The sequence below is a fragment of the Strongylocentrotus purpuratus genome, unplaced genomic scaffold (genome assembly GCF_000002235.5).
Source record: "Strongylocentrotus purpuratus isolate Spur 01 unplaced genomic scaffold, Spur_5.0 spur5_scaffold_1, whole genome shotgun sequence".
NCBI classification, from domain to species: domain Eukaryota; kingdom Metazoa; phylum Echinodermata; class Echinoidea; order Camarodonta; family Strongylocentrotidae; genus Strongylocentrotus; species Strongylocentrotus purpuratus.
The window spans coordinates 18,762,765-18,834,853 of NW_022145594.1; the positions used below are offsets into that span (position 1 = coordinate 18,762,765).

The window sequence follows — 72,089 nt, forward strand, 5'->3', positions numbered from 1 at the left end:
ATTAGTGCCCATTGGACCCTAGTTACAGCGGGCTACTGTTGCCATGATCAGTAGGATCAGGTGGGGGAGAGGGTTGTTCAGTCAATAAAAGATCAATCCAACCTTTGTTCATTTGTATTAATGCAGAAAAATAAAGTAAACGGAATGTCGAAAGTTTAAAATATATCCGACAAATAATACGAAAATTATAAATGTTTTAATTATGAGATCACTAAGTCTATGCTAATTTCAAATTGGCAGTTCGGTCAGTGGATTGTGAAGTAGGCTGAATTGGCGTTTGGTTTGACGCCCGTTCGCCTACTAGCCAATTAGTTTGTTCCCATATGTTGTCCACTTATGCCAGCCCGTCTACTATCCACATTGTCGAATTTTCATTTGGTCTAATCTCTTATACGTCCACTAGCAATTTGGTGTTTTTTTTATTTAGTCTTATATCCAGTAAGTCTAATTCTCAATTTGTCTAATGCCTATTTCATCTACTTTTGATATGGTCTCATAATCATTTGATCATAGATAATGATAATCGTCAAATGATTGTTATACCTCATGGAAAGTAGACGAAATGATTTTTAGACCATGTGGATAGTAGTTTGGCTGGGATTGGACCATATGGGAATGGACTTATTGGGTGGTACATGAACTCGTTGTAGACCAAACAGCAATATAAACCCTGACGCAGTCGCAATTAATTCTTTATAGGATAATTTCTGCCACAACATCACAGAGACTTTACTGATTCAGTCAATTTGAAGAGCATATACCTTTAATGATTACAACATTAACAAAAAATTACTTTTTTTTCTGGACACCCAGCAGGTGGGTTCATAATACAAAAAGCCACTGCAATAAATCGTGGCATATGTAAATTAGCCTTTTGTTGGGATATACATGCAGATAATGTTGTTCAAAATAATGTTGAAATATTAGTAGTAAATACCATGATTCATTCATAAAATCTCAAGATGGTTGTTAAATACAGAGGTCACAATCTGTATATCACAATGTTACACGGATATGCATTGTGTATACTTGTTAAGTTGATTTTTGTTTAAATAAGAAAAAAAGAATTATTATATTAGCAGCCTCAATAAAAAGGATCTTTATTCTGAGCCCGTTATAGACTGATTATATCTTACAGATGAGCTTGTTGGAGCCACAGCAAGGGTCCAAGTTCATGAAGGACAGACAGACACCCAGAACCCTGAGGAAGAAGGAAAGGTGGAGGAAGAAGGAAAGGAGGAGGAAGAAGAAGAGGATAAATAAGAGGATTACACTGCCATAGAAGGCCTGCTCCATAAAACAGGTTAATATTGTGACTTGGCCAATATCAGTAGAAATTGATTTGGAGAATAAGAATAGGGAATTAAAAAAAAAAAAGGCTATCTAGTGCTATACAATTGAGATGTGTCTAAGGATAATGAGGCATCTCGTGCGTGGTCCTAGCAAGAAGAAAGTTTTGTATTGTTCTGCAAAACACAGGAAAACAGGGCAAGTCTAGGTAGGTTACGATTTTTTTTTTCTTTCATCTTATTATTCCATTATTTAACAACAACATTTATGACACATCGGTTAAAGGTAACTGTGCTTAATCATTTAAGTTGAAACATAACATAATTCATATAAATTGCTATTGCTACAATATTACATGCGTATGCACTGTGTGGACTAAAATACAATAGGAAAATAAATTTGAAATCATTATAGTAGCCTCTATGAAAAGGATCTGTATTCTGAGTCCCTTATTGACTGAAAGTGTTATATAAATGAGCTTGCTTGTTGCATCCACAACAGTGGTCCAAGTTCACAAAGAACAGACATTGAATGTATTAAACCATACATAAATATAAAAGCAAAACATACAATAGAAAATAAAATACATAAAGCATACAAAGCAAATATATGGTCAGGACCAAAAGAAGCAAATTGGTTATAAATAGGCCCCCACAAAACGGACACAGTTGAACTTAATTTTATACAAGCGGGTAATTGGTTCTATTTCTTCACGCCGGCAACATTCAATGAATTAAGTGAAGAAGTTAGTTCTTGGGTTGATGAAAATGTTCTTTTTCGACGAGTGGCATATGAATGGATATTTGAACTTTGAATAAACATACCCTAGAGGAACACCACAATATTTTTGCTGTTTAGAATATTTGACACCATTGACCGTCAAATACTGTTTTCTTTCTTCAGACAAGTAGTTGTGAATCACTTTAATGCAAGACCTGTAATATCATAAAAGTAAATCTTTCTCAAAGATATGTGGTGGTCAATGGAGTCAAATGCTTTTGAGTCTATACCAAGTCCAATGCAAAAGTTATCCTTTTCGACTTTATTTTGTATACATTTAGACAAATCTGAAACAGCCACATGCAGCAGTTGACATTTATTTCCTTCATCCAAATTGTCCATCAATCAACATTTATTTAACCGTAAACAAATAAATACAAGTTCATGAATATTTTTTCGACCATTTTTGAAAAGAAAGAAAGATTGGACAATAATTAGTCAAGTCATTTGAGTTATACATTTAATATAAACTGGTACAATTTTAGCTAATTTCAAACCATAGGGATAGTTTCTGTACAATTGAATGTATTAACTATGAGGCATAATGGTTATTTTTTTTAAGTGGAAATCTTACTCACTTTAGGGTCTCTTATCATTCGGTCTGATTGATTTAGAAGCCTTTAAAGAAGAAGAAAAAAAATATTCATGAACTAAAGAAACCTTTTATAGATTCGCTGTTTTTTCTGCATATACTTTAAAGAACCTCTTGTTAAACGACGGTTTTTAAAAGTTATATTTTTGACTTTTATTATATTTCCGGAAAATATTCATCATAATAAAGTTGAATGAAAAATGGACATAAAAATGATATAACAATTATTGACGCCATAGCAGGCATCATCACAACACCAATAAACTGCACTTATTTTACTTTTAAATCTAAGTAAGTGTTCATCGTTAATTCGTCTTTCATGGAATCGTGAGTGACTTCAAACCAAGAGCTTTTCTTCTCTTTTTAATACAAAATGTAGGAAAATGATCAGAAAATACAGAATCATTAGCTATCATTGATCAAACAATCAATTTCAATATCAGAATAATTGCAAAATATACTTTCAATCAACGTTGCCGATGTTAGTGATATTCTTGTTGGTCAAAGGGTACAAATTATGAGAAAACGTTTCTAATTCGTCTCTTCATGAGTATACGCATAATTATAAAAAAATTATGTTATAATCACCCAAGGTATAAATATCGGTGCGGTGATTTTTTTCTAACGTTCAAGTATTAATTCAATTTATCCAGAAAATAATCAATGTTTGTATTTGGTACTCTATAAATACAACCAACTATAAGAGGTTTTCAATTAGTTTACCTTAATTCAATAAATCAAACGTCATATTCTTGCATATTACAAGATAAGTCAGACCATATTGTATAATCATATTGATCATCTATGTACTTCCAACACCATTACGTACCTCCGTGAAAATAACCCCCTTTGAACAATCACACCCCTGGCCTAGGACAATTACCACCCCCCCCCCCCCCCCTCCCGACAAAGTTATAACCAACTTACTATTAGTGAGGACTTCCACTTTAATGAACAAGGGTCAATTTCCTTGGGGGTGGTTGTTCTTGGTTTTTCGGGGGGGGGGGGGTAAATTTCAGGGGTGGGGGTTAATTGTCCTTGAGAAGGGGACACTTGTCCTTAGGGGTGGTTGGTCTTGGGGGTAATTTTCAATGGGGATAATGTCCTTGAGGGGGCTGTTTTTGATTGAAGACATTTTTCTGATGCACCAGTAGCCGTGAATCTTTAAACAATGGTATCTAACATATTACAAAATGCATCAACATTTTGAGTCAAACTGTTGGCATTTTTGTCAAGAAGTGATACATTATTGTCATATTTTTATAATTATCCAGAAATCCGTCACAAATAGTGAATGTACATTTTCTAGGTTGAATATATAGTAAATTAATTTTAATCATTTCTATTTACTAACATTTAATTGGCATTGTATCTATACAGCACAATCTTGTAGACTTATATATTCATTTTCTTTCTGGTTTTCATTTTGTGCTAGTCATGTTAGTCATTGAAATAATTTATCACGGACTTTTAAGTGTGGGTTATGAAAGAGAATAACATTGTGCCTGTAAATACAATTTTGCAAATACATGTATTTAGTGAACACAAAACCTGTTTATTCAGTTATAAATGTCAATTATTAAAACAATGTTGTTTTTTGTAATCTTTGTTCATGGACCAAATCGATATTCCAGGATTCTCTATATATTTAATGTAAAAATGGTTTAAATGAGATACATCAACTTAATTTTGTATTGCTTTTATTTTGTTTTATTCAGGATGTTATCCTGGCAAATTAAATATATGAGTGTTTATGTTTTCATTTTCAATTAGCTCAGTGAATAAACAAAATAAAAGTTAGTGCATGCATTCTCCAATATTTGTCTTTTGATGCGTATTTAAGTTATACCTGAGAGAAAGAAAGATGTACGGCATATTAAACCAATTGATCGAGAGATTGGTATGTGATAGAGTGAGAGAAAGGCACGGAGAGAAAAGGTCTTTGGCGATGTTAAAGAGCACGGCACAGGCAATTATGATGTCGCATGCTCTTGGTGCAGACATCTGGATCCCTTGTCCCATCAGGCACCTGAATTTGTTTTTCAATTGCCCATTCAATTGTTCTATGGTGACACGTGTTCTGCAGTGTGCCCTGTATACATAGTAGTCAGAAATATTATAATGAATAATAATCCAACACTGTAGTAATCAATTTTTGGTACATGCTACATCTCTCAGGATCTTAATTAACCCAACTTACCCTTTAAGAAAAAGCATTTGTAAATATCGATATAATATATGCTATTATCTTGCCAAGACCTTTTCTTCCTTTATTACATCCTTAACAAAGACTCAAACTAGAATTGTATTCATTTTGTACCAATATAGTTATATACTATTATAAGATCTAAATATTTATTTATCTTTTTTAATTTATACATTATTTATATTCAAATGAACATAATTTATAAATGTATATAAAGTATATGGTATTATGATCTATGTGCAAATTTTGAGATGTACTTTGTACAAATATAGTTGGTATTATGTTATTAAACTGATACATTCCATCACTTTTAATCATTGAAAGGCTCTCTGATTATTTGTAACACTTTAAAGATTTGAGTGAACGTGATGGATTGAGTACTTGCCTGTTGTAATTTCTTTCAGCATTGCCTTGTGGGTCCCGTAGTGGGGTGATTAGCCAAGGCTGGAGGGGGTAGCCGGAATCTCCAACCAAGATGCCAGGTAGCTCTCCGTCTGCGAAACGCTCTCCATGCAATGCGACTGTTCTGTGTATTGAATTATGAAGAAATGTATCATTATTATTATCTTTGCAAAATGTGATTAACAAAACAAAACAAATACAGTTTGGGCTTCTCTCAGTCCATAGCAAACAAATTGAGAAAGATGTCAGACATTACATTGTACTTTAATATTTCTTTAATATCAATGTGACATTAATTTGTTTAAATTAAAAATTAAAATTACTAATATAGGCTTAATGGATGATTGATGATGATAATGATGATGGTGATAATGATTTCAATGATGAGTAGGATGATAATCATGATATTGGCAGTGATGATAATAGTGATCAGAGATGCTGATAAAACCGTCACATACCCTCAATACTCGGCTGTCGTGAGTGCTCCCAGGCCATCTTGCACACACGTTGGTTATCTTGTACCTCGCATTGCAAATAAGCTGGACGTTTATGGAGTGCTTGCCCTTTCGGTTAGTATAGATGTACTCGTCGTCTAGAAGGGGAGCCCCATGCAGTTCAACGTGAGTCCCGTCGACGGCCCCGACAACGTTGGGCATTCCAGCGAGGTTGAAAAAATCGACCTGTGCCGTTCTGACTTCTTCCATGGTTTCCGGGAACTTGATCACCTGTTGGTAAAGAGTAAATATGTATTAAATTGTATTCATATATGTCACACTTTTGGCAATGTTCAAATTTGTAGTGATAGCTACATGTAGTTTAACAGAGTCTGCAAATACAGACGAGCATGTATAACTAAATATAGAATGACCTGCAACCCATGACTCATGCCAGGTCATGTTATGAAACAATGAGTACTTGTACAGGGGATGCCTACAAAGATGTCTGACTGACATAGAGCCTCAATAAAGCTATACAACTTATTAGTTCAATCAAAGCTCTCCAACTGGTCTTTTATAAGAACATAATATGGTGTCAGAACTTAGCAGCCAGTGTTTGTGCTGAGCAACCCAGCCTGCAGTATATCTATGGAGGAATCATTGAAATCAGGCCAGTTCAATCCAATTCTTTGTGATGTGAGAGATGATTAGAGTCTAAGTGTATGTCCAGTGAATGTAGTTATGTCCATAATAGTTAGCGCTGTCGTTGTATGGATTGGAGTGCATAGTTCTGTGCCGGGCCAGTTCCAGTATAACGGGCAGTAAGCGTGACATATATGGGACATGAACATACAGGATAACTCAGTGAAAGTTAATAGTTGAGCTTAAAGTAATTGTTGCAAAGATACAAAAAGAAAAAGCTAATTGTTATGCTGTTCATGTGAGTGATTACACTAGGCTAAGAAACAAAATGGCAAATCTCAGTCAACCTCCTCCACTCGACTTCAAGGGAAATATGTCCGAGAACTGGAGAAGATTTAAACAGAAATTCACTCTATACAATGTTGCCTCAGGAATGTCTGAAAAAGATGAAAAGTTACAAACATCAATGCTTCTACACGTGATTGGCGATGCTGCCTTGGAATTGTATAATACGTTTGTATTTGCTGAGGGTGAGAGCATGAAGCTTGAGAAAGTGTTGAACAAATATGAGGAATATTGCATGCCGAAACGTAATCTAACGTATGAGAGACATAGATTTTTCACAAGATCTCAGTTAGTGCATGAGAGTGTTGATCAGTACGCAACAGAATTGCGGAGTCGTGCTCAGTCATGTGAGTTTTCCATGTTGAAAGAGAGTCTTATCCAGGACAGAATTATCTGTGGTATTTTAGACGATGGTCTAAGAGAACGTTTGTTGAGGCAAGATGATCTTACATTGGTTAAAACGTTGCAAGTATGTCGTGCGGCTGAACAAACTCGAACGCAGGCACAAGCGTTGAGTTCCGCAGGGGAAAACGCTTCAATTCCGGTAGATTCTTTCAGCAAGACTAAGAAGAAATTTCCTGGTTCAAAGTCAAAATGGTCAGAACCTCAAGGTCGTACTAAACGTGATGCATGTAGCAGGTGCGGAAACCGACATAGCAAAGACAAATGTCCCGCACAAGGTCAAACATGCAAGAAGTGCGGTAAGCAGAATCATTTTGCTAAATGTTGTAAAACCCCAGTAGCCAAGGTCAATGAACTGCAGCACTTGGAGGTAAATTCAGAAGGTTTCATGATTTGCTCTGTTGAATCAAAAGAATCCAAGGATGAATGGATAGTTAATCTACTAGTCAATAACCAGCCGGTTGACTTCAAGGTTGATACTGGTGCTCAGGCGAATCTTCTTCCTGAGACAGTATTTCACAAGTTGAAACCAAAACCAAAGCTACAGAAAGCCAAAGTGTTGTTGACAGGTTATTATGAGACAGATATCCCGGTCAAAGGTCGTTGTTGTGTACAAGTTGAGTACAAAGGGATCAAACGCAATGTGCCGTGTCTAGTCATTCCTGGAAATCGTCAGCCTTTGTTAGGATTACGGACGAGTGAAGACTTGTATCTGGTGAAACGGGTGTATCATGTTGAGAAACAAACTGAACACGGAACGGGTAAAAGTGTAGTTCAAGACTATCAAGATGTGTTTGTAGGTCTAGGTTGTCTTCCTGGTAAACACCACATCACATTGAGAGAGGATGCACATCCTGTTCAGCATGCATGTCGCAAAGTTCCATTTCCACTTAAAGATAAACTCAAAGACGAGTTAGATAAGATGGAACGAATGGACGTAATCACACGAGTTGATGAGCCAACTGATTGGGTTTCTTCTCTCGTGGTGGTGATGAAAAAGAACGGTCAGCTCAGGGTCTGTCTAGATCCAAGAGACCTGAACCGAGCAATCAAAAGAGAACACTATCAATTGCCATCAAGAGCTGAAATAACTGCACATTTTGCAGGAGCCAAATACTTCAGCAAGTTAGATGCATCTAGTGGTTTTTGGCAGATCCAACTAGATGACGAAAGCTCCAAACTTTGTACGTTTATCACGCCATACGGAAGGTACAAGTTCTTGAGACTACCTTTTGGTATTTGTAGTGCTCCGGAAGTCTATCACAAGATAGTGCACCAACTGTTTGCACATATTCCGGGAGTTAACACAATGATGGATGATGTGATTGTATGGGGAACTACCCAACAGGAGCATGATGACAGATTGAGAGAGGTTCTCAGCATTGTGCGAAAAATGAATCTCAAGTTGAACAAAGACAAATGCGAGTTCAATGTCAAGAAGCTCACATTCATTGGTGACTTGATCAGTGATCAAGGAGTTCAACCTGATCCAAAGAAAGTGTCTGCTATCTTGAACATTGAGAGACCGAAATGTCGGAAAGATGTCCAACGGTTCTTGGGTATGATCAATTACCAAGGGAAGTTCATTCCAGATCTGTCGACCAAGTCAGCAGCGCTGAGACATCTACTAGACAAAAAGAATGTATGGACATGGGATCATGCACAAGAGGATGCATGGAATCAGCTGAAACAAGCTCTGATACAAGAGCCAGTCCTACATTTCTATGACAGCAAGAAACCAACCAAGCTGTCAGCAGACGCATCAAAGGATGGTATTGGTGCAGTGCTACTACAGCAATATGATCAAGATTGGGTTCCGATCGCATATGCATCTAGATCAATGACTGATGCAGAGACTAGATATGCACAGATCGAGAAAGAATTGCTGGCAATCACATACGCATGTGAAAGATTCCATCAATACATCTATGGACAACAAGTAGAAGTGGAGACTGATCACAAGCCACTTATTCCACTGTTTGTAAAGTCACTGGGTGACTGTCCCCTACGCATTCAAAGGTTACTCATCAGGGTACAGAGATATGATCTCAAGGTCTTGTACACGCCTGGAAAGTACATGTATACTGCTGATACATTGTCCAGAGCAGTAGATCCAAAGGCTGAGTTGAATGCTGAAACTGAGGAAGATATCAGAGTCTACGTAGATGCTATTGTCAAGAGCATGCCAGTTACATCGAACAAACGAAATCAGATTGTCGAAGAGACAAAGAAAGATGATCAACTGCAAGAGCTGCTAGGCATCATCAGAGATGGTTGGCCGGAAACGAAGCAGCAATGTCCAGTTCGAGTCAGGGAATACTGGAACATCAGGAGTGAACTCTCTGAAGCAGATGGCATCATCTTCAAAGGCAGCAAAATAGTGGTTCCCACTACGATGAGAAGGTTCATGCTAAACAAAATCCATGAAGGACACTTAGGCATCGAGAAGTGTAAGAAACGTGCTAGAGAAGTCATCTATTGGCCCAGAATCAACACAGACATCACTGAAATGGTCCTAAGTTGTACTTCATGCCTAATGTCCAGACCAAAACAGGTCAATACTCGATCAGTGAGGGGAAGAAAGGAGGATCATAAGGTGAAGCAAAAAGAGCGATTCGACAAACATGCTCGAGACTTGTCAAAGCTAAAGCCTGGAGATCATGTCATACTCCAAGACATGAAAACCAACACCTGGTCGAAACGTGGTATTGTCAGGTCTGTCCAGGATCGAAACAGATCATACCAGATCGAGACAGAAACAGGAGAGATACGTCGCAGAAACAGACGTCACCTCAGGCCAGTCCCACGTCATACAACAAGCCGAGTCTATTCCACTACCAACACAGGATGACTTCGAGCTAGATGACACTGCAGAAGCTACAGAGCAACCAGCATCTGAAGAAAGCTCAACTACGTCATCAACCAGAACCAGAAGCGGACGAGTTATTAAACCGCCAGATCGCTTGAACTTGTAAATAAATGAAAGCGAACTACAGAGAAAGACTTTCGCGTTTTTTAAATAGTTTATAGTTACAGAGTTCAACTTGGACTTTAAAACATAACTGCAGGATTGCATGAGCATGATATATATATTTGCATGTTATAGTTTAAAAATATAACCGGATTCAATTAGTCACTTTGATTACAGAAATCAACAGATATCACTCAACCTCAACGGAGAATTCCAGTTTCGCGAATCGCAACCTTGAAAGATATGGACTGTCGCGTAATAAGTTATATATTTGAAAGCGACAGTACTCCAGCTTTAAGGGACAGAATAATGCCCTAGTACAGTCGCGAGTGTACAGGTAGTCCACCCTGTCACTCTGTACAGTTTAAGAAGTTTTATATATGTATATGTAAACCTCTTTTAAAGAAGGGAGGTGTAGTGATAGCTACATGTAGTTTAACAGAGTCTGCAAATACAGACTAGCATGTATAACTAAATATAGAATGACCTGCAACCCATGACTCATGCCAGGTCATGTTATGAAACAATGAGTACTTGTACAGGGGATGCCTACAAAGATGTCTGACTGACATAGAGCCTCAATAAAGCTATACAACTTATTAGTTCAATCAAAGCTCTCCAACTGGTCTTTTATAAGAACATAATAAAATTCATAGACTGTAAATAGTGTTAATATTCAACAACAAAAAAAGTGAATGATTTTTCATCTAATTTGATATACCAGTGATGTTTTATTGTATAGTACTATTTCTCATCATAGTCAATTCACTATAACGAATTGTTATGATAAGGGAATTTTTTTCAGGGGGAGGTAATAAATCAAGTGTTTCATGTTCAATTATTGATATAGTTCAAATAAGACATTATATAAACAGCAGTGATTTGATGAAATTAGAAAAAACTCCCACTATGATGCCATATCACGTGTTTTAATCCAAGATAACTTTTTAATTATGTATCCTTTATCATATTTAATGGCCCATTTTTTATTACAAATCAGCCGTTTCATTTCTTTAATTTTGTTTTATCAATTAAAAAAAAAACGTCTGGATTTCTTCTTAAAAAGATGGATTTTTTAGGTAGTAAGGAGTTTGAAAGTGTTTATATTCATCATTTGGTAAACGTCTCGAAACAACTGGTATAGACACGATCATATGAAAAAAAAATATGCACGATCAAGAAAACAAATTGACAACACCATAGCCGTCTTTCATTTTCACAACAAAATTTTGAGTGTCTAACTTTAGATAATTCTCGCTACACGCTTAATTCGATGCAGCGCGCAGGATCGTCGGGAGATGTAAAGAGAGCTAAGGCCAAGCCTCTAGATATACCTGCGATCAGCAGAGGTGAACAATTTTACAAAAAAACGTTCGTGTATATTTCAAAACTTTTGTGAGTACCTTTTCAGTACCGTGTTGACAAATTATTATGCTATAGTGTTAAACCAACTCGAAGTTTGTGACTCGGTCACTCAAAACCTTCGGGTAAGTACAGAATCTTCGTGCCTTACATGAAATTCCACATGTGGGACTGGTCGCAAAAAATAGTTTCGTTGCATTTGGGTGGAGACTACAGTGACTTTAACAACAATTGTATAAAATCTCTGTTACGTGAATTTGATTTCAGTAACCCTGATATATATCCGTAAGCCGTTTAATTGATCTAGATTAGTCATCTAAATATTTTTTGGTATAAGGATGAGAAAATTAAGATTCTTCCAAGAGTAAATGGGGAAAATTGCGGTGCCATCGCAGCCGATACGCCAGTCGGGTGTCGCTCGGCGGGTGCAGGGCTAGCTGCAGACGGTAGACGGACTCCATAGCAACGACAGGGCCATTTTTTTTTGTAAATCGAGACTTGAAAGAACTTATTTAAAAAGTTCATTTATGGATAAAAGATCTCGAATTAAGGCCTATATCTACCGAAATGGGGTTTTGCCTCATGAACACTTTACTGGGTATAGATCTATATTTTAAGGAATGAATATTGGTAAAAATCTGTGTTCTAGATCTAGACCTAAGAAATGATCACATTCACATAATTAATTCAGGATTTAAAGTCTAAGAATGGATCATATTCATGCCATAAAAACATTAACAAAATGAATAAATACCTCGTCCCGGAGCTCGCCGAGGGCTAGAGCGACTCTCCGCACCGTTCTAGATGTAGTAGGCCTAGAGATGTGGATGCCATGGATGCAGCTAGTGCAGTCCATCACAGAGCCGGTGGCGAAAAAACGAAGGGCGACGAAAACCTGCAAGCTTGGTGGTAATGCGTGGTTTCTCCGGGTACTATGTTGGATCCTTCTGGATAGTCTGTTGATCAGGTGGAGGCATCCCTGCCTGCTGAACCTATACAACTTGAACATTTGTTCGTCGTCGTATAGGTCCAAGGGATGCCTCCGATCGCGAAATACCCTCTCTCTCCGGAGAGCAGCGGCGTGCTGTATGGCATGTAGTATGGCTGCCATCTTGGAATGAAGGCTTACCGTAATTGATTGATGGTAGTTAACGCTACCTTCATAGCTGTAGTAAAGTTACCGCTGTTTCTGAAGTGCTTACCGCTAAAAAACTACGTTAACTCTTTATGCAATGGAAAGTTAACGCTTACTTTAAATTTAACGCTGTTTCTGGACTTACCGCTAAATTAGGGGCTTAACGCTACGTTAAAAGTTTTATGCAACGGGGCCCTGGTCTTTACCTTTAACATTAGCGCTGCTCACCTGTTAATGAAGAAAAACCCGTATTTCATAATAATTACACGTAATGCTATTATAGACAACAAGCGGAGGGCCAAATTCAAATATCATGCTTATTTTTTGAGTTGCCTGCCACTACACCACAAACTAAGCACTTTTTTGTGAAAGATGTTATCATACTACACAATATTTCATTTTTTTAAAGTATTTGTAGCAGACCCCCCGTAATCGGAGGGGGCGTCCAAAGTAGCAGCCCTTTTGAATAAAAATAGTATTTTGTGAATAACATTTTGAAGAAACCTTGACCACCATAATCTAATTAATAAAAAATTTAATTATCTACATTATGTTACCGACTTTTACGGAATCGGGACTAATTAACATCGCAAATTTAGGTCAAAACATGAGTATTTGTGATTTTATTTGCGAAAGTCTTGGTAGTTCAGGGTTTCCTTAAAATATTATTTACCAAATTACCAAAGCTAAGTTTTGTACACCAACCACCGAACTAAAAAAACACCTGAATACTTGAAAGCTTGAACTTTGAACATGTGAGGTGGTCATTCATATCATTCCTTCCTTTTTAAACAATGTTTATTTTGTGCACCGATCCATGTGTAATGCGGAGCTACACTACGCACTGCGCCTCTCTTGTTAGTTGCATACACTCAACATGTACGCTGTAATACAACACCACTAGCTGATAGTAGAGAGGTCCTCATCACAACAGTGAAACAGTGAGGTAACGTTATGTTTTATATATTTAAAAAAAAAAGAAGCTTGACATTGATCAGATGTGGGTTATTTTGGCGAATTTTCTTCAATTTTCAAAATTTTCACAAGATTTCAAGACAGTTTTGGAGGGGCATATTTTGCCTCAAATCGTTCCAGGTTCAAAACGGGTTTCATCAATAACGTGAAATATCACTCACGTGCAAAGGTAGCTAGTACGTGGAGGGTTATGACCCAATCTTTTGAAATTTTATGAACCGAGATACTGAATTGATAATATTGCCTTATCTTTGAATTATATCATTGTAAATATAGTTTGCAAACTGTTGATATCCATTATAGCTGACAATTTCAATTATAATGCTTTGTCAGGTAAAGGAATTGTTTCATATTATCCAAAATACATCTTCATTTAGTCAAAAATGTCGCTTGTCAAAAGTTTAAAGAGTAGTTCCTAAGCGTTGACAATACACTCCTTACTATGAAGAGTAATTTGGTAGTCATATTGATTTTGTTGATTTTCATTATGGTATCTTAAGAGGAGTTTGGTAGTCATTTTATTTTGTTAATTTTTATTCTGGTTTTTGAAGAATAGTTTGGTAATCATGTTTATTTTGTTAATTTTCATTCTGGTTTATGAAGATTAGTTTGGTAGTCATGTTTGTTTTGTTCATTTTCTGTTAACCCTGTTGGGAAGTCATAAAGCCTTGTTTTGTCATGATTCCTTGCAGTAATTTTGAAATATACCAATCACCAAAACATAAGCTGCTCTAAATACTTGATGTAAGGTGTTTCATGTGACTGTATACTGTATTCAAAATAAGAGCTTCAAGTGTTACTTCTGGAAAGAGAAATTGCAACTTGAGTAAATTCCAAGTGAACAGTAAAACGTCATGAGTAGACTGTTGCCTCTGTTGCCTCATTTTCTGTAATACATGCCCATTTTTGGTTCTCATTAGTGGATTTGCTTCCTCTCTGGTGTTTGCCCCTTATCAGATGCAAGAGGTGCCTCATTTTCACCGCTGATAAAAATTCCATTTTAATATGAGAAAATCACAAATATGGCAAATAACGTATCACTCAAAAGTGGTAAGCTAACAAATGGCCATCGTAGGCCTACAAGTCAACTACATATCTTTTAGGTCAACTACATATGTGGTGATTTATACAAATACACTGTCGCTCATATAGTTCGAATATTTTTGTTTTACCCCAATTGATGGAATTATTTTAAAAATAATTTTAAAATAATAGATCTAGATAATAGTATACATTCTCAGATTTTATTGAATAATAATTTACCAATGTGTGTTTTGCGCGACTGCTAAAGCATGTGTATGCTACTATGCTTATCAACTAGGGGACCTTTTTGTTTTGTTCACCTGTAGAATAAAGGCTGACATACACTGTTGGTCATAAAGGTGGAATAATTATTTTTACCCCAATTTATGGAATGATTTTGACAATGATTTATTCCTAATAGATCTAAGTAATAGTATACATTCTCAGATTGTTTGCGATAATAATTTGCGAGTGTTTGTTTTGTGTGACGGCTAATTAGCATGTGTGTGCTAATGTGCTAATAAATTAGGGGACCTACGCCATTAAGTCATAAATGACAGTAATGAGGATTAATGCCCCACAAAAAGGCACTAATATAGCACATCGACACGGTTTTGATCCTGGGACCTCACAGTTACGAGGCCATTGCTTTGTCACTGAACCATGACTGTACGCAGCGGGGGCTAGGGTAGGGGGCAGTTTCCATAAATATAAACAAAAACAGAAAATGCAATAACTTTTCAACAATTTATTGCATTTTACCCCGGTCCCCCAAATAAACAAATCCTCTGTGCGCCCATGCCTTGAGCCATAATGATATATAATGCCGATATGTGTTTGATCAATGGCAACTCTGAAACCCAGAACATTGTTAAGAAGTGAGTACATTTTTTTGATTTTTCTCAAACAGGATGTCACTGCCCTGCTTCTCTTATTTTTATACATTGCATGCTTCTGTTTACGTCGACTTGATTCCAAAGTGGATTCCCAAAGTGGATTTCCCTTTAAAGATACTATGTCCCTTTTGCAGCCAACATAAAATTATGTAGAACTTTGCAGAAATTATGAATATGTCATGTATGTGCTATCTGTGAATTTTAAATGTTAGTAGTGTCCTAGTATTCAAATTATGCAAGGAAACCCATTTACTTGCTAGACTTCACTGTCAGACACTATTGAGTGACTGATTGGCTTCTTTGGTAATAACATACATAAAATGAGCTGTAAAGGGTACATAAGCATTTGTCTACATCAATAACCCACTTCTTGTAATGGCCAAAATTAAACTATTTGAATCTTTGCGCGGCACAAAACGTACGACCATTCGGTTCAATGGTCTGAAAATCTGACTATTACTTCCTGACTTGGTAGCACTTAAGTCGATTCAACTACTAAAAGTCGTCATTTTTCCACTTAAAGAATTTTCAATTCAAGTTTTTTTTTAGGGAAGTTCAAATTAGTATTATCTTTCAAAAGCCGTTGGAATTTAACTTTTTCAGTTTGAGGGCCTGCAAATGGGACATAGGACCTTTAAACTACTGGAAATAAGGCAAAAATAAGATTAGGACAGTCACTGCATCTTCTTGCTTGACAAGTGCTCTTCCTGGTAGAAATAATAGTCCAAAATTTTACCATTATCTGTCGAGCTGAATACTATTTGTATCCTCCATGCAGGTCATCTCGTACACTTCGAAGATGGCCGACGATCCAGCTAGGAGGCCTAAAGAGCAGGTCAAGGTTGGCAAGGTATGTAAATGGAACCAGATAACACCAACTATTTTTATTTCAACTTTCTATGTTAGGTTCATAGAAGAAAGGCTTCATTGATTATACAACTTTTCAAGTTGGAGAAGCATCTGAAAATATCCATACCCATGTAGTGCGAATTGAATTAAATTTGTAGATTTTGGAGATGTCTGAACTTCTGAACATTATATTTGTGAGGCAATGAAATTTATGTTACACTATTAAAACCTACATTTTTCATGTGTATCTTTCTGAGATTATGACAAGCAAACATTTGACCTCTACCAGTGGACATTGAAATGCTTAAATTGTCACTCGTACTTGGAAAGAAGCTACATTTTAATGTAAATATGCTTTAATTTATTTTTTAGTCGATCAAGCAGAAAGGAGGAAATAGGTCTGGTGATTCAACTACAAAACGGGCTGACCCATCCAAGGTTTGTGTGCATGAAACTTTCAATTCCATTTCTTACTTTGGGTCCAAGTTTATACTCAACATGACCTTTTACTTTATAAACAGACACGATTTTTCATTGCCATGATTATGGTTTTATAAAATGCCTTCACTTAAAAAGCTGTGACAGCTACAGTAAATAATAAGAAGGAATAAAGCTTGTGTAGTCTGCCTGGTCAGAAATACCAGTCTTTCCCATGGAAAACATTGATCTCTTTTGGTCCTTAGAAACCAGGCACAATATTTAGATGTATGATCATATAGTGGTTACTTGTCTTTCCAAATGTTTATTTTTCCGAAGGTTTATATATTTCAAAACAGATTTCCCATACCTTTAAATTCCCCTTAGGGAAACAACTCCAAAACAACCCTCTTTTTGGTCACAATGTCCTGTTGGGATCACATGCTTTATAAATGCTCTTAAATTCTTCCTTAACTCTTTTCAGATAAGCAAGACAGCCGACCAAGAGTCGTCTGGATCCGCAACTATAGAATTCGGGGTTTGTATGCACAAATTAATTGTAGCCATCTATCGTTGCTGCCTAATCCATGTATTTGGTTGTTAAGCTTGTGTAATCTACTTTGTCAAAAAAAAATCAGTCTTCCCCGTAGAAAACAATGATCTCTTTTGGTACCTAGATACCCGGCACAATGTTTAGATATATGATCGTATAGGGGTTACTTCCAAAGATATATTCTTCTAAGGTTTCATATTTCCAAAACACTAATTCCCCATTCCTTCAATATCCCCTTTGTGGGGGGAGATTTAGGGTCAAAACATTATATTTTGATCCCATGCTTTATAAATACCTTTAAATCCTTCCTGAACTTTTTTCATATGATGATACAGATCTACAAAATAAACATTACAATCACTCAAGGGTTGTATTTATAACTTGTAGCCATCGATCATTGTTGCCCAAGTCCATTTATTATGTTGGTATGCTAAAGAAAATTTGATTCTTTGTATCTTCCTATGTCCATTATGTAGGCATATCTAAACACATCCAAAGAAAAGCAAATTTATTTTTCAGGGGGAAGGGGTAATTGTTTTCCAGGGGTAAATTTCCAGGGGTTGATTGTCCTGATACGGCTACTCACAAAAGTAGAGGACCTCTTTGAAACTATTTTCTGAGGTAATAGGAGCACAGAAAATCTGTTTCCATATCAAAATACAACGGTACATTATAGGTATGAGGTTGTGATGACCAAATATGTATCAGGTATCCAAAATTTGATTTAAAGGCCCAAATTTAACATAACATTTTAAGAGCATCAGACTATAGTGAGATGATTTTATTTCTAAAGACATTTAGAAGTGTGCTATACTAAAAATAATTGTCATGCCGACCAATATGAAATCATAGTAGGGGGCACCTAAATGCCCCCCCCCCCCCCCTAAGCGCCCTGAGGTTATTCGCAACAGCTCAATAGGAAATGCATCTTCTATCGGAAATAGGAAATGCATTTATGTGAAAAATCATGTATTTTACCTACTCATTAATTAAACAATATGCTGTATGATGTGATGAACCCATCGAGGAAAGTCATGGAAAATAAATTGTACACGGCAGGGTATGTAAATGGAACCAGATAACACCAACTATTTTTATTTCAACTTTCTATGTTTGGTTCATAGAAGAAAGGCTTCATTGATTATACAACTTTTCAAGTTGGAGAAGCATCTGAAAATATCCATACCCATGTAGTGCGAATTGAATTAAATTTGTAAATTTTGGAGATGTCTGAACTTCTGAACATTATATTTGTGAGGCAATTAAATTTATGTTACACTATTAAAACCTACATTTTTCATGTGTATCTTTCTGAGATTATGACAAGCAAACTTTTGACCTCTACCAGTGGACATTGAAATGCTTAAATTGTCACTCGTACTTGGAAAGAAGCTACATTTTAATGTAAATATGCTTTAATTTATTTTTTAGTCGATCAAGCAGAAAGGAGGAAATAGGTCTGGTGATTCAACTACAAAACGGGCTGACCCATCCAAGGTTTGTGTGCTTGAAACTTTCAATTCCATTTCTTACTTTGGGTCCAAGTTTATACTCAACATGACCTTTTACTTTATAAACAGACACGATTTTTCATTGCCATGATTATCGTTTAAAAAATGCCTTCACTTAAAAAGCTGTGAAAGCTACAGTAAATAATAAGAAGGAATAAAGCTTGTGTAGTCTGCCTGGTCAGAAATATCAGTCTTTCCCATGGAAAACATTGATCTCTTTTGGTACTTAAAAACCAGGCACAATATTTAGATATATGATCATATAGTGGTTACTTGTCTTTCCAAATGTTTATTTTTCCGAAGGTTTATATATTTCAAAACAGATTTCCCATACCTTTAAATTCCCCTTAGGGAAACAACTCCAAAACAACCCTCTTTTTGGTCACAATGTCCTGTTGGGATCACATGCTTTATAAATGCTCTTAAATTCTTCCTCAACTCTTTTCAGATAAGCAAGACAGCCGACCAAGAGTCGTCTGGATCCGCAACTATAGAATTTGGGGTTTGTATGCACAAATTAATGGTAGCCATCTATCATAATAATAATAATAATAATTGCAGTGCTTATATAGCGCCTAACACTTACTTTGTCAGAAGTCTCTAAGCGCTCTACAATAATGCAGCATAATTTTTCATTGCTGCCTAATTCATGTATTTGGTTGTTAAGCTTGTGTAATCTACCTTGTTAAAAAAAATCAGTCTTTCCCGTAGAAAACAATGATCTCTTTTGGTACCTAGATACCCGGCACAATGTTTAGATATATGATCGTATAGGGGTTACTTCCAAAGATATATTCTTCTAAGGTTTCATATTTCCAAAACACTAATTCCCCATACTTTCAATATCCCCTTTGTGGGGGGGGGGGGGGATTTAGGGACAAAACATTATATTTTGATCCCATGCTTTAAAAATACCTTTAAATCCTTCCTGAACTTTTTTCATATGATAATACAGATCTACAAAATAAACATTACAATCACTCAAGGGTTGTATTTATAACTTGTAGCCATCGATCATTGTTGCCCAAGTCCATTTATTATGTTGGTATGCTAAAGAAAATTTGATTCTTTGTATCTTCCTATGTCCATTATGTAGGCATATCTAAACACATCCAAAGAAAAGCAAATTTATTTTTCAGGGGGAAGGGGTAATTGTTTTCCAGGGGTAAATTTCCAGGGGTTGATTGTCCTGATACGGCTACTCACAAAAGTAGAGGACTTCTTTGAAACTAATTTCTGAGGTAATCGGAGCACAGAAAATCTGTTTCCATATCAAAATACAACGGTACATTATAGGTATGAGGTTGTGATGACCAAATATGTATCAGGTATCCAAAATTTGATTTAAAGGCCCAAATTTAACATAACATTTTAAGAGCATCAGACTATAGTGAGATGATTTTATTTCTAAAGACATTTAGAAGTGTGCTATACTAAAAATAATTGTCATGCCGACCAATATGAAATCATAGTAGGGGCACCTGAATGCCCCCCCCCCCCCCAGGCGCCCTGAGGTTATTTGCAACAGCTCAATAGGAAATGCATCTTCTATCGGAAATAGGAAATGCATTTATGTGAAAAATCATGTATTTTACCTACTCATTAATTAAACAATATGCTGTATGATGTGATGAACCCATCGAGGAAAGTCATGGATAATAAATTGTACACGTCAGGGTATGTAAATGGAACCAGATAACACCAACTATTTTTATTTTCAACTTTCTATGTTTGGTTCATAGAAGAAAGGCTTTATTGATTATACAACTTTTCAAGTTGGAGAAGCATCTGAAAATATCCATACCCGTGTAGTGCGAATTGAATTAAATTTGTAGATTTTGGAGATGTCTGAACTTCTGAACATTATATTTGTGAGGCAATGAAATTTATGTTACACTATTAAAACCTACATTTTCCATGTGTATCTTTCTGAGATTATGACAAGCAAACTTTTGACCTCTGCCAGTGGACATTGAAATGCTTAAATTGTCACTCGTACTTGGAAAGAAGCTACATTTTAATGTAAATATGCTTTAATTTATTTTTTAGTCGATCAAGCAGAAAGGAGGAAATAGGTCTGGTGATTCAACTACAAACCTGGCTGACCCATCCAAGGTTTGTGTGCTTGAAACTTTCAATTCCATTTCTTACTTTGGGTCCAAGTTTATACTCAACATGACCTTTTACTTTATAAACAGACACGATTTTTCATTGCCATGATTATGGTTTTATAAAATGCCTTCACTTAAAAAGCTGTGAAAGCTACAGTAAATAATAAGAAGGAATAAAGCTTGTGTAGTCTGCCTGGTCAGAAATACCAGTCTTTCCCATGGAAAACATTGATCTCTTTTGGTCCTTAGAAACCAGGCACAATATTTAGATGTATGATCATATAGTGGTTACTTGTCTTTCCAAATGTTTATTTTTCCGAAGGTTTATATATTTCAAAACAGATTTCCCATACCTTTAAATTCCCCTTAGGGAAACAACTCCAAAACAACCCTCTTTTTGGTCACAATGTCCTGTTGGGATCACATGCTTTATAAATGCTCTTAAATTCTTCCTTAACTCTTTTCAGATAAGCAAGACAGCCGACCAAGAGTCGTCTGGATCCGCAACTATAGAATTCGGGGTTTGTATGCACAAATTAATTGTAGCCATCTATCGTTGCTGCCTAATCCATGTATTTGGTTGTTAAGCTTGTGTAATCTACTTTGTCAAAAAAAAATCAGTCTTCCCCGTAGAAAACAATGATCTCTTTTGGTACCTAGATACCCGGCACAATGTTTAGATATATGATCGTATAGGGGTTACTTCCAAAGATATATTCTTCTAAGGTTTCATATTTCCAAAACACTAATTCCCCATACCTTCAATATCCCCTTTGTGGGGGGAGATTTAGGGTCAAAACATTATATTTTGATCCCATGCTTTATAAATACCTTTAAATCCTTCCTGAACTTTTTTCATATGATGATACAGATCTACAAAATAAACATTACAATCACTCAAGGGTTGTATTTATAACTTGTAGCCATCGATCATTGTTGCCCAAGTCCATTTATTATGTTGGTATGCTAAAGAAAATTTGATTCTTTGTATCTTCCTATGTCCATTATGTAGGCATATCTAAACACATCCAAAGAAAAGCAAATTTATTTGTCAGGGGGAAGGGGTAATTGTTTTCCAGGGGTAAATTTCCAGGGGTTGATTGTCCTGATACGGCTACTCACAAAAGTAGAGGACCTCTTTGAAACTATTTTCTGAGGTAATCGGAGCACAGAAAATCTGTTTCCATATCAAAATACAACGGTACATTATAGGTATGAGGTTGTGATGACCAAATATGTATCAGGTATCCAAAATTTGATTTAAAGGCCCAAATTTAACATAACATTTTAAGAGCATCAGACTATAGTGAGATGATTTTATTTCTAAAGACATGTAGAAGTGTGCTTTACTAAAAATAATTGTCATGCCGACCAATATGAAATCATAGTAGGGGCACCTGAATGCCCCCCCCCCCCAGGCGCCCTGAGGTTGTTCGCAACAGCTCAATAGGAAATGCATCTTCTATCGGAAATAGGAAATGCATTTATGTGAAAAATCATGTATTTTACCTACTCATTAATTAAACAATATGCTGTATGATGTGATGAACCCATCGAGGAAAGTCATGGATAATAAATTGTACACGGCAGGCATCTACGCCTAATACATTAAAATGATTGAGGTCCTTTTCCTCCATTTTGCTTTTCTTTTGGTTGAAGAACCCTGTTCTAGCCCATCTGCCTTGGAATTATCCAAGAGAAAGTTGACAAAATAATGCTGTTTATAATGTAAATTCACATTAATTAGGCTCTTTGTAGAGTAAGAAATATCTTATGAGAACTTTTCATGTTTTCCTATTACATTTCATAGTTAACAGGAGTTCTACGGCACACTCGAAGACTGGTTTTACAAGATGTGCGTAGCTCATCATCTTTCAGGCTGAGGCGAGGAGGTACGTAAACAAATATCAGATAAGATTCAATATCATTACGCGAAAATCATGGTGTTGAAACCCTTTAAAAAGCATTACAGTCATGTAACATGTATTGCATTGTTATGGCTTTAAAATCATCTAATAATTTTTTTTATTTCAAGCTAACGAAATGAATAAAAACTTCTTTATTAAACAGGCATACTGTATGACCATGTAGGTCTTTTCCCCTTTTCTCCCAATTTGGTTTACAACATGTTCTAAAAAAAAGAAATACAAATGACAGGAATTTCTTCTGAGAACACGCACAAAATAGTATATTTTGCCTGAAAATATATTATATGCCTTTTCAAGCATTTTATAAAGAATTTATCCACTTTCATCTCCCGTCAGACACTGAATAAAGGAGTACATGTGAGTTAAATATTGAATTAGTTCATGTAAAGGCGGCTAACTTGAGGATGAACGTGTTCTCAAAAATACAGGTAGGCAGTATCTAGGACATTTGGAATAAAAATATGCCAGCCTGTGTGTACGAATGTTCAATATGAAGACATACACCTGTCCATGTTTGCATGATCATCATCATAGTAGAGGAGTTTAGTGGATATGGTTCGCATGGTTTAGGGATCAAGTCCAGTCGCAGCACTAAAATGCTTTGGAAATACATGAATCTAAAATTTGCCACTCTTCACTTGTGGTAAATGGAAACCCTATACTGGAAGTTATTCTTTGCACCGGTGCTTTAGGGCAGCTTGGCTGAAGCCAGGGTACTTTATAATAGGACTTTCTAGGCACCTTGAGCATCCGTTGGCATATACATATGGTTATTGATATTTGTATGATAATGATTTGTATTATTATTACCGTTATTATTATCATTATTATTATTATATATTGTTATAGTTAAATTTATTAAACTGTACAACATAAAGCTATCATGATGCCATCAAGTCACGAAGTTACTTAATTCCTATTGTTCCTTTAATATGTGGTGTCTACATCATGCAAAGTACATGTAGTGTCAATCTACAACATTCAGTAATTCAGTAAAATATGGATATATTTTTATAAAGTCTTTTAATTTACAACATGTGTTTGATGGAGCCATAACTGAGATCAGGATAAAAAGAGAAAGAAAATATTTTGAGGGGTCTTTTAACTCTTACAGTACTGATCTAGACACCCCCATTTTAGATTAAATTTATCATAGTGCTTGTTGAAATAGTCTTTACAAAATATCATTTTGGTAAACATCTTATGTGGAATGAACGGCATTTATTAACTAGAAAGATATGCTAGATAGATTATATGATTGTGTTATTTTTTTGTCTTCATATCAATTACCTCAGGCTCACCGCAATATTTTAAACATTTATTAAAGAATGCTGTATAGTGTACTTTCCTGAGATTTGGGAGGCCACAAAAATGGGTTGTTTTTATTGTCTTTTTTTTATTCAGGCAAGAAATCTGGGCGGAACACTGTTATTAGGGGTGATGCTGGACTGGAGCTACATGTAATCAAGTGGATGAGCATCGATGATGAGACTCATCTTGTACTAAGGGATGCCTATTTCCTCGGAGATGACATATCCATACTGGCTCCATTGTGTCCGACAGTAAAGCATTTCTCCATTGATTTCCACACGATACGTCTACTTCCATTTACCCTCATGTCTACGCATATGCGTGTGCCTATGAGATCTGTCATCACAGTTTGCATTAAGTCCCTGTATTGTCTTGGAAATCTCCAGGAGACACTATCGGAGGTCGGTAATTTGTTTCCAGATGCACAGATTCTAGATATGCAAATAGGGATTCTAAATTCTCCATCCGATCAAGCATACTCTCATGAGGTCTATTCATCATCATCCTTAAGGGAGCTTAAATTAAGATTTGAGGGGAGGTATGATATCACTACAGACAACCTGTTAATGGATATTTCTACCTCCTGTCCAAATATCGTATCACTGGTGTTATCAGGCTTTGGAAGATGTCCATCGAACAAGTCAGGCAAAGAAATTACATCATGCAAGATGCTACATCTGACCAAAATCCATCTTGAATCATTTGGAACGGATAATCGCCACAGATTTGAAACATTAACGAGTATATTTTATGTATTTCATGTGATAAGTCCACGTTTGAGGTTTGTTGAGGCAAAGAAGGTGCAGCTAGGAGGTGCAGAGTTTGCCTCTGCTAAGTGGTCCCGAACATCTTCAGGTTATGAGCTACAACTTGAAGATGCATCATCAGCTGTACCAATGGCTGACCTAATGCATCTTGTGTCAAATGAACTCGAAGAAGTAACTGTCCTGACATTTGACAGGTGTAATGTTGACATTCCTCAGAGTATCAGTCATCCACCGCATAGCACAAGGGAAGAGAGTTCGCTTCAAGAACTCAAGTTCTTAAATGTGGAATGCCCGTTGTCTCAAACTGACATCAACAAACTTTCAGAGATGTATCCATATGTACAGATCACAGTTAAACATGAAAGTCAGGCATCACATGAAGACTCTAAGCAGGGTACGTCGATGCCTTTCAAGCTAAAGTGGAAGACCTCCCCATCCTCCCCAACTTCTTCAATGGGTGAGTTTATTTAGATTATACATATATGTATTATGTATGTTTGTACTCACAGAGCCTAATACATAAAGGCTTGTTCACATATACAGGGGTATACAGCAGTAGTTTACCACATGTTTTCCTTTTTATCTGCGCTGTACAGTTTTGTGCCTGAAAGTACCCATTCAAAGAAAATCACAAATATGGCAAATAACGTTTCACTAGAAAGTGGTAAGCTGACAGATGGCCATCGTACAAGTTTTAGGTTGATTGCACAGTGGGTGATTTATAAAAATACAAAGCATCTGGGATAAACAAGAGATTCACCAGAAAGATATTGATGTTTTAATGACGTCACGATATGAACCAATCTTGTCCAAACAGACGACATCACAAAAAGAATGAGCATAATTTCAATACTATTATTTCTCAAATTATACTTTTCATATGGTATGATAATTATGCTATCATACACAATGATAATCATCTAATGATTATTATACCTTATGGATAGTAGACAAAATGGTCATTAGACAAACTGGGAATTATACCGACTGGACATTAGACTAAATGAGCAATAGACCAAATGGGTTGTAGACTTATTTGATATTAGACCGATTGGCTATTAGCCTTAAAGGTACTACATGTATGTCCCATTTGCAGGCCAAAAAAATGCAAAGGTTAAATTCCAACAGCCTTTGAAAGATAATACTAATTTAGAACTTCCCCCCAAAAAAGGGGGTTTGAAAATGTCTTTAAGTGGTAAAATAACAACTATTAGTTGTCGAATCGACTTAGGAGCTATAGAGCCAGTAATTAATAGTCTGATTTTTCAGACCATTGTAACGAATGGTCGTTTGTTTTATGTTGCGCATGCATAGATTCGATCAGTTAAATGTTGGTCATTGCAAGAAGTGGGTTATTGATGTAGAAAAATGCTCATGTACCTTCTACAGCTCATTTTATGTATGTTATTACCAATGAAGAGAAAAGGCCAGTCAGTCACTCAATAGTGTCTGACAGTGAAGTCTAGCAAGTAAATGGATTTCGTTGCATAATTTGAATATTAGGACACTGCTAACGTTTAAATTTCACAAAAAGGACATACATGACATATTCATGATTCCTGCAAAGTTCTACAGAATTTGATGTTGGCTGCAAAAGGGAGACAGTATCTTTAAAGGCAAAGATCAGTTTTGAAAACGCCTCCCTCTCAAAAAATGAAATGGTAGCTCTTATTACCAATCAAGTGAAAGAATATGTTTTGACTAATACGTGATGATACAAAGTTTTCTGAGAAACCGTCTACTGATATATTTGGTAAATTGTTATATCTATTTGGACCTGATAGATATCGTGCACGTGTTGAGTAGTCTCATATACATCTTTCTGTTTACAGTGCGTAACTTTACTAGGATTGGGCCAAATTTCTTATCATTTTGATAATTCCAGAACCTTGCAGTACACACATATACTTTAATGCTAGATGATCAACCTTTTCTGATCTATTACACAACGTATCTTTCGCAGTGCAATCGCATGACTATAACTGGTCTTTAACTTTAATGGTCATTAGACCAAATGATGAGTAGACAAAAAATTGATTATTAGAGCATGTGGATTGTAGACGGGCTACTAGGTGTAGACCATATGGGAATATACTTATTGGGTGGTAGACGAATTGGTTGTAATGCGAAAAGCAATACAATTTGGAGTGGACTTTATTATTATCATTATAGTCGCAGATAAGTCTTTATGGGAATGTCAATCACTCTATCCCAGAGACTTTCCTGATTCAGCCAATTTGAAGAGCCTACCGGTATCTATGAGGATTTCACGTTTTACAAAATTACAATTATATCACCAGATGAAGTCAATGTGGTACCAATCAAGATGGAATGTTGTAAGAGAGTTGGAGTTAAAGGTGGCAAACTTCAGCTAGATTCCTTCGGAATTGAACTTGAGATCCCTCCTGGTGCAATTGACAGCGAAGCGCCACAGGACATTTCTCTTCGTGTCCTGACAGATACTCAAAATCTTGGCAACAACAAAGAAGAGATGTCAGTCTGCTTTGGTGTACAGTGTTTAGCCCCTGATGACTTAGTCCTTAAGTTACCGGTGACTTACACAATACCCCACTGTGCTGTGATTACACGATACTCCAGTGTGAAGGCAGTCTTGTACACGGGAGAGGGAGAATACTCACCCGGTAAGTACATCTCAACATGTATAGAAATCATGTAGCAATGGCATTTGATGAATGTCATTAATGTCAAAACCTTTTAGTAATTAAATGAAACACTTTGTGATAGATAAATAAACAAATGTAACTCCCATTTTCCATTTAAAGTACTAGGTGTATTATAAGAACGTTTTACACTTTTGATCGTGAGTGACACAAAAAGTCATTGACGTCTTCACATTGTAAAGTTGAAGGATGTTATATCTAACTGGAGATAGTTAAGACATTTCTTTGAATATTGGTTTTAAAATGTTGCCCACAATGATTACATTACATTTCACTTTTTGTAAAATGAAGTCCACAAAAATTATGTGTGTATCAACAATCACTTCAGAACAAAGCAATTGCCATCGTGCACGGCAGTTGAAATTTCAGAGCACCTTTTGAAACCCAGATTCTGAGGATCACGAAGCAATAATGACACTGGGTAGCACAAAATTGATTGGCCCAAACTTGATGTGAAAATCTTAAGACGTCTTTCTCTTGAAGTGCATCCAAATGAAATCCGTTGCGATAGTAGGCGTCCCAACAATATTCACGATACTCCAGTGTGTAGGCAGTTTTGTACACTATGGTCTATTATAAGAACGTTTTACACTTGTGTAACCCCCCCCCCCCCCCCCCACATCCTCTCCCCTCTCTTCAAGACCCGCCAGGTCATGTGCATGGGTAGTGCTGCTTCCCTTCATTTTCTTGTCGCCATCATCGTCTGTTTCTTTCTCCTTGGCGAACAACAATATATCGTTAAAAAATTAAAGGGGGAATGAAGCTTGTAATCCCTCCGCTGTTTTTTCCTGCCCCGTGTACCTTTCCCTCATCAATAGCTATTCCGATTTTGCACTTCATCAACCAATATGACAGGTGCCTCCCCCCCCCCCTCCCCCCCCCCCCCACCCCGGTAGCATATGCCCCTCGACGTATGGATCCACTCTATTCTACTGATAAACTATGTAAATGTAACCTACATTGAATGTATATAGTGACAATTTGGAAATAATGCACACAAAAAAATTGTCATTGAACTTGGGTTGTATTCTGATACTATGTTAGCTATTGTAATCGGTATTCTGAAAATGATTTTAAGTCCAATACAGTGTTTACATATATTTTGGCGGGAAGATGCAGTGCGCATACTCTTTAACTTATGCAAACTTCATACCTGGCGGCGGACTAAACGTGGTAGGTTACGCTACGGTCAAAAAGGTTCGTACGAATCTCCCTGTTTTTCCATTGTCTTCCCGAGTTTCCATTGTCTGAAAATCGTTCGTACGGCGTTCGTAGCAGTTCGTAATGGCTTTTGTGACCGAGGCTTATAGTTCTGGCATTCTGAAAACTCTTTTAGCAAAAAACATAATACATAAGATAATGTAGAAAATAACATTGGTCTAGGGGTATTACGTGAAATGCAGTTGAGGTTTTCTTTCTTGCCTTTTTCCTTTGTAGTTTCTTTGAAAACTGCAATATGACTCTGCAAATCTACAAATTTTTAACAAAAACAAACATAGGAAACGTAGAAAAGGAAGGAATAAAGTAGCTGTTCATGAGTACCTTCGTGACAATGACCAGGACAAAGGTAGGGCGTATCAATTGACGATGCTCGATAAATATGCGCTATAGTTCCCGTAGATGTAAAGGCACAATTTAACATGAAACACAATATGCTGAGTACTTTTTGAGAGACATTATCATTAGAGAATTTATTTAAATTGAAGTGTCAGTGTAGATAATTTACCCTTAACATAGTTTTCAGATTACCAATTCAGAGGTATGGTATGTAAATTTCTGGGACTAAATATAAGTTTTCAGAGTACTGTCCCTGACCGATTTATGTATTTAGACAGGTTATAAAGATGACCTATTTCTTGAGAGATTGGTCTGAAGGGTCAGGTGCCGAAATGTTGGCCTAAAAAATGTCTAAGGTTAACTTTGCTAATATGAATGAACCCCATAATGAATCTAGGCAGAGGTCTTTGCCTTTGCTTGTTATTAAATTACTTTAAGAACTATGTTTATCCCTCGATTTAATGTGTCCACAGTTTTCCTGATTTTTATCGCCAAATTGTTGATTATAGATGCAGTTGTTAAAGAACGAATTGTGTTGTCGAGGTATGGAACACCTAGCTGCACCATCAACAAAGATGTACTCAAACTGAAGATGAACCACTTTTCATGGGCGAAGATTAAGTTGATGATCAAGAATTTCTTCTTCAAAGGAAAGAAGATGCGCTGTCGGCCATTTAAAGAAAAGAACCTACCCCTACAGAAGACACCTGTCATCTTACGTGCACACCTCTATGATGCCATAAAAGGGAATTGCGAGGTAAATTTTTGTTGCAGCAGTTAAGGAATCTGTATCGTGGCAAAGATCCACAGTTTTTTGGTTCATACTTTTCAGGAAAAAAAAAATCATTTATTGGAAGAATCACCATTAAATCTACAGCTAAAGTACTATGTTTTAAAATGTTCACAATACATTGCATTTGGTGTACAATATAGAGGCTCTACAAAAGAATAAGACAAACAACACCACCGACAAAGTATTTTTTAGCCAAAATTCTACCAATCTGAGGTGTCGTTCATCTTTGAGAAAGATTTCAGTTACAAGTATGTTGTTTGATTTAAACTTTATTCTATAAAAACTGGTATATAAACAAGTTTTGTTGCTGGGACATTAGTTGTTCTTTTACCTTGTATATGTATACGGCCTGTACAATTTCTTTTATTTTCTTTGGTAACAGCTGATAAAAAGACAAGAAGAGGAACAAGAATTCGTACCTGCCCATCCAGAACAAGAGATCGTTATTCAGGCAGCAGAAAGTGATCTCAAAATGACCTGTTATGTAAAGGAGACAGCAATTGGAAGACCTGCTGTAAGTTTATTAATTTGTTCAAAAATTTGTTCTGGTTATAACTCTGATACTGAATTAGTTGGGGATGTTACGGAAAGATAATGACAGTTTGGTGCAAATGGTTCTAATATCACTAAATTTGGCCCAGATGTCGACCGTACCATACCAATTTGATTTTTGACGGACACCTTTGGATTCGACCAAAAATAATAAGATTTCTATAATTTAAGGGAATCCATTTCTGATGTCGGTCCATCAGTTTGATATCAGGAAGGCTGAAGGAACCCCCACTCCCAAAATCAAATATGGTCGCCATGTGAACTTCAAATCAATTTAGATTTCAACACAAGAAGGACTAGACTAGAATGATAAGAGTTTCTTTAGCTTTGGGCTTCTCAGAAAGAGAATTGTGTTTCTGATGTTATTTCATTGATTTGGTGTCAAGAAATGCGCCCCCTGGGACCATCATTGTGGTAAAATCCTACCAGTATATAGCCATCATATGATCTCAAAGTCTTATTGTAATTTTCAAAACGAAGGGCTAGAATAATGAAATATTTTTTCCCGGTAAAAATGGGGTTGATGGGTACAGATAATCTAATAGTGATGTAAAATTGTCTATTTTATGTCAACAATTTTTCCCTAGTGCCTAGGTTCACTGTAAGTGACAAAACTTAACAAAGATCCTCTGTGTGACCATGCCTTGAACCATAATGCATGGTCTTACATAGACATTTTTCTTGTCAGAGACGGGGGGGGGGGGGGGGGGGGGAATGCAATGAATTATTGATAATTTGTTGCATTTTCTTTTAGGGGCGCCCCTGTACCCTAGCCCCCGCTGCGTACAGTCATGATTCAGTGGCTAAGCAATGACCTCGTTACTGTGAGGCCCCAGGATCAAAACCGTATCGATCAGCTATATTAGTGCTCTTTTGTGAGGCATTAATCCTCATTACTGTCAGTTTTGACTTAAGGACGTAGGTCCCCTAGTTGATTAGCATATTAGCACACACATGCTAATTAGCAGTCACACAAAACAAACACTCGCAAATTTTTATCCAAAAAAATCTGAGAATGTATACTATTACTTAGATCTATTAGGAATAAATCATTGTCAAAATCATTCCGTAAGTTGGGGGTAAAAATAATTATTCCACCATCATGACCAACAGTGTATTTATTATATTTATTCTACAGGTGAACGAAACAAATGTCCATGTTGTGGGTATGCATTTGAGAATAAAATTTATTGAATTAAGTATTCTCTGACTGCTGCAATCTTATGAGAATACCACAACTATTATAGGTTTGTTGGTGCCTGGTCAAATGCTGTGGGTTGAACTAGTACGTCTGCATCATATTTGAACTGTTAAGCAGGCAGGGAGCCGTAGCAACAGACCCGGTCATTATTTAGCTTCTGGTCATTGGTGCCTCCACCTCCTTTAGGCTCCGGGTAACTGGTTCCCAAAGTAATTTCCAGGATGGCTTTCACAAGTGATGCTGTTAGCATTATATTCTCTGACCTCAAAATCAATGACAACACATTATTACACTATTCTGCCCTTTCGTTTTGAACTTAATTACTACCTTACCAGGATGGTGGCCATATTGAATTTAAACAATATGCATGTGGCTTCTAAAGGAGCTAAGATTGGGGAGTTGAGTTGGGGAGAAAATTAAGCAAACGTTTTGCCTTTAAAAAAAATCCTAACCTGATGATCCCCCAGAGGTGCTAGAAATGCCCCTTAGGTAGCCTCACAGGACATCCCTGAAACAATAGTCTGGTCAATAAATGACCTTAGTTACCTAACGGTGATTAAGTATATTTAGTGTCTTGATTAAGGATAGCATCATAATCAGATTTCTTTTTGTCACTATTAAAGATGAAGTTGAGTTCTGGTCACGCGATTGCATTGTGAAAGTATCGGTGTGGAATCGACCAGAAAAGGTTGCTCATCTAGCATATAAGAATTTGTGTGTATTGCAAGGTTCTGGAATCATCAAAATGATAAGAAATTTGGCCAAGTCTTTGTAAGTTAAAAACAATGTACACAGAAAGATGTATATGGGACTACATGAACACGTGGCGTAAAAATCCTACCCCCGAGTTTTACGATGTTACATGACATATTTCGAATATGAAGGCATTTGAAGAGCCATGCTTTTCAGGGAACATGTCTTATATGATGTTCTTCCACACTTGCATATTAAGAATGATAATGCTCACAAATTATTTTTCACCTCTTCCCAGAACTCAACCTTCTCTTTAAAGGCACAAGATTTCATTAGCATACCCCTCAGTCAGCGCTCAAAATACACGGGGGCGGTGGGCGATTCGCCCCCGTGAGCTACATAATCGCCCCCGTCAGGTTGCTCACGGGGGCGATTGCAAAATTAAAAATCGACCCGTGGAATTATAAAATAAAGATTATCTTTTCTGTTATAACTTTAACACAATATTGAGTTTCAATTTTCAAATGAAATGGAACTTAGATTAGCGTGCAAGATTTCTTGTTTTATGAGTAGGCCTATTATTACCAATTCAGCTCACAGTGCAGTGCCGCCGTCAGCAGTGGTTATAGGCCTACTGCGCCCTTAGTAGCGGTACGTGTGCACGCTGCCGCGCTATGTCTGCTGGAGCTGGAGGCGATCGCGCAAGGGCAGAAACATGGTCATGGAGAAGTTTTTCGTTGTGAAAGCGTTAACCCGCTGAAATCTGGTGATTTCAAATGACTAGCAAATAATGAACCTCGACCAGTAAATCAATATTAGGGACTTTTAGATTTGCACGATGGGAACGTGGACTGAAACGTGTGACCTCCTTTTAAGGCAGTGCCAGTGCTTAAAAGGACGTCACATGTGACTGCCAGTGCCTTAAAAGGACGTAACACGTCCACGTCCACGCAAATCTAAAAGACCCTATTGAGAAGAAGAGGAAGACCAAGATGTCGTGGAATGATATGGTAACATGGGCAGATCTACGGGGGGGGGGGGGGGGGGGCTAGGGGTTTAACCCCCTCCTCCCACCCCCGACCCCATTGGGCTGCCAAGTGAAAATGTGATATTAAAGCGGGGGGGGGGGGGGGGGGGGGGGATGCTGGAGATGAGGACTACTAATCTATTTTATTTTTTTCTTGGGGGGGGGGGGGGAAGTGAAGCGCCGTTTTAGCATGACTTTCTTTTTAACTCATACTTTCACCTATCTCAGATAACCCTAAGTTTTTGGTTGCTGCTTTATATGTAGTTGATAATGCATGATTAAAGTAAAGAGAGAGAGAGAGAACCACCATCATTTTGCAATGGTTCAGGGTTCGTGTAATGTACATTTGAAACCATTTCTTAGCGTCTCAACCCTAACAAAATGGCAAACTTATTTTTGAGGAAAAGCATTATACTGAATTAAATAAAGAATAATAGCTTTATATTGGATCATACTAATACTGATACGGGCTAAAGACAATGTGGTATTTGTATAGAGGTATTCCAAAATGACATTCTGATAATCAACATTTGTTCTGGTATCATAATGTATATACGCATAATACAACTGATCTTTATGATTTCTTAACGTGACATAGCTTCTTTTCCCCCTGCAAACAAAAAAGAAAACAAGGTTATTTAATAAAAGGATCATGCGACAAATAATAATTGTGATTCAAATTGATGCAAGGATTTTTTTGAATAAGCAATGCTTTTCACCAGAATCTTCTTTGTAAAAACGACTTTTACAAATCTCAGCCATGCAAATCTGCCACTTTGTTGTAAGATCACTTTCAGATTAGGAGAAGTGTATTCTTGATTGATTTGATTTGATTTGATTTGATTTATTTATTTCTGTTTGATTTTCTTTTTCTTTTGCATTTTTACAAATATATAACAAACAAATATTGCCAATTTACACATGACAAAAGAATATATGTAGAATAAGGTAAGGCTGGGTGTGACTAATCGAGAACATCAAACAGGAGGGTTGACAAAATAAGCAAAGCTTGATAGTATGACTACCCTCAAAGGATACATAATAATACAAATATGGAGGAACAAAATATTGGTAAAAAGGGGGAAAAGACAGAAAAAAAAGAAGAGAAAAGAAAGAGGGGATGCACATCGATATTCACACACTTATGTGGTAGTTGGATTTCAAATTTAATTATATAAAGATTTTAAATAAGAAAAGAAATTCAAAATTTGAATACTGAGTGGCCAACTTGGGATACAATAGAATGAGAAGACTCGCGAGGTTCGGACAGTAAGAATGTGAAAGTAAGATCAGCCAGCTGGTTTTAAACCTGGGCCTGCGAGTCGGAGCCTTGAAATGTTTGTAGAGAAGACAGTGTTTATTCAGTATCCCAAGTAGGCCACTCTTTATTCATACGTGTATTCATACCAGGTCATGGAAGGTTATAATCAACGTTTCAATGAATGGAAGCAAAAAAAGTAAACAGTACAGAAAATTATCGAGTTATGTAACGATGGGTAAACGAGGAGAATTTATTTTGTTGATGGATTTAAAGATAATGAGCAATAAGAAACTTTTTCACCGCTCTTTTAAAGGATAGCATTGTATTCATCGTTTTTATTTCAGGGGGTAGTGCATTCCAGGTATCAGGGCCAGAATGTCTAATTGAGTTTTGAGCTAAGGCTGTTTTGGCGTTAAATAGGTGATAGTCATTGGAATGCCTGGTTGGGTAGGAATGAAAATTAAAATTATGTTGGAATAAAATGACTAGTGATGGGGGAATATTGCCGGATTTGAGCCGAAACATGAACACAGATTTTTGCATGTAGTGTATATCACTTATTTTTAGAGTTTTTAATGTGGCAAATAAAGGGTCAGTGTGGTCGCGATAACCTGCATCGGTACAAACTCGAATTGCTTTTTTCTGTAACAGTAATATACGATTAGTATTGCACTTATGAGTAGCCCATATGATATTGCAGTAAGAAATATATGGTAAAACCAGTGTATTATATAGAGTAATAATGAGTATTTTACATTGAATGGAACGTCTCAACTCAGTAAGCATGGCTGAGATTTGTAAAAGTTGTTTTTACAAAGAAGATTTGGGTGAATAACAGTGCTTATTCTAACAAATATTCGCATCAATTTGAATCACAATCATTATTTGTCGCCTAATCCCTTTTAATGACCTTGTTTTCTTTCTCGTTTGCGAGGGGAGAAGAAGATATGTCACGTTAAAGACATCATAAAGATCAGTGTTGTATGCGTATATATTATATACACAGGCCAGTAACAGCTATGTAGCTTGTAAATTTGTAAGAGGGAAAATGCTGATTGAAATGATAATGATGAAATAGCAAACAATTGAGGAGTATCATAGGTACCAATTCAATGGATAATTGTATAAAAAAGAGCCCCCGTCAGTACTAAAAGAGCCCCCGTGAGAAGGCTCACGGGGCTCTCTTTGGGGGGAAGAGCCCCCGTGGACAAAAAATTAATTTGAGCCCTGCCCTCAGTTATTCGGAAGTACCCTAAGCTCAGATGGTATATTGAATGTTGAACATATGGCGGCACGAGGAGGCCATCAAAGACATGCAATTAAATCTGATTAAATTCAGATTTTCTATGTATCTGTAAGACAATAATGATAAAAAGCTTCATTATGCAAGCCATGTCTGTTTTTAATATAATAGACTTCAAGGGTCAAGTGTCAGCAATTTTTGATTTTACTAAAATTTGAGTTGAAATTTGTTGATTTGTAACATAATCAAAATCCGAATGGTTGCTGGAGCTAAATTCACATCAATAATGTCTTATACATGTACACACTTCTAAAGCAGATGATTGATATACGAAAAATTAAAAAGGGAAGTTTTTTCTACCTTCTCTTTTGATGACCTCCGTTCAATCATTGTTTTAAAGGTTGTCCCCTTTGATAAACTAATGAGTGGAGCCAGGATCTGTAAGCCCTTTGAATTGGACTTCACCAACCAGCCAGACATTGTTGCAGTGTCACTGAGAGTAGGACAAAATGAGAAACTAGAGGATGATCTCTTATTTCCTTTGGATTTCTCAATTCCTCACAGAAGAAAGAGAACTTTTCCACAAGATCCAGGTATTTTGGTTTAAAGAGAAGGTTGATTTCTGGTAAAGGTGTTAAAATCAATATGTGAGATTTATTATTTGTTTTTATTGGTTGGAAGAAATTCCGAATAGAAAAGTCCCCTGAAAAAGGATTGCTCTTGAAATGTTCTCATATTCAAAATATGACTAAAAAAACTGACTTGTTTGGACCAAACAGGCATTCCATGTGTCTGTGTAGTCCCTTTCACCCATTTCCTTGTGCAGCGCCTGTACTTTAAATCAAGTTGGATCCAGCAAATCAAAAGCTGATGATTTGAAACTTCACAGTATCCGCTTTAAATGCGGCCCTCATAGTCAAAATATGACAAGAAAAAGCTGGCTTGTTTGGACCGAACAGTCACTCCATGTGTCTGTGTATATAGTCCCATATATTAACCCATTTTTGTGGGCAGCACATGTGCTTTTTATCAAGTTGGATTCAGTAGATATCAAGAAGATGATTCGGTCTTCATAGGGTCCACCAGTACCTATGTAATAGGCTATCAACCTTTACTTCAAGATAAATTTGTTCTCAATCTTATTGCGTAACCAGAACTTAGCTTTATCTTAAACCAATTAATGTGGCAAATTTGGTGCTGTGACCAGCACAAATCAGGCACATGTTTGTCTATAATGGACACAATCTGGTATACATGTCCCAGTACGAGTTGTGCAAATACGCATGCAGATGTTAATTTTATCTTATTTTCATCATTTGTAGATCTCTATCTTTCTGTTTATCGTCATTCCCACTACATACTGATCATGCAATTACAGGGATGTGCATTACAGCTAGTTGAGGCACAAGCAAATTGAAACTCCACCATAAATGCTTTCCTACGTGTATTGTCTCTGTTTGTGGCTGAAGTAAAGAGATGACGGACTCTTAATTCTTAATTTAATGAATGAATGATCCATAATTTGTTTAAGTGTTACGGTATGTCAACTTACACTCCAAAGTCTTGCTTGTTATTTATTTTGTAGCTTTGTTTTTAGATGATATTTTCATTTAAGCGCAGGAAATTACACATTTCCTACATTGTGTGAGATTCAACAATTACAATATAGTTGACTATTAAGTTTACTTTATTCAGCGCTCAGAATTATAGGATACTAAATAATACATGTAGTTCAATGTTACTCTTTCCTGCAGAAGAACTGCAAGGTGCATCAAGTTCACGGACGCTGCAAACATCACATCCAATTCCAGATGAAACTCCGGAGTAAGTTATGATCCTTTCTTTCACCTTCAATACTGTCAGCATGGTTAGTAGATGCAGACTGAGATCAGAGCATGTGCAGGTATAAACCTGAAATCAATAATGTCTCAGGAGGAGGGAGGGGCAAGGGGGCAGTTTGCCCCTCCAACAAATTTGCAACAACAACAACAACAACTTTATTACAGTAATTTATGCAACGTAAATGATAATGAAACTGCCGCAAAAACTGCATCATTAAAGTGTGGACATTATTTCCTTTTTTTTTTTCTCGCTGTGTCAATGTGAGTTTGCAATTAAATGCAATTCAATAAATGAAGAGAAGGGGAAACTGGGCTCACATATCTTGTAATTAAAGCTCAATATAAATAATTGAATCTGTATAAGGCTCGCTCGCAAATAAATAATAATTGCATTTCACTGTTGCTAATGGTGCATGTGATATCATATCAAAATCAAAATCATAACAATTCAAATTAAGAAGACTTGGGGAGGGGGGGATGATGTAACATTTAACAATTATAATAATCTTTATATAATGTAGTGTTTAATACCAAAAAACACAATGTTAAGCACTTTACAGATATTACTCCGGTTATTGGAAACATTCACGCACAATGTGCACCCTCTCTACTCCCTGGGGAGTATTCCATGTCTGTTGCATTAACCCCTCCTAGCAAATTAGGGTCCGGGAATGATCTTTGTCGTAAATACACTTTGGCTACAATTTGTTTCTACAACGCCGCCTCTCCCTGCTGTCGGTATATGTAATTAGATACATACTAAAATGCTTTGTTTATGATTTATTTAAGGAGCGGCTCAGGTAAACGGGACGAATTTGAAGAAAAGCTGACCACTGTTGCTCGAAGAGTTGCCACGCGTGTTGATATAGATAATCTCATGAAGGCTCTCTGCCTTCAACCAGGAGATGTCCAACACTATGCCAACGATAACAACAATTCATCATACATGGTTACACTATCAATGCTCCGAGACTGGAGAAAGAAGCAAACCAAGGCCACAGAGTGTGAAGCCCTGGAGGATGTTCTAGAGGAAGCTGGTCAAACCAATCTCGCCGATGAGCTATTTGGTACTTCATGAGATACAAATTATATGCTTCTCTACTGAGAACTGCATTGTTCCAATGAGAGTATAATGATTGCACAGCTTAATCAAAGTTCCTGATTGTTGGGGACTTGATGTACATAGTAGCATTTCTAGGATCAAACATTAAACTTTAAATATCTATCCTTGATTTGCTAGTGTTAGAAGTGCAATTTTGTAAGTACGTTTATATCTACTATGACTTTAGATTACCTTCAGCACATTCTTACAAGCCTATGCACTATCCTGTTGACTATTTGTTTTCACTATTACTCATTCCCATAAGCATAGCACAGGGACTACACGGTTCCAGTAGACAATGAGTTAAATGATGTTTATGAAGGAAAATATTTACTATTCCTGTTGCTATTCAAACGATATTTTGTTTTGCAATACTTTTTATGTAATGTACACTACTTTATGAATGAAAATATTCCCAACATAAGGTTTCGTTGGTATTTGTATAATATAGTTGTTCTTCTGAAATATGAATGTAAAATACATGTATAGACCATTGCTGCAATTTGAAGTGAAGTCACCATTTAACGCATTGGCTTCAAAGAATCATGTATGATTCTGTACATCGGGTCTAAGATGATATATACTTGTTAGTATTTAAAACATCATCACAAAGACTCTGGAGAATCAGCTCCAGACCAATTTCAACACCCTTTCTATAGCCCATATAAACCATGTTCAGATCATGTAATTCACTGTATATCACTGTAATGTTCATTTCAATAGTTGATGATGGACTAGTTAGACTAATAATATTGCCTTATCTTGATTTAGGCATGCCTTGCAAACTGTTTTTTATTGTATAACACAATAATATTAACCCCTCAAAAATTCTTATATCAGTTTTTCTATGGATTTATTGTCAAATGCAATTGTGTACATTTTTATACTCCAGATTTATATGCGTTATAGTTCAACAATGTTGTTATCATGGTTTGTAAAATAACAACAAAATTAAATGAAATGAAATATACATGCTCGCTTATCTTATATTGTTATAATCATTGCTATGATCTAATCACAAAGATTCGAAAGGAATACAAGGTTTACATTACAATGAATTGTGATGAAAGTAGACACTGTAAACTATGTTTAAAATTTTCAGCAAAATACAGTAATGCATATAAAAGATGTGAAATTCATGGCGTTATCAGAATGAATGGGACTAAATGTGTGTTATATTTTCGATGTAAATCCTCCTGATATTCTCACCATTGGTGGAGTAAGAAAAAGTACTATTGCAACAAGAACTCACCAAGGATTCTATGATTCTGTACCTTAGGGAAAAGAGCTAGACTGACCATTATAAGTGCCTCCATTTTGGATTTCGTTTGATAAAACAGAATCCCAAACATGTCAATAATTGTTAATCGTCAGTATATCACTACAAAATATCGTACCTATCTTTGTCAAATATTAAATGTGATTTGAAAACACTCTGCAGTAAGGAAACGATCTACATAAAAACTATATCATTATCATTAATAGTTTGACGTATTGCCTATAGAAATGTGCACATATTTGATTGCCCTCTTCTGTATATAATATGCTTACTATCATACATGATAATAAGGTTCTGAAATTGCTACAGGCTAAATAATCAAAATGTAATGTATGCAGATATAATGTTGAGTTTTCAGATATGAACGAATGCGAGAACATGCTTTTTTTTATTTTGATATATTCCGTGAAGACATTTTTTTTAATATTATTTACATGTAAATTTCAAAGAGAAATATCCTTAAGTATTTTCCATTTTGTAGATTGTGATCTGTGTATTTCAAACGCGTAAATTACAATGTCGTATTATCTATTTATCATGTCAAACAGTGAAATATAAACATTTAAATCTCTTTTCGGTGTTCGTTATGAAACACAGAATGCTCTAATATGTGTTATTGATACTTGTGAGAATTCCTTCACAGATTATTGTGCCGAAAGTCTTTCATTTTGTAAATAACTACCTTGCATTTTCATTTCCTTTGATATTCCAGTCTTTCAAGGGTGTGTGTGCTGAAATTATTTCATCCTCTTCATAGTGCACTATTCTGCACCTCATGTATACACGTAGGCAATATATAAAATGTGTGATGCATATACATATATGAATTTCAGTTATTCAACAGGTAAAGGCTTGTTCGGGTAAAGCGCGGTAAACCGCCGGGGAGAAAAGCAACCGCGGTTTATTTGACGTGTAAACGAACAGCAACTTTGCGCAACGAAGGACTTGCGCGTATTTTTGTAGCTCTGTTGCAAAATACAGAAATGGGAAGCGTATTAAAAATAAATTAAAAATGCGGTTTTGCTGCGTTATATCTGACCGAGCCTTAAAGTGATACAAAGAAAATGTTCATGACATTGTATATTACTAGCAAATAACTGCACACGAGGATGATATGTCTTGCCTCTTTAAACCATCCTCATTGAGTCACTTTGCCAAGTGAATTTATTTTCATGTATACACCAAATATACTTCATATCTTGCACAGTGTCTATAAGTAGACAAAAAATATAACTTTTTTTGTGGTCTTCTAAATATATGAGATTCATATGCATTGGTATTTTGATACTCTCTGTATATATTTTAAGTATTGTGAGAACTGTTGTCGGTACTACTGTACATGTATTTTGTTTCTCAATATATGATGTGAATGAATTTGTATTTTTGTATAGACCTGCTCCTGAAATGTATTGAAGTAGTTTACTGTTATCTACTTTTGAATAAATAAAAAGTGAATACCTGTCAAAGGTAAATGCCTATTGTATATAAGCGTCCTCGGTATTAATGATGTGAGTTAATTGGTGTAGCGGTAATGTCCGTGCTCTCTGTCTTCGTCTACAAACTTACCCTGATAGGAACCAGGCTCGCGAAACTGAGTCACGTCTTTCGGATGGCGGTCCAACACGTAAATCATCTCTGGTTGGTGAGCGTCTATACAAAAAATACACACACACACACACGCACACAATTTTTTCCTGTAATTGTTTATTTTTATTTCATTCAATATGAAAATGTACAATTAATTCCTCAAAATACAATTCCTTTTCATCATAAGAACAATTCAATTAATTACTTCATACATGTAACAATTCATAAATTAATAATGTAAAACAAAATCGAATGAAATCAGTTACAATATCAAACAAATTATAACCCCATCCCTTACTACCCAACCCCAAATAAAAACCCACTACGATCTGTGACTCACTCAGCCTCACACGTAAACATGCACACTCACACATACCCGACCACACTGCAATGATAAACACTCTCACGGAAGAACGCCCTCACCTATGACTCCATACACCTCCACAGCAAATGCAAATGAGGCAATCCGCGCGTGCTACCTTGTCTATACTATTCAATTTGCCTATGACACAGCCCCTCCTCCACACAGACACACACGAGCGCGCGCACACCCACGCGCACACACGGTATTATCGGAGGTTTATATGTAAATACTTCAACCTAAATTCGCAAAAAAGTAGAAATATATGCCCGAATGTTCAATGTTGAAGTGCATTCGCGATATCTATCCAGGCCGGATCGATATGCTAATTTACCAAATATATCAATACGTAAGCGGTTTCCCGGCAAAATTTGTATCATCACATATTAGTCAAAAAAATTCTTTCACATGATTCGTAATGAAAGCTTCCATTTCGTCTTTTGATAAGGGGCGTTTCTAAAACTGATTTATACCTTTCAGTGTCCCATATCCTTTCCAATAAGTGCCACTTTCCTTCTGATTATTGCCCCTTTTCTTTTGTAATATTAAGTGCCCTATTTCCGTTCTCATAAATGCCTTTCTTCGTCCGGTCTCTTGTGTGAAGGCCTACCTGTTATCATCTGCGAGAAGTGCCCCATTTTCACCTCTCATAATTTTTCTTTTTACTTTTTCATGTACTCTTTTACTTTTCTAACAAGTGTCCTATTTCTTTTGGATATGTGCCCCCTTTTTCACCATAAAATGTTTAATTTTAAGCGAGATTATCTTTTCATTTCATTTCCCCCAAAATCGCTCGCATCTGAAATTGAAATAGACTATAATTATGTTCATATTAAGGATCATTTCAGTCTTTCATGATTAAATGTGCTTAAAACCCCATCAGGATTGATTTTTTTTCTCACTTTATATGTAATTTTTTGCTCTGCGACCGCACAAATCTTAAAACTTGGCTCGCTCGCTTCGCTTCTTGCTAAAAAAAATATTGAGACCATCACACCCAAATGCAAATTATGATTAAATTTCAAATGATTTTATTTCTCATGCGAAACATAATACAATGAATAATTATATTACAAAAATATGCAATGAAACGACAAATATAATAGAAAAAGCACGAGATAAGAGGAACTAACTAGAAGCAGAGCTTGTTGAATTGTTAGTTCCTCAGATGCTGTTTTACAATATAACATGAACAAAGTATACTTAGGAAATCAATAAATAGAAGAAAAAAATATGTAGCTAAGAAATTATAGATTTTGGGGGGGGGGGAGAAAAAAATAAAAGAGAGGAAAAAATGAAAGAAAGATACCAAAAAAAAGGAAACATGAATGATTGTAAAAGTCTAGAAAAAGGAGGTTAGATCAGTAAAAAGAGGGAGAAAGAGATGGAGTGAGAGTCAAACAAACCAAGATTCATGTATATGTGTATACAAGTTTAATCTTTAGCTTTTTTTTAAATGTGTATAGACTGGGACTTTGTTTAAGAGATGGATCTATGTTATTCCGAAATACTGGACCGATGTAGATAGTTGTTTTTGTGCGAAAGCTGTTCTCATTCGAGGTGTGTGGAAGTGTTTCGACTGTTTAGTGGGGTATGAATGTATCTCGTTATTTTTTTGAAAAATGGAGGAAATTGGGAGAGGTAACTCGTTATTAATTAGTTGGAACACAAAGATACCGAGGTACAAAGAATACGAATCATTAATTCCAAGAATTTTATCTTGTAAAAATAAGTGGTTAGTGTGGGAACGAAAGTAGACATTATGGATTTTTCTCAATGCACGCTTCATCAAAATTAATATTCAATCAATTAAAGTCTTACAAGGATTTCCCCATGCTAAAATTCCATAATTTAGGTAAGGCAAAATAAGGGTTGTATACAGTGATGATAAAACCGGTAAAGGAAATGTTTCTTGATTATAATTAATATGCACTTTCCATGTCATTTTGCGATCAACATGAATTCCAAGGAATTTTGTACTTCGAACACATTGTAGTTCGATACCATTTATTTGAATAGGACCAGGAAGATGATCAATAGTGTTGCTACATATCATATTATTTGTCTTTTTAATATTCAAGATAGTTTATTGGCTTGTATCCAACTTTGAACCAAAACTAATTCCGAGCTAATTTAGGAGAGTTTGTGGGTCATGACATGAGAGAAAAATATTGGAGTCATCAGCAAATATTATGAAAGATAAAATATTAGATGATCGTTTGAAATCTTTTATATATATATATATAGTATGAAAAGAAGGGGGCCGAGAAGAGAGCCTTGAGGCACCCCACAGGTAATATTTGTAATTGATGACTGGAAGTTATTTACAGAGGTGTATTGCGTTCTGTCTGAAAGGTAGCTACTAAACCGCTCAATGGGCCTTCCCTCTGACACCGTAGTGAGACAGTTTATTATTAGAAAAATGTTATGGTCAATAGTATCGAACGCCTTTGAGAAGTCTAGAAATAAACCGATTGTGTGACAAGAGTTATCAATTGCACAAACAATTTTATTAATGAGTGTTAACATAGCATGACTTGTGGAGTGTTTTTTTTTCTAAATCCAAATTGAACGTCACTAAGTAAATTGTGTTGTGGATGGAAATTTATAGTTCGTGAATACACAAGTTTTTCTAATATTTTGGAAAAAGAGGCAAGTAAAGAAATTGGCCTATAATTTCCCTGTTCACGTGCTTCGCCTTTTTAATACAGGTATTACTTTGTCTCTTTTCATTAAAAAGGGTACGTCAACACATATAAAAGAGAGGTTAAATATATGGGTTATAGTAGGATGATTTCGGAAATAACATTTTTAAGTAGTATACTTGATATGCTATCATATCCAGTGCTCTTTTTCCTCTTTAAATTGTTAACAATATCAATAACCTTTATCTCTAGTACCGGGGAAAAAAATAGAGATTCAAGATTTCGACGATCTAGAAATGAATGAAATAATCGATTTGAGGTCGGGATGGCATGTACAAGATTAGGTCCTATATTTACAAAGTAATTGGTGAAACTCTCAGCAATAGAAACAGGGTCTTTAAAGCATGTGTTTCCGACCAAAATCTCTTAAATATTCTGCTTATTACTGTTTCTATTAAGTGCATTGTTAATTAGCTTCCAAGTGTTTTTAATGTCATTTCTACGAAATTCGAATTGTTTAGAGAAGTAATCTTGTTTTGCATAACGTAAAATGCTAACTAGGGTATTTGTATAGGTCTTATATATTTCTTTTCGTTCGACTCTGTCGGCTTTAACTTAAATTTGTAAAATAAGCGATTATTTTCCTATTAATTGAACATAAAAGGGATATTGTTATCCATGGAGATCGTGGAGTCTTTCTATAATTTTAGTTCCTACTTGTATTTTGAACAGGTAAGTCTCTTTGATAATATCGAGTGAAAATTTCAAGAAAAAGTTCAAATGCTTACATCGCGAGAAGTTAAAACCTCAACCCAGTCAAGTAAACTTACGCTTTGTTTAAATGTATCAATATTTTCACCAGTTAACTTACGGCAACCTGGATCAGGATCATTCTGTGTTTTAGGTAATTCAAAGATAGGTAAGTGAGTATAACTGGGGAAATGGTTACTTATATCTGAGATTATAATACCAGAAATAGCTTAAACATACATATTTGTAAATACATTATCGTTAAGCGAGGCTGTTGTCTTAGTTATTCGAGTAGGCTTATTTATGAGAGGCATACAGGATTGCGAGGACAAAGTGTCCAGAAATTCATTGCAGAATAAATTCTGATTTTTATCAAGAAGATTTATATTAAAATCTCTAGCAATAAAGGAAGACCTGTCTCCTAACTAATTTGATGATATTATTGTTTGTAAAGAAGTAATGAAATCGTCGTGAGATGAATTTGGTGGTCGATATACAACTGCTATCACAATATTTCTCCTGTTTGGAACAATAATTGCTACGCATAAAGTTTCAACTGCATCTGCCATGTAACTTAATTCGGATATTACTTTGTAGTTCAATGAAGTAGAAACGTACAATGCCACTCGGCCACCGCGTCTATTTATTCTATTATTAACGGCCATATTATACCCATCAATTGAAAAACACGAGGTTTATTACGTAACCATGTTTTGGCATGCAGGGTGAAGAACACAAGCCGACGAGTCTCGACGTAAGTTTAAGTGCATGTTATGGAGAAAGGAAATTAAGAAGGCACTTATCAAAAGGGAAAAGGACAGTTATTAGAAAAGAAAAGGTGCTCATGTCAAAGTAAAAAAGACAATTATCAGAGCCTTCAGAGGTGAAAAAAGCATTTAATTCTTGCACCTGAAAAGGGGTATTCAACAGAAATGAAAAGAGGCACTTATAGTCCGGCAGCCATCTCGATATACCTTGTTTTAGGGTCTATAGTTTTTTTTTCTTCGGATTATAGTTCCTTAGACCATCGATTTGAAGAATTCGATTGCTGACACTTTGTCAGCATTGAGCAATTTGAGATATGTGACGTCATACAAAATGGCCGCCAAAATCCCCTTTTTAACCAAAATTAATGATATAAAAAGTTTTAACAGCATTTTAATACAATAAATGGCAGTCAAATACCTTGATTTTTTTCTAGAATCATCACTAAATAAAAATTGCGATGCTGTATGATCACAAATGATATGCAAATTTGCATAATTCGGAATGGCGCCCTCTATAGACACATTAACTTGCATAGGTCAAAATGATGGCCAAATACCAATTTCTAACATGAGATTATCATATGTCATGAGTCAGATGCACTGAATACAGTGAGTAAAGATTGTGCTGCACATTTATTTTTATTTTGTAATTTGATACTCGAAGAAAACACGGTTGAATTTTATGCTCTCTGTCCCATAGATATGAGGTGGCATATGGTGATAAATGCCCATTTTCAGTGACAGCGTTAAGAAACTAGATTTGTATTCTAAGGTACTAGATTCTTTTAAATTAACCTAAAAATTACGAACTACCACTACGATACAGGACTATATCCGTTTATAAGTTTGCTTCAAAATCTTGAAATTTGTTTAAAAGCTCTCTAAAGTGTTGGGAACCCTAAAATATTCCATGTGGAAGAGGGTGTAATTTAACACTTAATTCTGCAAAGTAAGGTCGTGACTTTAATGCGTGCTTCCACACGCATGTTTGCAAATGAGTTCTCTTAACATTTTCTACAAACGCTTCAGTAGTTTGAGGTAGTGAGGCAAGGTTTGGGGGTATTTGGAGCTCCTAGTCTTCGGACCCTTGATAGCCACACGTTGATACGAGCCTCTGACATTCAGTTGGTTGTTGACTGTCCATAACATGAAGCAAAACATTGAGTAGGTTGAGTGATGGCATATGACCATGCTGCATCAACATTGCCAACTCAGTCCTAAGGAAGTCGAATCTTCTGCTTCATCACTTTCAGCATTGTACCCTATCCAATGCCAAAGTATGCCCCAAGAGTGTCGCATCCCGTCAACGCATGCCCTGCCAACATCGATGGAATGATATCTCCTTACTTGTCTACATTGGCAGGAACATCAATAACAGTTCGATTTGTGAAGGGGCGTCTCCATGGTCATTGGCGTTTTATAAGTCCGTCATGTAGATAATGATGCAAAAGTAGTACGTAGACGTCTGTGTCATCCACTAGGACCCTAACATACATCTTCTCATTAGCATCAATTCCAATCGCTTGCTGTTCTTTGATGTTGCCTGCTTCATCATAACTATGTTGTGGACAGACCTTGGAATGACATCACTGCCTGGAATCACTTCAACAAGAACCTCATCTTGACGGTAAAGACCTGCTTGTGCTGTTGCCTATTTCTGAGCACCCAATCATCCTGCAGACTCGCGCATATAATTATGATGTCGATCAACTTTAGTTTGTTGTCATGAAAAGATAGTGAAGTTAGCAACACTAGACACACGTTTCAACAACTTCTCTCCCTAGCTTTATTGATCTTTCCAAAGCTTTTGACTGCGTACAACATAAACGCCTATGGAAGATTATGAGCTAGATGGGCTTTCCAGCACATATAATTCAACTCATCCAGTCGCTCTACCAATACCAAGAAGCAACAGTAAGAGCAGAGAATGGCGACACCGAAAGGTTCACTATTGGTCAAGTTGTCCGTCAAGGCTGCAACCTATCAGCATAAATTTTCAACATCTATGCTGAATTCATCATGAGAAAGGCATTTTATGGTCAAGTTTCTGTTGGTGGACGAACGATCACCAACCTAAGATACGCCGACAATACAACACTCTCTGGCGTATTAATGGGGAAGGGTATGGGGGGGGGGGGGGGACAGTTGAACCCCCAAACAAAATTCAAACTGTTTTTTTTTTATATATTCGATACCAGTGATTTACAAATGTTGCTGAAATGACATGATTTTCCTGGGTTTTTTTTCTCACTTTTTAGTAAATTATTAATTATTTGTTAAGCGTATGTTGGAAAATGACAAATCCTAAATCCACAGTCAAGCAAAAATATGCTTATTTAAAAGCCTACATGTCAGGGTCCGCAGAACAGCGGGGCTCAGGGGACTCGAGCCCCCCTCACTTTTTGTATAAAGTATGTTAAAGAGAACTAGAAAGAAAGAAAGTGACCCGAGGTGAAATGAGGTATCAAAATATGTTCATCTTACAGTTAATAAATGCCTGAAACCCTTGAGCTTCCGGGGGCTGTGCCCCTTGAACACCACGCCAATTTGCGCTCCTCTCTTCCTGATCGTAAATACTTCAACCCCCCCTACCCCGCTTTAAAAAAAAGTTCCGCGGGGCCTGCATGTAACATGTATGAGTGGTGGTGATGCAGATTGTTTTTCTGCCCCTCTAAGTTTTTTTGCTCAGTATGCCACTGACAACACTTATAACAAGAACATCAGAAGAACTACTAGAACTCCTTAAAAAAGAGTGAAGGATGCAAGTGAATAATTTGGACCCTACCTCAATGTGAAAAAGACCAAGATCATGATTGGTGGAAATTAACTACATGCAACAGAGCATGGTGGTTGATGGAGAAGAAGTTGATCAAGTGGACAAGTTTATATAATGTTCTTGGGTCAATGATTGTCAAGGAGGGTGGAAGCTCGGCAATATCTGCCTTTGAAATGTGGTGTTGGAGGAAGCTACTTGGGATATCATGAAGAGATTACAACACCAATGTACACAATTAATGTCCATCATCGGAGATCAACCGCCACTTGCTACCAGGATTGACAAGTACAAGCTACAATAGTTTGGTCACGTTAGCAGAAGATCAGGAGACAACCTTGACGAATTATCATTCAAGGTACCTTTGAAGAAACACGTAACAAAGGAAGACTCAAGCTCAGATGGACTGACGACCTTAGGGAAATCACTAGCCACCCTCTAAATACTAAAGACACTCTACCGGATTGCAGGAGACAGATGCCGATCAAAAGGTCTCACCAAACGGGTCACAAGGGTGAGCCATGATCTATATGACAACGACGACGACGACGAACAGTAAGAGATAGTTTCTTGGAGGGCAGCAGTGACGCGGGACTCAGTTGGAAGACTCTCGACCCGTTATGACCTCTAAATACTCTCGGAATTGTCAAACACCAAGCAAACATCATCAGATTTTCATCCACAGCAGAGCACAACCATCAATGACCGTACAAGGTTGTTCCATGCAGTGTCTCATGCCTGGCTGACATCTCAACTTTTGTCAAATTCTATAAGTCCGTCTTTGACATGGGAGTGCTCGTTTCCAGAATCATCAAAAAGTGCTGTTGGGACTGGTGAAAGCTCTTATGACAAAATGTCCTTGACATTGACCTCTCTTGAACTTGTCTGCAGTCATATTACTTTGGAGTAGATCAACTTTTCATAGACTTTCGTACCCCAACATTGACTTATTCATGGCTGCCACGGTTTGAACATTCTTGGAAATTGTGACATAGAATCCACCAGGTAATTTCTTTTGAAAATCATGCATCTGTCTAGTATAGATGTCAACTGCTTTATCCACATTCACTGACGTTGGAGCAATGCTGGTCTAAATAAAGCCTATTAATTGAATAATAATGTGTGCCGTAAAACCACTTCTCACCGATTTGTTGAAAAATAAATTCTTTTATAGCCATTTTTTTTCTTGACATATGTAGGGTAGGTGTAGGGAATTGGAGACCACCAAGCTTGAACCCATCACTGTCTGTCCGTGTTGGCTCCAATACTGATATAGCGACATATGCGGCCTTCGACAACACTACTGCATATATCCAATTCATTTCGAAGACTACAGTGCGTTCTCGAGAAAATTGGCAAAATTGACCAAGATAAGCAATTTTGATCGTAAAATTTTGCTCTGATATAAAAACACAATTTTCACTGAATGTTGTGGTGTATGCAGATATTTAGGGGTGGCTCTTTAAAAAATAGTTTTAAAAAGAAGTTTATGAAATGTGCCAACCATCACAGAAAGCTTATGGCCACTGTGTGTTGTGAATGGGTGTTGCAATTCACATTATGAATGGTGTCTGATCAGAAATGTGTGTAGGTAATGGGGGACACCAGGTCCAAGATGGGGGCCTACTTCTCCCCAGTTGTCCATTTCATGTTGAAAGGCACTATCATGAAACATATTTGGTTGCACGTGTCACCATTCTAATTTGAATGCATTTAATTTTAAGAAGTTGTTTCTATGCTGTGAGTTTGATAAATGTAAAAGTCATATTGCCAGAACATTATTCTGAAAGTATTTTAACATATTTGAGAGCACCTTAATTACTGTAAACTGTAAACAGAAATATTTTGGGCCCCATTGTTTTAAAATCGTTTCAAAATGACAGTAAGTTCATTGGCTGCATGTATATCATTCAAAAAGTGTTTGAACTAACTATAACAATCCCATTTTCATTCAAATTGTATTTAAAATGTCTTGATTTGTAACTGTCCCTTATTACCTACACATGTAGGTAATGAGAGACCTTTGGTGATGACGTCATTAATCATTGTTATCTTATTAATCAGTTACATCATCACCACAATTTCGTTACCAAATAAAGAGAAAAAATACTAAAGAGAATACAAAAATGTCTGTATGTGTAACATTGTTCATGTTTATGTAAATTATGTAAATGTGCTTAAGGGTCTTCCATTCCCCACACCTACCCTATCTAAATTTTTACCAAACACGATGAAAGATTAATGCAGCACAACTGCAATTGTTTCCCCAAAAAAGCATTTAATATGATTTCAACGTGACATAGATTTAAGAAATTGGCATTTGGCTGGCACACATATTTTATTCAAATTAATATGTTTATAGAGGGCGCTATTTCAAAATATGCAAATAAGCTGGTCATCTCTGGCCATGCAACACCACGAAACATATTTTTAGTGATGGTCCTAGAGAGATACAGACATTTGGCTGCCAAAAATTGAAGAAAAAATCCTTATTATATATTTATTATTCATTTTTAAAGGAAAATCATGTACTTTGGCGGCCATTTTGTATGACGTCATATATCTTAAATTGCTCAAGGCTGACAGAGTGTCAGCAATCGGATTCTTCAAATAGAAGGTCTAAGCAATCAAAATCCATTGAAAAAAAACTATAGACCCTAAAACAAGGTTAGGCCAATAATCTGGATTTGGCTGCCGGACTATTATAAAGTGAGAGTGGATATGGGGAATCTGTTGGAGGAGAAGGGCACCTATCAGATATTGATAGGGGCATTTATCAAATGTTAAAAGGGGCATTTTGAAAAGGGGGAAGGGGTCATATAAAAAAGAAAAAGGGGCACTCCCCATCCGAAGAAATATGGTAGGGCCTACACGTGTCAAAATAAAAGGGGCACTTATCAGAGGTGAAAAGTGGCATTTAAGAGAAAATGAAGGGGGTTCTTATTAAGAAGGGAAAAGTACACTTATTAAAAAGGAAAAGGGGAACGAGTCACAGAAAATATCAGAAGTGAAATTTATCGACACCTGAAAAGACGTAGGCCTGGCACAGGCGCGCCGGAAGCAGTTTGGGATTGGGGGGGGGGGCAGAAGAAAAATCTGCATCACCACCACTCTTACACGTTACATGCAGGCCCCGCGGAACGTTTTTCAAAGTGGAGTATTAACGATCGGGTAGAGCGTAAATTGGTGTCGGGTCTAGGGCCTGAGCCTCAGCAGGGGGTCAAGGGGCTGAGCTCCCGGAAGGTCAGGGTGTTTAGGCATTAAATTACGGTCAGATAAGCATATTTAGATACCTTATTTATGACACTGGCAGGTCACTAATTGGCGGAGAGTCAAGGGAGCAGTGCCCCGGAAGCTCAGGGGTTTTAGGTATTTAAGGTTTGATGAGCATCAAAGGGCCCTCCTAAAGGCCATTGATGTGGTCAAGGGAGCTCAGAGGTTTTAATATTTAACTACAGTCAGATTAGCATCCAGGGGGCGCCTTAGGGCCCTCGGTGGGGTCCAGGGGCAGAGCCCCGGAAGCTCGGGGTTTTAGGTATTTACTTACGGTCAGATGAGCATATTTTGATACTTCATTTGTGACATTGGCAGGCCACTTATTTTTTCTTTTTCCTTCTTTCCTTTTTTTTCTCTGAAACATAATTTTTCAAAAAGTAAGGAGGGTTCGAGCCCCATGGCCAGCCATTTTGCAGACCATGACATAAAGGCTTCTAAATAAGCATATTTTTCGCCCGACTATAAATTTGGGAATTCTAATTTTCCAATAAACGCATAAAAAGATATGTATGACTTACACAAAAATAGGAAAAAAATACCAGAAAATCATGTAATTTCAGCAACATTTGTAAATCACTGGTATAGCAAAATAAATACCCCGACCCCCCCCCCCTCATCAGTACGCCAGCGTAAAGGGGCTCATGTCTTCTCACCCCTATAACAAACAGACACGCTTTCCCATTCTTACACAATATGTCCACGATATGCGCGTATCGTTATTATAAAAGCCTCAATTGATAAATATAGGGGCATTCGCAATGTTTAGGAATTTTAATTCCTGTTTACTTTCCTTTTGTTTGAATGGAATTGTATATATGTTATTTAATTCAGGTTTTTTGTATGGTTATGTTCTTTTTGGGTTAGAAATACAAACCATCTTAACACGATCCTTTACTACTTTTTTTTTTTGGAGGGGGGGGGGGCGTTTTTTTTTTTTGGGGGGGGGGTGCCAAAATGCGTTTTGCCCCCCCCCCCCCCATTTTTTTGGTTTGGCGCCAGGGGGGAGGGGTGCCATCTAAAAAAAAAAAATAATAATGTGTTTTTACACGTTTTTTTCCCAGGGGGGGGGGGGGGTCCGTGCCCCCTGGACCCCCCCCCCCCCTGAATGCGTTATATTTTTCTGCTGCACAGATTGGGGTTAGGTGCGTGTTGAGCTTATGGGAAAGTTAAGGGTTAGGGTTAGGATTAGGGTTAAATCAAGACCTCTTTTTAAAAAAAGCCCCAATCTGTGCCGCAGAAAAAAAATAACGCCCCCTGGATCCGCCACTAGTTTGGCAGTGCCGCCTCTATGGCATACTGGCCAAAAATGAGAAGAAAAAAACGGAAATCTTGTCATTTCAGCAACATTTGTAAATAGTCCAACTGGTATCGAATTAGAAATAAACCACGGTCCACGTTTGAATTTTATTTTGGGTATCTGCCCCCCCCCCCCCCCCCATCAGTATAAGCTAGTGCATTATGATAAAACAAACATAACGAATGTAAATGTTGATTTAAATCATGTAATGATTAACTTTTTTGTCCGCGCGTTTTGGTAACTTATTTATCTAGAGGGCGTCAAAGCTTGGCGGGAAATTTGCTAACCCGTGCAGACAGGGAAATCCCCAACTTCCATCAAACCGTGAATCTGGATCGGGCATGGGTAGCGGTTCTGCTCCACACAATACCCGACACAGATACCAACAACTAAACCAGATTACTTGCTTAGAAGCTTGACACCCAACTATGAGAAGGAAGAATACACGAACTGGAACTGCATGCATGGAAGCGTGACTGCTGACAGCTGAGCATATTCTTCCAGAATCTCGGGTAAAGCCAGGCAAATTAAGGTACAGCCAGCGCCAATGCACTGGGCACTAGATATAGCTGGTAGTGGTAGTCACTCCAGCAAAGCATGCTAATGCGTATTGACCTCTTGCACTGCATACTTGCTGTGAGGCAGGTATTATTAGACCTAGATCTATACACAAATATACACACCATACAATATTGCATAGACTGTCAATAGGACCGATTGGGCTGATCGGCAAATTTGACACTAGACTTAGACCCCTAGTCTACAATTTGAATTTTTAAATTATTCTTTTTAACATCAGTAAGTTGAGGCAAATGTATATTACTGCTATTTAGGTGTCATCAATTGTCACTAAAGTACAGATTTTGAGTGAAATCAGATGAGTTTTGTACAGTGGTGTTTGAAATGTTGTGAATCAAAAACACAGCTTTTACTACCACAGCCAGGATAGTGATGCTCCTATGTGTGGTGGTAAGATAAAGTAAGTAAATGTCTGACGCCGTGATTTTTAGACGTGAAGCCAGGTCAGCTAAAATGTGTCGGCTGTTTTTATGCTAAATCAGCTAAAAAAATTATTTTGAATGTTCCAAAGGTACGTGATCCTGCAGAAAATTTGGATAAAATTCTGTGAGATCACATCTTAATCATTATCATTTCAAAATTACCCTCCCCAACTGCTTCACAGAGCCCTAGCCCTATAGATGCACATTACTTACACATAGACTAGATAGATCTAGACCCAAAGGCTCATGCCGAAAGGGTGCGTTGGGAGTGTCGCGTCGTGTTGACTTGAACGCGACCATTTGTCCAAAGCCCCCCCTGGTTTGGCCGAAAGGGTGCGTTGGGAGTGTCGCGTCGTGTTGAACGCGACCATTCGTCCAAAGCCCCCCCCGTTTGGCCGAAAGGGTGCGTTGGGAGTGTCGCGTTGCGTAGAACGCGACCATTCGTCCAAAGCCCCCCCCCCCCCCCCCCCCGTTTGGCCGAAAGGGTGCGTTGGGAGTGTCGCGTTGCGTAGAACGCGACCATTCGTCCAAAGCCCCCCCCCCCCCCGGTTTGGCCAAAAGGGTGCGTTAACTTATCTTCCACATCAGTCGTTTATAATAGAATTTAAGAAATTTAACTTGTTTAAATTCAAATAATCAAAAAGGTGTTTACCTAGTCTTGCATATCAGTCGCTTATTTATTAAAATAACGAAAAATAAAATCCATTTCTTTCTATGTATGGAATTCAGAAAGCCCCCCCCCCCCAGATCAGGCATTTATAAGAATTAAATCAATATATAACAAGAAACACAATCAAATAATTTACTATGATAATATATAAAATGTCTAATAAAGGTGTTTACCTAGTCTTGCATATCAGTCGTTTACTTATTAAAATAATGAAAAATAATATCCATTTCTTGCTATGTATGGAATTCAGAAAGCCCCCCCCCCCCCCAGATCAGGCATTTATAAGAATTAAATCAATAATTAATAATTCCTTAATTGATGTAATTTTTATAAACGCCTGCTCTGCAAGACTACGTAAAAACTAGTTTTATTTAATTTTTAATCTGTTTCTATCTTGATTATTTGAATTTAAACAACTTAAATTAGTATTCCGTAAATTCTATTATAAACGACTGATGTGGAAGACTAGTCAACGCACCCTTTCGGCCAAACCTAGGGGGGGGGGGGGGCTTTGGACGAAAAGTCGTGTTCGACGCGACGCAACACTCCCAACGCACCCTTTCGGCCAAACCTGGGAGGGGGGGGGGCTTTGGAAGAATGGTCGCGTTCAAGTCTAGTCAACGCGACGCGACGCTATCCACCCTTTCGGCATAAGCCGAACCCTAAGGCCTGAATTCACAAAGGAGGTTTGTCCTCAAACCTAGGTTTATATGTGCGTCATATTACACGTTTTGAAGCACATAAACCTAGGTTTGTCGACAAGCCTCCTTTGGGAATTCAGGCCTTTGTGTGTGCTCTCTGAGCTGCGTGTGCGCTCAAGCATTTGTGCCATTTCATTTGTACACGTCTATGGGAATTTGTAGCTGAAAGATTTTATTTTAGGGTTAAGCCCCTTTCACACCGGGCCATACGTACAGTTGTGTAGTGTTGCTTACCGACAACCCAGAGCGTACGCTGGCGTAGTATATACGCACGTGACGTGACGTAATAGCAGGCCTGCATGCATGCTACGTGCATGCGATATACGTCAACCCTGCGAGGAGCTAGCTGAGGCCTGCGAGGCGGTCCGCCAGTACTTAGTCTAACAATTACTACCTTTTCTTTCCTTTTTTTTCCTGTCTGGCCCTGATTAGTGACGAAAGTGGTTGCCATGCGTGACAGCATTTTCAGACCCTGGATGCATGACTGTCACGCACAATTTGTGACACTTGGTAGCTCTGCAAAGGGGTACGCGAGATGGACGCAAACAATTGTTGTTTTTTTTAAAAAAAAATTTAATTTGTTTTTTTTGGCCTACTATCAGCGGAGACACTAATCCCAAAACGTACGCATTTTCTACGAAACAACTACACAATAGTAAGCTACCCTACACCAGTCCGACGAAGCAGTATAAGCAGAGCTACCAAGTGTCGCGCATTGTGCGTGAAAGCCACGCATCGAGGGTCTGAAAACGCTGTCACGCATGGACATAAATTTTGTAACGCATCAGGGCCATACTGGGAAGAAAAAAAGAAAAAAGAAGTAATTGCTAGACTACGTACTGGCCGACTGCCTCGAGGCCTTCGCTAGCTCCTCGCAGGGTTTGTGTATGTATATCACATGCACGTAGCATGCATGCAGGCCGGCTTTCTCGCCTCGTCACACACGCCCCCGATTTAGAAACGTACGCTATACGCTATACCCTCTCCCGCCGAGTCATTAAAATGTCACGCATAGCTGATCTTTCAACTTGGAATCTCTGTGTACGTATAAATTAATTAAGACGTCCTACTCCTAGATCCTTTTTGCACACGCAGTAAGCAACCATGCGCAACTGTAAGCAAACCTACGTACCTGGTATGCCAACCGCATGCGCCGTAGGTACGCAGTGCCTATGCACCGGGTACGTAACCATACGCAATCGTACGGCAGCCTAAACATAACCTAAGCAGGTACTACGCCGAAGCAACATTTTTTCATGAATAGCAGCCTAATTTCGGCATACTCGGTACACCTCACTACGCAACTCTACGCTGATCCGGTGTGAAAGGGGCTTTACTCGAAATGAATGCATGGACTGACATGAAATTGGTAGACATTTTACAGAAGAAATGGCAAAAACCATATCATTTGAACATTTTCTAAAATACTATGTAGTAGAAGTTTAATTTCTGTTATAAAAAGTATCATCCAGACACCAGGAGGGCATTACTAGTGTGAAACCGTCATAAATTTAAATTTGTGGACATCTCGTTGAAAAGTGTGTTATAGAATTAACACGCATTTTTATGGGATTTCCACAAACTTAGACTTATGACGGTTTCTAATAATGCAAAGGATTCACCCTTTCAAATTTAAGAGATATGTAAAATGATGTTGAAGTATTTGTCTAGAGTATAGATCTACTATGAATGTATTTGTTTGATTGCAGGAGAAAGGACATAGAATCTGTAATGGCCCATACGTCTTCTGAAGATTCTGATCATGAGGTTCCTGGGTAAGTATAGTATTTTTATTCTTCAACGTATTAATATTAATAATAACAATATTCCCTTCTTGTACATCCCAATTCATTATGCTAAAATGCGCTTCCAAAAGACTATAGATAGTATTACCTCTGCTTTAGCTGTTTGCAGCCGTATATAGTGCTCAGTGCGTGTAAGGAGTAAATCCTACCAGGTACCTGCTTATAAAACTTAGTCGAGTGTGGCAAATGTAGACTTAATTATGTCATGCCAAAGGACATGGTGATGTGGCAGGGATTCAAACCCAGTACCTTGTGCTACACAGTCTGGAGACTGTAAGTGCGTACATTATGAATACCGGTAGTGGTCCTTATGAATAACGGTCCTAATTATGCCGTTATGAATAGTGACCCCCTTTTCGTTTTATGAATAGCAGTCATTCACGTTAGGAAGTTACAAGTTATGAATAGCGGTCCTTACGACTAGCGAGGTTACCCTCAACAAACTATTCCACCAGCAAAATAAACATGATTATTTCTGGTAAACCTTTATGATATTTCAAAACTCATCTCAAAGCATATACAAGAGTATGAGACAGGATTTTGACTCTCCTTGAAAAAGTGCTTTCAAAACCGTTTAGCATCATTCTGTCTTTTCTTCTTTTTTTATTTATCTGTAAGTGACATGCAAATGATCTCCCTATGCAACAATGTACATGTATTTCTCGTGGGCTGGTTCTTCCAAATGTTTTGGGATTGATTACATATTTTCAAGTGTAAAAACTTATCTGTACATGTACATAATGATATACATGTATACACAATGTTATAGTTAAACAGGTCATCATGTACCTTAATATCCAGACCCAATATAGTGAGAGGATGTTGATGATGATTCAGATGATAATAATAATTAATATGTATAATAATAATGATAACCATAATAATAACAATAATAATAATGATAATAATGATGATAATTATAATAATAAATCACAATTTTTACAAGCATACATATTTATGATGCGAATGAAAGGTTAAACGAAGTGTACTTTTCTATTAATATTTTAGGAACATGGATGAAGGAGATGAGAACACCATCAAGATCCTGGTGGCCACAGACTGTCACGTAGGATACATGGAGAAAGATTTCATCCGTCACAGCGACTCCATCGACACGTTTGAGGAGATCCTGCAGCTGGCACAAAAAAACAAGGTACTATAAAAGTAAAAGTGTATCATCTAAAATATTTGTGTGTACAGCTAGAAGGTACAAAATCAACCTGGAAAAGGTTCATCCGGCTTTTTACAGGCTTAAAAGTCGGGTGGCATCCAATTATAAGTTGATTCATGTCAATGTGGCTGTATACAGCATATGTTGTTATTCAAACATCTAAGTATATTTCAAAGATCGTAAAATATTTAAAAAAAAAAAAAAAAATCAGACCTGCTAAGCTCCACCCTAAAAAAATGCTCCAGATCTCATTCATCTTGTGACATCATATGTCAATCATTAGTGAGTAACAAGAGACAGTGGTATGTAACTTCACCAAACTACATACATGTAGTTCTTTACGTTGTTAAGGTTATACTAGTCAACAGGTGATCAACTAATGTTGCAGATACACTCGTAACTCTTGCTGGTTCCATTTTATTTATTTGTAACAAGGCATATAAAAGTAAGTCGCAGTTGGTGTCACCAACTAAAACTGTCACAATTTAATCTGTCACTAAATTTATGACAGTTTTCATATAAATTAAAATTAGATGGCTAGATTCTATAACCTGTTTTATAATATTGGTTAGCCTACCATTTGACCTGGCCCTTTGCCTGTTTTAGGTTGACATGGTGCTGATTGGAGGCAACCTCTTTCATGAGAACACACCCTCCAAGAGGTCCTTACATGGGGTCATGACCCTACTCAGGAAGTACTGCATGGGCGACAGACCAGTACAGATCGAGTTCCTCAGCGATCAGAGCGTCAACTTTGCAGCTAGTCCGTAAGTTTAGTGAGGTAGCTTATCGAAATGAAGTGGCGCGAAAAGACGAATATGGAGCTGGGAAATGTATCTTGAGGAGCTAAAATTTTAGCTAATATTTTAAAAACAGAACCAATTTGGTATCATTCTTGGTACAAAACAGATAAGAGCTGCTTGCAAGGGAGATAACAGAGCTGCCAATTTGAATTTGATGATGTTTCCATGAATATACTTATCAGTCATGTTTTTTAGTCTTTCTTTTTTGCCAAGCTGTTGACCAGATATAAAAAAAAATATAATTTTCCGAAAATTATTCTCATTATATATATAAAAGGTGAAGCATTTCTGGGTGCTATAAATTTGCCTTTTTTTTGCCTTTTTTTTCTTCCTTCTTCTTCATGACTAGATTCCCAAATGTGAACTGTGAAGATCCAAACCTGAATATTGACATGCCTATCTTCTCTATACATGGCAATCATGATGATCCTCGTGGGGTGAGTTTACACTTCATGTACCTCACAAATTACTGACCATGAATAAAACTGTACTAAAGGGAAATCCATCCTGAATCACAAAGTGCCTAAAAGAAAGCAGAACAAATAGAGAAGCAGACTAGTGAAAGTGTGAATGAAACGGGACAGATGATTGGAAAGTTATGAATTCTTAAAAGTTGTAATCGGTACACATATTGGAATTTTTATTTGATCGAAACAGTTATGCTGGACAATTCTCCTATTTGCTCCAACACATTAAATTACTATAATATGAATTTTGTTAATCGTATTTCTGTAGAGGATCTTGTGTTTTTATGCCTCCGCCACCGAAGGTGGTGCCGGAGGCATCATGTTTTCGGGTTGTCCGTCCGTACGTCCGTACGTCCGTCCCGTTTGACCGTTATCACAATATCTCAAGAACCATTTAAGATTTAAACTTAAGACTCGGGAATAGTATTTATCACCATAGGAAGACAATCTGATTAGATTTTGGAGTACGTAGGTCAAAGGTCACAGAGGTCAACTTATGAAATTCCTTGTATTGAGTTTGTTAGCGCGATATCTCAAGAACCATTTGAGATTTAAACTTCAAACTTGAGGATAGTATGTATCACCATAGGAAGACGATCTGATTAGATTTTGGAGCACGTATGTCAAAGGTCAACTTATGAAATTCCATACATTGAGATTGTTATCATGATATCTCAAGAACCACTGGAGATTTAAACTTCAAACTTAGTGATAGTGTGTATCACTATAGGAAAACAATCTGATTACATTTTGGAGCACGTAGGTCAAAGGTCAAGGGTCATAGAGGTCAACTTATGAAATTCCATACATTGAGATTGTTATCATGATATCTCAAGAACCACTGGAGATGTAAAAACTTCAAACTTAAGGATAGTATGTATCACCATAGGAAGACGATCTGATTAGATTTTGGAGCATGTAGGTCAAAGGTCAAGGGTCACAGAGGTCAACTTATGAAATTCCATACATTGAGATTGTTATCATAATATCTCAAGAACCACTGGAGATTTAAACTTCAAACTTAATGATAGTGTGTATCACCATAGGAAGACAATCTGATTAGATTTTGGAGCACGTAGGTCAAAGGTCAAGGGTCACAGAGGTCAAATTATGAAATTCCATACATTGAGATCGTTATCGCGATATCTCAAGAACCACTGGAGAATTTTCACTTCAACTTAATGATAGTATGTCACCATATCATAATATCTCAAGAACCACTGGAGATTTAAACTTCACACTTAATGATAGTGTGTATCACCATAGGAAGACAATCTGATTAGATTTTGGAGCACGTAGGTCAAAGGTCAAGGGTCACAGAGGTCAACTTATGAAATTCCATACATTGAGATTGTTATCATGATATCTCAAGAACCACTGGAGATTTAAACTCCAAACTTGATGATAGTACATGTATGTATCACCATAGGAAGACAATCTGATTAGATTTTGGAGCACGTAGGTCACAGGTCAAGGGTCACAGAGGTCAACTTATGAAATTCCATACATTGAGATCGTTATCGCGATATCTCAAGAACCACTGGAGAATTTTCACTTCAAACTTAATGATAGTATGTATCACCATAGGAAGACGATCTGTTTAGATTTTGGAGCACGTAGGTCAAGGGTCACAAAGGTCAACTTGTGAAGTTCCATGTCTTCAGCTCGTTATCGCGATATCTCAAGAACCATTTGAGATTTTAAACTTCAAACTTAAGGATAGTATATATATCACCATAGGAAAACGATCAGATTAGATTTTGGAGTACATGTATGTCAAAGGTCATAGAGGTCAACTTGAAAAATTCAGACTACATGTATAGGACTTGTCATGATATGTCAAGAACCACTTGAAATATGTTCCGTTACTTAACCCGTACTTAACTGGGCTATTTTGAGCACCTCCCTGACTGGGGGGGGGGGGGGGGGGGGGGGGAGGGGCCGATTGCCTCGAAATTTGGCACGCGTCTTGAGAAATTGCGCAAAGGAAGAGACCTCACTATTATTTTGCTGAAAATTGCTTATTTTATCAATTATGCTAATTTATGCAATTGCATAAAGGAAGAGACCTTGATTTTGCTGAAAATTACTTATTTTATCAATTATGCTAATTTATGCAAATCAAATTCATGAATAATGATTTTTATTAACAATTACATAAATAAAGCTTTTACAGAGTTGATTTTGTGGCAAAAAGTTTCTAAAAAGCCTATCGGGCATTATCACATAAAAAAATTGTCCATGTCTATTTCAATAAGCCAGTTCACGGTTGCAGTCTGAGCATGAGCAGATCAAGGTCATTGCAGAACAAATTTTGAAATACACGGAGACGGAATACTGGATACGTGCTCATGAAAGTTATGTAATCGTTATTCATTCTTGCACATTCAGTGCAATCCATGATACACAGGTGGAAGTATTCTTTGAAAAGGGGAAACAAAGACTAGCACCTCCATCGCTGTAGGAGTGATTATTCCAAAATGTAAAAAGTGGGACCTCTTCATGTTTTGAAGATCTGTGGATATTCGGGGTCATTGCAGTAATGTGCTAACCGTGAACTGGTCTATTCTTATGTATTTCATTGTTTTATGAACTTCTTTTGTATTCTATTGTTATTAATTCTTAATCTTATGTATTGTATTGTTTTAGGACTTCTGATACTTGAGGTTGTTACGTATCAATATTTTGCTTGAATAAATGATAACTAAACTCTAAAGAGTAAAATTATGCTGATTTATAGACCAAACTAGAAACTTCACTTTGCCATTCATTTTGTACACAAAATGACAAATTTCTCAATTTTCGACTTGACCTTAGGTCACAATAGGTCAAGTAACTCTCTAGCTGAATGTCTGATTTTCAAAAACTTGGTGTCAAAAGATCCGTAAGACTTGAAAGAAAAAACTCATGAAGCAGCATCGCCGAAAACATGGCGGTTCATGTGCAACAAAATTTGTTTGGGGGGGGGGGCCTCCGAGGCTCCCTCCTCCCTCCCCCCCCCCCCCCCCCAGTTAAGTAAGGGTTAAAAACTTTTTAAAATATGATAGTGTGTATCGCCTTAGGAAGATGATCTGATTTAATTTTGAAGTGTCTAGGTCAGAGGTCAACTGACAAAATTTTAGGTACATATAGCTTTTTTAATGCAAAACCTCAAGAACTGTTTGATATATTTCCTTCAAACGTGATGATAGTGTGTATACCCATAGGAATACAATCCGATTTAATTTTGTAGTAACTTGCTCAGGGGTCATAGGTCACAGAAGTCGACTCATAGAATGAATTTCCAGGTGTTGGCTTTTTTAAAGTTAAAATCTCTCTAACCACCTACATGTAGACATATAAACATAATAGGTAGATGATCTGATTACATTATGGACTAATTACATGTAGCTTGTGATCGTATTATCATTAGAACAGATTGATGGATTCCTGCCAAACTTAGATCATTTATGTATCTTGCAGAGCCAATGAATGGTTCATAAGATCAAAGGTCATGGGCTCATTATGTATGCAAAAATAGCTTGTGGACGCATTCTCATTAGAACTGACAGATGGATTACTATTTAACTCAGGAAATCTTGCAGAGCCAATGAACTGAGTAGATTTTAGGGTCATGAGGTCAAAGATCAAAGGGTCATATATGTATATGAGAAATTGCTTGTAATCACGATATTCTGAGAACATGTTAATGGATTACAATTGAACTTGAATTTGAAAAATTTCTTCCGTTTCGGTTTGTAAAATTGCTCTATGACGGAGGCATCATTTTCGACTGCGCGCAGTCGAATTCCATCTAGTTTGATAGCCTATGATGATACCCTATATTTAGTATAAAACAAACAGAGTTTTCTGAAAGAGGGGCAGGTTCATATTGTATGTAAAGAGTTCCCACCCAGATGGATGTTTTACGCCTAATCTACTACCATTCTATTGAATGGAAACTATTTTATTTTTTTACCTCTTTGGGACTGATTTATTGTAAATGGCCAAATCATAGCCTTTTGCTTATAGTTGGAAGAAGTGTTGTTGAATTTATGACATTTAATTAAATGAAGAAAGAAAAAGAAGTCATTATCTTCCTTCCCCTATGCACTCTTGAAGCTGGGTACTCTGTCTGCTCTAGACATGCTGAGCGCCTGTGGCTTGGTGAACTACTTTGGTAAAAGTACCTCGCTGGAATCGGTCGAGATCTCCCCCATCCTTATTCAGAAAGGAATAACCAAGCTAGCTATGTTTGGACTAGGTAAGTCTCCCCCCCCCCCCCACCCCAGCCCTACCAGACCTGATTGTCAGTTCAATACTTATCCCAGAAATATGCACATTTCATGCAATGCAATTTTGGATTAATGATGTATTTTGGCTTATAGTTGGTTTGCTTACAAAGTTAAACACTTAGTTGTGATCTGAATAGGAGATAAGACATATTACTTAATCTGAGTTATCTGACATACTGCCTTAACCTGCATTATAAATGTTCACTACCGGTATTATTATTATAATTATTATTACTGATTTAAATATATGGTTCCTGGTTGCCAGCTTTAGGCTTCAGGCAAATTGTTCATGTTGGCCATTTTTTTCGCAGCAAAAAGCTTTGTGATTTCCCAATTATATTGCTCTAATTCAGTCATTTTGCGCACTTTTTGTATGTGATTCCCTTCATGTCTGTAAAAAAGCCAGAGGTAGGGATGTTCTTCAGTGGAGTTTTGAGTATGCACTGTGAAGGGTAGAACAATTTATTTGGATCTACTGACTTGAGTAATGATACTGTACATGTAAGTAGATCTACCTTGCTTGGATACTTTATTACACCACCATCATGACCATGATCATCACTGTCTTCATGACCATCATCATCGTTCTCGTTCTCGTCATCATCATCATTATTTATAGCATTATGATGTTTTCCATGGTTACAGGTTCCATACGAGATGAACGTCTTCATCGGATGTTCCTATCAGGAAAGATCTCCATGCTGAGACCAAAGCAGAATGCTGATTCCTGGTTTAATATCTTTGTCATCCATCAAAACAGGTATGTTGTAAATTCAACCTTCTCCTATTATCAAGATTGCATTTTGTTATTACACAATTCACTCCTAGATCCTAATCAAACAATTAGTAAAACGCAATCATTCATTTATTAAGACTTTCAAAGTTTTTTAATTTCATTAAACAGTGTGCACAAATTATCAGTACTATGCAGAATTGTGTTTGTAAAGAACGTAATGCGCCCCCTGGCACGTGAGCTTGTAGGGGCAAATGCATGTGTAGCACTGCACGTTTGAAATGATTACAATGCATTATTTGTATACTGATAATCGAGCAATACTACAAGAAAGAGGATAATGCTCTACACGTGGTCATACCTGTATGTTGAATAAAGATGACTGTTATAGCTAAATTATTGAAAAGTGTTGAATTAATAAAGGGATGAATTAATAAAGGGATGAATGAATAAGCAAATAAAAGAATGAACCGTTGAATGAAATACATAGCTAGCAATGAGAGACTTTAAGAATGATTTATCAATAACATTGCTTTCAGTGGAAAGAAGGAAGAGGAATAGAGACAGGGAGAGAGAGAGGGAGGGAGGGAGTGAGAGAGAGGGAGGGAGAGAGGGAGGGAGGGATTGAGAGAGAGGGAGGGATGGAGAGAGAGAGGAAGAGAGAGGGGGAGGGAGAGAAAGTCAAAGAGAGAGAGGGGGAGAGAAAGTAATAAACTTAATCACAAGAGGGAAGAGCAATCCTTAAGTTTATCTTTTTATATATACATCTATTACTAATTGTCTATCGTTCTATCAATCTAACCATCTGAATCTAATATGAGATTTGGAACAAATGTAAGCATGAGCTGATTACAAAATTATTGTACTAGAATTTGTGTGTGTTTACATGTACATTTTTTTCTAAATAGCACTCTTGTTTTTTTTAATGCTGATGGAAAGCAAATTGTCACTATTTTGTTGACAATGAAAGAACTTGTCAAGTTTTCAAAGTTTAGCTAATATATGAGTTCCTTGCAATAATGTCCATTTGCAAGACCGTTGACTTCAATCTACATTTGCCATACTCGACCCAGGTGAAGTGAATGGGTACCTGGCATGAATTAATTCCTTCCAATGCTAGAGCGCCATAATGGCATGATATAGACAGTAATAATTGTGGAGCGCCATGAGCGCTATACAAGATCCCATTTTATTTAGTAATATTGTTATTATTGTAATCATTATTGTTATTATTATCATTTTAATTATTATTAATATTATTAAATATTAATAATATTGTTATTATTATTATTATTACTATTATCATTATTATTATTACATTAGCTATTATTATTTAATCTATTCCCTATCTATCTTTCAGAGCCAAGCGTAGTAGGAACAACTACATCCCAGCACAGTTCCTGGACAACTTCATTGACCTGGTCATTTGGGGTCGCGAGCATGAATGCCTGATTGATCCTGTATGGAATGCTACACAGAACTTCTTCATCAGCCAGCCTGGTAGTAGTATAGCCACCTCATTAACGCCTGGAGAAGCAGTGCCAAAGTAAGTCTTTTTGCCTTTCTTCCACACGGACACCAAACTCATTTTTCTTTCTATTTTGTTTGTTTGTTTGCATTTTTCAACATAATAAAAAGTAATATACAAACTAGGTTCATATAAAGTATTAACAAAGGTCAAAATACATATATATGTTATCATATCATAGTATAAATCAGTTAAATAATCATACCTTTAATACATCATATAGTTGAAAAATCATTTTAATAGTATACCTCATTTTTGAATAACTTTCTTTCCTGTTGTTTGTTTGTTTTGATGGAAATCGTATCATTTCCAAAATGTTAACATTTTAATGTGAATTGAATTTGAAAATTGACCAAGTGATACCCTTCTCAGTCTCCTACTCTCTCTCTCTCTCTCTCTCTGTCTTACTCATTCTCTCTCAATTTTTGTATTTCTCGATTCTTCCCCCTTTCTCTTTCTCACCCCCTCCCCCCTCTCTCATCCCCTCTCTCCCCTTCTGTCATCCCACCTCTCTGACAATCCTCCTCTCTCTCCCCTCCTGCTGCCTTTTTGTTTATCATCTTTTTTATATATATCGTCGGTGGGGTGACAAAACCTCTTATCTCAAAAATCATGAATTTTCAGGAGAGCGAAAAAACTTTCCTGTCTCAACAAATTTAGTGCTGTGACACCGTCCTTTCTTTTTAAAACTGGAATATTTATACAATTGTTAATGTCATTGTTGAAATACAGTAAAATAATTGTTTTTATATTTGAAAGTGAGTTACGAGGTTTTTGCTTTTATCTACATTGAGATACGAGTTTTTAGTTTTTATTCAAATTGAGATACAAGTTCTTACTTTCAACTCTGAATGAGTTAGAAGGATTTGGTTGAATAAGTTACGAGGATTTGAATACACTAACTTCGGTACTGTTAGGCCGTGTGTGAGTTACGAGGAAAAGGAATTACGTATCTTATGTTACAAGGTTTTGTCAGTGCAGCTTCAAAGGGGGTTAAAGTTACGAGGTTTAGTTTAAGGGTTTTTGTGTGGAATTTGTGAAAAACCGAGACAGAAGGCGTTCCATGGATTTATCAGGTGGTGTCGTGGGCCATTAGGTACAAAATTATGCAAAAAAATCAAAATCTCAAAAAAATTGAGATACGAGGTTTTGTCACACCACCGACGATATGTATCTGTTGATTTCTCTTCCATTTTTCTCCAACTCTCTACCCCTCACGCAATCCCTAGGCATGTAGGCCTGCTGCAGGTGTGTGGGAAGGCCATGAAGTGCACCAAACTCAAGCTGGAGACTGTCCGACCGTTCTACATAGAAGACATAGCCCTCCAGGACACCACCCTTGATCGTGATGATGTCAACGCATTTTGCACTGAAAAGGTAGCACATCATCCTTTCCAACTGATTAATGAAATGTATTTGGGGAAAGCTGACCCATGTGCCTCTTTTGAAATTCAAAATGGAGATTTATAATGATCGCTTCTTAATAATTTCAAATAGATGGTGTTTTGCAGTCTTAATTTCCAATGCTTTGCACTAAATAGGGGTATACTGCAAAAATCTCTATTTCTTCAAAACAAGTGGTCGATCTTGAAATCCTGAAGCCGTCATGTATTATACCTTCTGCATATAGAGTTGGGTTAGGGTGATAACAAGATTATTATGTCATTTATTCCCCTACCTAACCAAATATATAAATCATGACAAATTAATAGAAATTAGAACAAAAATCAGGCAGTTGATAACTTCCAATCAGTGGAGGTCTATTTGCTTAAAGTGTATCATTTACCAAAACCTTTTGATCATGATGCGATAAGTGTACTGTATTCAAAATATGAGCTTTAAGTATTACTCCTGCAAAAGGATATCGCAAGTTAAATGCATTCTCAGTGAACAGTAAAATGTCTTGTTGAGTAGACTAGTTAATGCACAATATTTAAAGTACAATGTATTTCATGAATATTCAAATTACAATGTATATTCATGAATATTCAAAGTACATTGTATATTTATGAATATTCAAAGTACAATGTACATTCATGAATATTCAAAGTACAATGTACATTCATGAATATTCAAAGTACAATGTATATTCACGACAACAGAGTGAAAGGATAATCTGCCCTGAGCTTTAAATGAGGTGTGATGCATTGTGCACAGGAACCACAATGAATTGCTGCATGGTCTACAACCAGTTCGTCTACCATCCAATTAGTCTATTCCCATAAATAATAATAATCATCAAAAAGTTATTACGGTAGACCTTATGAATGGTAGATGAAATGCCATTAGACAAACTGGGAATGAGATCGACTGGCAATTAGACCAAATGGGTAGAAAACTGATTCTTAGACCATATGGATATTAGACAGGCTGGGTATAGACCAAACGGCTACGGTATAAACCGGAACCACCACACCACCGTTTGGATGTTTTTATTTTTTGCAAATCTTTCATGTCTTAATAGGTGGAAGCCCTGATCCAGAGAGCAGAAGATGAACACACTGGTAACAGAAAACAGCCAACGCTTCCACTGATTCGGCTTCAGGTATGTCCTCTGTCAATGTACTTTGTATAAACTCACTGAAGAGGTTCATCCGATTGGTGTTTTCACTTGAAAAATAGTGCTTTCTTCACAATCAGTAGAAGAATTACCTTTTTCCATTTGTGAGATGCATCTTCTATAGGCATATTCACACTACAGAAAAAACAAGAAAAACCCCTGGTTTTTGTAACTACTTTTTACACTACATATGTATAACATTTTGGTTGTTTGCTTTCCATCAAAAAATTCATGTGCTTTTTTGACGAATATTGCGCATGGGCAACTTGTCACTACTCTTCACGCCAGAGCACGGAAGCAACAAGAATCACATGAGCAAACAGGAATATAAACTGGTATTTTGCAAACAGCCATTTACACTGCAAAGACTGGTGGAATTTTAGCTGGATTCTCAAAAAAGCACACTTCAGAGGTTGTTTTTTTTATTCCGTTTTTGTTATTGCTGTGTTATTGGTAGTTGGGTGAGAAAAACTAATTGTTGCTTGCAGTGCCTTATATGAGAATATAATCCTCCCCCCCCCCCCCCCGTAACCTGACAAGTTTAGTTGTGTATTGCATTTTACACCATGACTCTTCACATCTATTTTGTAATGATTCTCATGCATTTTTAACACCAAATTTACCAAAAGTGGGTCGTGAGCTTTTGTGATCTTATGTCGGGCTGAAAATGGAAAAATGTTTAGCTTCGGTTACATGATGAAGGGAAATTTGTGTTACCTTATAACTTGCCTACCGGTTTATAACTTGTAATTTCGTCTATGAGCTGTAATTACTATCTATTCTAACTACTATGTGTAGGTTGACTGCCGTGAGTGGTACAACAAATTAAACGGAAAACGGTTTGGTCAGAAGTTTGTAGGTCGTGTGGCTAACAAGGATGACTTTGTCTGGTGTAGTAAGAGAAGAATACAAGGACAAACAAAAGAAGGTGAGTTCATTTTCTTTTTGTTTATTAATGTTAAATACAAGCATCATGGTTTTGGTTGTTATATTCAACATTATTACCATCATCACCATCATCCTTACCATCATTATTATCATCAACACCTTACTATTGGGATTACCACTAACCATCATCTTCATCAGCATCGCGGTCATCATCTTCCTCATCATAATCGAGGAGGATGTAATACGGTGATGTAATGCGTTGCTTTTTTCAGACTTTCATATCAGATATTTTCATGAGAATTATATGGTGGATATTATATTGTGTACAATAATTGTGTGGATAAATATATACATCTGACGCCTGGACCAATTGGTGAGTTTTGCAGACTGATTCTCATTGTTTACAGACATGCCAACCGTTCTGTTTCTAATGGAACTGTTGCGTTTTTGAGTTTTTCGAAGCCATGACAAAACGGAACGTTCCGATTTGGGGGAATCTATTTCTATTTGCAGCGTGTAATAATGAGCGCGCGTGTGCATATAGAGTGCGCATAGGGTGCCATGCATAATCCCTCAGTCATAGCCACCGCACAGCGTGCACGCCTCGCGCTAGCACTGTCGCTCACTATCACCACATGACTATACTCCGGCCGTATAGGCAAGATACGTATTTCACGTGCAGTGCACAGTGCAGTCACGGTACATGATTAGTGATAATAACCAAGTGATTAGTGATTATAACCAAGTAATGTATGCAACTACACATGTAGCGTACATTGCCAGTGGTCTTTTGTGTACATTTCACTGCACCTGTTCACTTGCTCATATGTTTGTTTTAATATGTACTTCTTATAATCTTTATCTCTATCTTTTTGTCCTCACACACAGTGCTTATACTCTCAATTTGCATTCCAGGGACAATCACTCCTCCCTGTTTATTCTATGTTGGCTGTATGTACAGCCATATAGCATATGAACACGTTTTAGTCGACAGAATGTGCTACACCTGTCTGATAGCTATTAAAAAATCAAAACAAACAAAATCAAAACAAAAAAACATGTATTTATTGTCTGTCTATCCAGCAGTTGTGCTCTGGTTAATCTATCTGTAAGTTGAAAAGAGATCAAACACTGCTTTAACTCGATCAAACTTTTCCAACAATATGTTTTATGTATATTTTATTGTATCAATAGGAGCTCGTTATTCATGCATTTGAACATATTGAGCAATTTCCTTTGTGATATCGTTTGTTTAGTGGTTATATTGCACTCTCTTGTTTCACATAAGCTAGATGATTGTGTTTATGCTGCATGTGTACATACAAGATACTTATTGTTTCTATAGAGTGGTGAAGTGTGACATCATCAAAAATCTGTTTTTAGAATTTCTCAATTTTTTCTTCATTTCCGGAAAGAGCATCAAAAATAATGTCCGATCGTCGAAAACTTATTGAATATATTAAATATTGGCTGAGATATGACCATCTGAATAAATATATGTCCTATGGGAATTCAGTGTTATAGTGCTCTGGTTCATAACATTAGGATCTTTTTTGATCTTTTTTCCAGCTAGTAATTAAAAAAGTAGTTACAAAAAAACTCCTAGGAATCCCTTGGTAATGCAAGCTCTTTTACGTTCAATAAATCAAGAAAAAAAAAATATTTAAAGTGTAAATTTAAGTTATTGGATAAAGATAAGATAAATATACAGAATATAAGAACATACTTTGAGGAAAGCTAAAAAAAAAGTTTTCGTAAGCAGTTTGAATTGTATACAAATGACCTAAAAAATACTTGGAAGGTTATCAAACTTGTTTATACACGGGAAAGGCAAGACTTCCACAATTACAAAGATTAAAGTTAATAATGAAGTTATTGATAATACTGAACTAATACC

The 72,089-nt window shown here is 36.8% G+C and overlaps 4 protein-coding genes across 5 annotated transcripts in view; 3 read left to right on the forward strand and 1 right to left on the reverse strand.

Annotated features, from left to right (window-relative positions):
• Positions 1-4,597: 4,597 nt before the first annotated feature.
• LOC105444160 (putative nuclease HARBI1) lies at positions 4,598-6,004 on the reverse strand. Its single transcript, XM_030977774.1, has 3 exons — positions 5,729-6,004; positions 5,254-5,394; positions 4,598-4,754 (listed from the first exon to the last, which is right to left on the reverse strand). Exons 1-2 carry the CDS (start codon positions 5,972-5,974, stop codon positions 5,269-5,271), a joined length of 372 nt encoding a protein of 123 aa, XP_030833634.1. The 5' UTR covers positions 5,975-6,004; the 3' UTR covers positions 4,598-4,754; positions 5,254-5,268.
• Positions 6,005-6,677: 673 nt separating this feature from the next.
• LOC115921265 (uncharacterized protein K02A2.6-like) lies at positions 6,678-10,675 on the forward strand. Its single transcript, XM_030978576.1, has one exon. The coding sequence runs from the start codon at positions 6,678-6,680 to the stop codon at positions 9,945-9,947; it is 3,270 nt and encodes a 1,089-aa protein (XP_030834436.1). The 3' UTR covers positions 9,948-10,675.
• Positions 10,676-11,120: 445 nt separating this feature from the next.
• Positions 11,121-40,548, forward strand: LOC105444689. 2 transcript variants are annotated; one of them, XM_030977776.1, is made up of 16 exons: positions 11,121-11,462; positions 16,237-16,308; positions 16,680-16,745; positions 17,209-17,262; positions 18,709-18,774; positions 19,237-19,290; positions 20,838-20,903; positions 21,367-21,420; positions 22,710-22,791; positions 24,232-25,362; positions 27,206-27,547; positions 29,653-29,900; positions 30,319-30,450; positions 36,314-36,506; positions 37,668-37,737; positions 38,544-40,548. In XM_030977776.1, the coding sequence occupies exons 2-16, from the start codon at positions 16,258-16,260 to the stop codon at positions 38,830-38,832; spliced, it is 2,898 nt and encodes a 965-aa protein (XP_030833636.1). In that variant the 5' UTR covers positions 11,121-11,462; positions 16,237-16,257; the 3' UTR covers positions 38,833-40,548. The 2 variants fall into 2 exon arrangements, with proteins under 2 accessions (XP_030833636.1, XP_030833637.1); XM_030977777.1 differs by lacking the exon at positions 36,314-36,506 and having other exon boundaries at positions 38,544-38,690.
• Positions 40,549-57,676: 17,128 nt separating this feature from the next.
• Positions 57,677-72,089, forward strand: part of LOC583059 (double-strand break repair protein MRE11-like) — a 30,781-nt gene continuing 16,368 nt past the window's right edge. Inside the window, exons 1-10 of the mRNA XM_030978577.1 lie at positions 57,677-57,738; positions 58,777-58,921; positions 59,546-59,706; positions 60,092-60,179; positions 64,311-64,452; positions 65,129-65,243; positions 66,577-66,762; positions 67,974-68,121; positions 69,209-69,289; positions 70,103-70,232. Coding sequence (XP_030834437.1) covers positions 57,695-57,738; positions 58,777-58,921; positions 59,546-59,706; positions 60,092-60,179; positions 64,311-64,452; positions 65,129-65,243; positions 66,577-66,762; positions 67,974-68,121; positions 69,209-69,289; positions 70,103-70,232 — 1,240 coding nt within the window. The 5' untranslated portion in view covers positions 57,677-57,694. The remainder of the gene's footprint in view (positions 57,739-58,776; positions 58,922-59,545; positions 59,707-60,091; positions 60,180-64,310; positions 64,453-65,128; positions 65,244-66,576; positions 66,763-67,973; positions 68,122-69,208; positions 69,290-70,102; positions 70,233-72,089) is intronic.

Excerpts from the sequence above, each read along its gene's own strand:
- LOC105444160 (XM_030977774.1), bottom strand. The coding sequence starts at position 5,974 with ATGGAAGAAGTCAGAACGGCACAGGTCGATTTTTTCAACCTCGCTGGA. Across the intron at positions 5,395-5,728 it reads ACGACAGCCGAGTATTGAGG|AACAGTCGCATTGCATGGAG; the intron begins GTATGTGACGGT and ends TTCAATACACAG.
- LOC115921265 (XM_030978576.1), top strand. The coding sequence starts at position 6,678 with ATGGCAAATCTCAGTCAACCTCCTCCACTCGACTTCAAGGGAAATATG.
- LOC105444689 (XM_030977776.1), top strand. The coding sequence starts at position 16,258 with ATGGCCGACGATCCAGCTAGGAGGCCTAAAGAGCAGGTCAAGGTTGGC. Across the intron at positions 16,309-16,679 it reads AGCAGGTCAAGGTTGGCAAG|TCGATCAAGCAGAAAGGAGG; the intron begins GTATGTAAATGG and ends TTTATTTTTTAG. Across the intron at positions 29,901-30,318 it reads CCATAAAAGGGAATTGCGAG|CTGATAAAAAGACAAGAAGA; the intron begins GTAAATTTTTGT and ends CTTTGGTAACAG.